Source organism: Cervus elaphus, chromosome 4 (genome assembly GCF_910594005.1).
Source record: "Cervus elaphus chromosome 4, mCerEla1.1, whole genome shotgun sequence".
Lineage (NCBI taxonomy): Eukaryota > Metazoa > Chordata > Mammalia > Artiodactyla > Cervidae > Cervus > Cervus elaphus.
Window position 1 is genome coordinate 62,162,738 of NC_057818.1, and position 72,089 is coordinate 62,234,826.

Sequence of the window (72,089 nt, forward strand, 5' to 3'; positions counted from 1 at the left end):
AGCTATGTAAGAAGTGGAATGCAAAGAAACTGTGTTATAATGTCAATAGAAAGCTATGAAATTCATCTGTGTGGATGAGTAAATGACTAAAATATGGGTAACTGGGCAAAAGCCCTCTTCATGATTTTGGAAAATGTCTGAGGAATTTCAGTGGAAGTTCTCTTCACTTGGTTAAGGGCAATTATTTTCTTAACTTTGTACAGTTTGTAAACAAAAACCATTGTAATGTTATTTTTTTGATTGATTTCTTTAAGTATTAATAAAATGCTCTGAAATAGAATGTATATTGTTGGTGTTTTGATTTTTGTCACCTCAAGTTAATTTTCTTTATTTTTCTTCATCAAATTCTCTTGAGTAAAGAGGATATTGGTACCTGCAGTGAAGTCCAGGGACTGTAGCTTGTAAGAAATACAAATCTTTAGCCGCAAGCCAGCACTCTCAAACTAATATCTTGAGTCTTATTAACAATTCTAGGTGTTTCATATGTAGCTTGATAAGCACAAAAATAAACTGGACCTGACTTTGCACATCAGAATCACATGGTGAGCTTTAAAAATTGTAATGACTGGTTCCTGCTCCCAGGGATATTTCCTTACTGGGTTTGGCATGGTGTGAGATGATTGGGATTTCCCAGGTGGTGCAGTAGTAAAGAATCTGCCTGCCAATGCAGGAGACACCTGAGATGCGGGTTCAACCCTTGGGTTGAAAAGATGCCCTGGAGTAGGAAATGGCAAGCCACTCCAGTATTCTTGCCTGGAAAATCCCACCGACAGAAGAGCCTGGCAGGCTGTAGTCCATGGGGTCTCAAAGAGTAGGACACGACTGAGCACACACACACACATACACACATGAAAATATTGAAAATATGAATATTGGTCTCTTCCCCCTCGCTTCCTGGCACTGAGCTTGTAGTTCACTTCAGTCGTTCAGCCATGTCCTACTCTTTCTGATCCCATGGACTGCAGCACGCCACGCCTCCTTGTCCATCACCAACTCCTGGAGTTTACTCAAACTCAGGTCCATCAAGCCCGCAATGCCATCCAACCATCTCATCCTCAGAGCTTGTAAGACCCATGTAAATTCCTAAGTGATAAGAATACTAGTGAAATGGAACAGGACTCTCTGGTTCTTCCCCCTATGTCCTCCGATTGCCTTTTTTCTGTGGAAAAAATGTTAGCCAAAGAATAAGTTTAATCAGAGAAATGAGAAAATGCAGAAACAAAGGAAAACAGTCCAACAAGACTAAAAAGTAACAGTTTGGTTATTAAGCAAAGTCAAGGACCTTTAGTTCCTTCTCAAGGGCTATAGACAATATTCTGAGCCATATCCCGTGAGCTGTCTTGTAGAGACTGAAACCCCCACCAGGTGGAAGAAGTTAAGGACGTGATGACCAGACTGCAGCCATGACAACAGCTGCCCCAGTTCTGAGACTGGACCTCAAAGAAATGGAAACAAACTGACCTTGTGACTGAAGATTCAGTCAGTTCAGTTCAGTTCAGTAGCTCAGTCGTGTCTGACTCTTTGTGACCCCATGAATCGCAGCACACCAGGCCTCCCTGTCCATCACAAACTCCCAGATTAGCTGTACCTAAAACAATCAAGACAATGCTGGTCAGACCACTGAAGACCAATTTCAAGATGACTGTCAGAGCTGACTGTTGTTTATGCATGTAGCCTCCTCCCTCCATCTATAAAAGCTCTTGCCTACTGGTTATGGGGGTGAGGAGTTAGCCTTTGGACAGGAGTCCACTCTTGGATGCCCCCTGGCTGCCGGCATTCAAAATAAAGCAAACTTTCCTTTCCACCAACCTGGCCTGTTCATTGGCTTTTGAGCAGGTGAGCAGCCGGACCCCATTCTCACTTACACTAGAAGCATATTTTGTCCTATTGAGGTGACTCGAGTTGGGCTCTTGGATGGAGGCTGATCACTGGAAAGATTAAGCTGTGACTTTGTTGTTGTTTTTCAGTCACTAAGTCCTGTCTGACTCTTTTCAACCCCACAGACTGCAGCATGTAGGCTTTCCTATCCTTCACTACTTCCTGTAGTTTGCTCAAATTCATGTCCATGGAGTCGGTGATGCTATCTAACCATCTCATCCTCTGCTGCCCCCTTCTCCTTTTGCCTTCAATCTTCCCCAGCATCAGGGTCTTTTCCAATGGTTTGCCTCTTTGCATTAGGTGGACAAAGTGTTGGAACTTCAGCTTCAGCATCAGTCCTTCCAATGAATATTCAGGGTTGATTTGTGTGATTAGAAACTTGGAATTTTCAGCCTGCCCTTCACCTTCCAGAGAGGGTGGAGGGTGCTAGGAATGAAGTTAATTATTGACCATGCCTCAGTGAGCAAGCCTTCATAAAATCTCAGTTCTGGGAGTATTCGGTGAATTTCCAGGTTGGCAGACACATTCACACTGGAAGGGTGAAACAGTCCAAATCCACAAGTGCCAAAGCTCCTGTGACTGGGACCCTCCCAGACCTTGTCCTCTGTGTCTATTCATCTGGCTACTCATCAATAACCTTTACCATATTGTTTCATAACAAGATAGTTTCAATGAATATTTTTCTGAATTCTGTGATCTGTTATAGCAAAAATGATTTTGGCTGTGCCACATGGCTTGTGGCATCTTAGTTCCCCAACCAAGGATCAAACCCACACCCGCTGCAGTGGAAGCATGGGGTCTTAACCACTAGACCACCAGGGAAGTCTTCATAAACACAATTTTAAGTTGGCACACCCAGGAAGTTAACAAGTGCACTTTCATTAGACCTATCATCACACTGTATTTTACTTAATTAGTGCTCACTTATTCCAGTTGTCTTAACCCTTTTAGGCTGCTATATCATAGACTGGTGGCTTAAAGACTAAACATTTACTTCTGACAGTTTTAAAAGATAATAAATTCTAGATCAAGGCACCAGCAGATTCGATGTTGAGTGAACTCCTCTATCCTGCTTCATCAGTTCAGTTCAGTTGCTCAGTTGTTTCCGACTCTTTGCGAACCCACAGACTGCAACACGCCAGGCTTCCCTGTCCATTGCCAACTCCTGGAGATTGCCCAGACTCATATCCATTGAGTCCGTGATGCCATCCAACCATCTCAGCCTGTCATCCCCTTCTCCTCCCACCTTCAATCTTTCCCAGTACGAGTCTTTTCCAATGAGTCAGTTCTTCACATCAAGTGGCCAAAGTATTGGAGTTTCAGCTTCAGCATCAGTCCTTCCAATGAATATTCAGGACTGATTTCCTTTAGGATGGATTGGTTGGATCTCCTTGCAGTCCAAGGGACTCTCAAGAGTCTTCTCCAACACCGCAATTCAAAAGAATCAATTCTTTGGTGCTCAGCTGTCTTTATAGTCCAACTCTCACATCCATACAAGACTTACTGGAAAAATCATAGCCTTAACGAGACAGACCTTTGATGGCAAAGTAATGTCTCTGCTTCTTAATATGCTATTGAGGTTGGTCATAGCTTTTCTTCCAAGGAGCAAGTGTCTTTTAATTTCATGGCTGCAGTTACCATCTGCAGTGATTTTGGAGCCCAAAAAGATAAAGTCAGCCACTGTTTCCCTATCTATTTGCCATGAAGTGATGGAACTGGATGCCATGATCTTAGTTTTCTGAATGTTGAGTTTAAAGCCAATTTTTCCCTCTCCTCTTTCACTTTCATCGAGAGACTGCTAAAGAGGTTTTTTGCTTTCTGCCATAAGGGTGGTGTCATCTGCATATCTGAAGTTATTGCTATTTCTCCCGGCATTCTTGATTCCAGCTTGTGCTTCATCCAGATGCTTATGAAGCATAACTTCGAAGAAAGCTAGTGGAGGTGATGGAATTCCAGTTGAGCTACTTCAAATCCAGCTTGTGGTGCTTCATCCAGCCTGGCATTTCACATGATGTACTAATTCCAAATTGGGAAAGAAGTACATCAAGGCTGTATATTGTCACCCTGCTTATTTAACTTATATGCAGAGTACATCATGAGAAACGCTGGGCTGGAAGAAGCACAAGCTGGAATCAAGATTGCTGGGAGAAATGTCAATAACCTCAGATATGCAGATGAAACCACCCTTATGGTAGAAAGCAAAGAAGAACTAAAGAGCCTCTTGATGAAAGTGAGAGAGGAGAGTGAAAAAGTTGACTTAAAACTCAGCATTCAGAAAACAAAGATCATGGCATCCGATCCCATCATTTCATGGCAAATAGATGGGGAAACAATGAAAACAGTGAGAGACTTTATTTTGGGGGGCTCCAAAATCACTGCAGATGGTGACTGCAGCCATGAAATTAAAAGACACTTGCTCCTTGGAAGAAAAAATATGACCAACCTAGATAGCATATTAAGAAGCAGAAAAAAAAAAAAAAAAAGAAGCAGAGACATTACTTTGCCAACAAAGGTCCATCTAGTCAAAGCTATGGTTTTTCTAGTAGTCATGTATGGATGTAAGAGTTGGACTATAAAGAAAGCTGAGTGTTGAAGAATTGATGCTTTTGAATTGCGGTGTTGGAGAAGACTCTTGAGAGTCCCTCGGACTGCAAGGAGATCCAACCAGTCCATCCTAAAGGAAATCAGTCCTGAATATTCATTGATGCTGAAGCTGAAACTCCAATACTTTGGCCACTTGATGAGAAGAGCTCACTCATTGGAAAAGACCCTGATGCTGGGAAAGATTGAAGGTGGGAGGAAAAGAGGATGACAGAGGATGAGATGGTTGGATGGCATCACTGACTCTATTGTCATGAGCTTGAGGAAGCTCCGGGAGTTGGTGATGGACAGGGAAGCCTGGCATGCTGCAGTCCATGGATCGCAAAGAGTCAGACACGACTGAATGACTGAACTGAACTGACTTTGAATAGAAATTAAATAAGAAGGGTGACAGTATATAGCCTTGAGGCACTCCTTTCCCAATTTGGAACCAGTCTGTTGTTCCATGTCAGTTCTAACTGTTGCTTTGTAGGAAATGTAGAAGAGATTAAAGGCTTCCCTGATAGCTCAGCAGAATCTGCCTGCAATGCAGGAGACCCTGGTTCGATTTCTGGGTCAGGAAGATCCTCTGGAGAAGGGAAAGCCTATCCACTCCGGTATTCTGGCCTGGAGAATTCAGTCCATGGGGTCTCAAAGAGTTGAGAGTGAGTGAGTGAAGTCGCTCAGTCATTGTGACCCTATGGACTGTAACCTACCAGGCTCCCCTGTTCATGGGATTTTCCAGGCAAGAGTACTGGAGTGGGTTGCGATTTCCTTCTCCAGGGGATCTTCCCAACCCAGGAATCGAACCCAGGTCTCCTGCACTGTAGGCAGACGCTTTACCATCTGAGCCACAAGGGAAGTCCAAAGAGTTGAACACAACTGAGATTGTATTACATTAAAAGAGATTAAAAAGAAATTACATTGTAGGAAATGTAGAAGAGTTTAAAAAGGTCAGTGGTTGACTTGGGTTACAAAGGAGGGGCTATGAATATCTTGAGTCTAGAGGACTTTCAGGATCATGAAATTGTGTTAAACTGTCATGATGGACAAAAGTTATACATTTGCCCAGACCCATAGAGTGCACATCCCTAAGAGAAGCATAAGGGTAAACTAGGAAAGAAAAGAAAGTGAAGTCGCTCAGTCGTGTCTGACTCTTTGCGACCCATGGACTGTAGCCTACCAGTGTCCTCAGTCCATGGGATTTTCCAGGCAAGGGTAATGGAGCGGGTTGCCATTTCCTTCTCCAGAGGATCTTCCCAACCCAGGGATTGAACCTGGTTCTCCCACATTGTAGGCAGACACTTTACCATCTGAGCCACCAGGGAAGTCCATAGGGACTTTATCTATTTAATGTCCATATAGATTCACCAGGGGTAACAAATGTATCTTCTGGTGGGGAGAGAGATGTAGGGAGATTATCCACATGTGGGAACAAGAGGTATATGGGAAATCCTTGTACCTTATTCTCAATTTTGCTGTGAAACTAAATCATGTAAAAAATTGGTATCAGTGCATATGCACTGAATATTTTTTAGACTATATAACATTAGAAAAAATGGACATGTTTCTATCTTTAATTTTTCCTTAGTCACTATACTTTAAAGAGGTGAGAAAATGGAGCTCTCTTAAATGGAGCAGACAACAAACTGTAGCAGATGATTTACAAATTCTAGAAAAACACACACAGGAAGTAGAGCAACAATGTTCTCAAGTCTTATTTCACAGATAAGGTCATTTATTACTGAACAAGGATCATTATTTCCTTGGTTGGTGATCAGAAAGCATTTAGAGAATCATTTTCAAAGGCATTTGTCTCTTCCCCACACATTGTTAACCCAATATCCTCCGCTGCTCTTTTATGTTCAAAGAAAGCTGTGATATAAACCCCTTCAGACTCCTGGTCTCTGAAGTCGGAGGCCCCCAGGTGGTCACAATGAAAATTATTTTGTGAAAACCTGTGTCCCCAGGCTGCAGAGGGAAATGAAAGAAACGAAGAACTCAAGATATCTTTGAGAAGAATTCTGATCTTCCTAGGTGGTGCAATGGTAAAGACTTTGCCTGGCGAGGAAGGAGACGTGAGAGAGATGGGTTCGATCCCTGGGTCAGGAAGATCCCCTGGCTTAGGAAATGACAACCCACTCCTGTTGCAGCCATGAAATTAAAAGATGTTTACTCCTTGGAAGGAAAGTTATGACCAACCTAGACAGCATATTAAAAAGCAGGCACATTACTTTGTCAACAAAGGTCCATCTAGTCAAGGCTATGGTTTTTCCAGTAGTCATGTATGGATGTGAGAGTTGGACTATGAAGAAAGCTGAGCTCCGAAGAATTGATACTTTTGAACTGTGGTGTTGGAGGAGACTCTTGGACTGCAAGGAGATCCAACCAGTCCATCCTAAAGGAGATCTGTCCTTGGTGTTCATTGGAAGTGAAGAAAGAATTCATAGGGCCTTGACCCCATCTGAGGCCTGTCCGTGCTGATCGTGCTCGGCCACCTCTCCAGTGGACCCTGAACTCTCTGCTTAGTGCCTGTGGGAAGGATAAGACCCCCTCCGGACAGGGGAACCTTGAAGATTGTATCCAGGTTATTCATCACCTAAGAGAAAACAGACACTAATCACCCCTGCCTCCTGACAGTATCTATTGGAATGTAACCACAGGCTTATAGGTTATTAACTGGTTGGAATGTAACCTCAGGCTTATTGATTATTAACTGCTTGAACACATAACATGTGAATGATGGGGTTATTGTGATTGTATTTACCCTTCCTTTGTAAGCCTCAAGGGATTTGGGGTGGTGGGTTTACACATGGGGTATAAAAGATTTTCTCAAATGCTGGTCGGGGTCCTTGGCTAAGAGGAGACTCTGCCTTGGGCCCGCCGGTGTAATAAACTGCATTGTCCTTCTGAGTGAATTTGTTTCCCAGGAAGCGTGGCTATAACAGAAGGACTAATGTTGAAGCTGAAACGCGAATACTTTGGCCACCTGATGCGAAGAGCTGACTCATTGAAAAGACCCTGATGCTGGGAAAGATTGAGGGCAGGAGGAGAAGGGGATGACAGAGGATGAGATGGTTGGATGGCATCACAAACTCAGTGGATATGGGTTTGGGTGGACTCTGGGAGTTGGTGATGGACAGGGAGGCCTGGCATGCTGCGGTTCATGGGGTCGCAAAGAGTCGGACATGACAGCGACTGAACGGAACTGAACCTGTATTCTTGTGTGAAAAGTTCCATGGACAGAGGAACCTGGGGGGCTACAGTCCATGGGGTTGCAAAGAGTTGGACACGACTGAGATCCTGAGTATGCACAGCTGAGAGCAAAGCCTTTCCAGAACCCAAGACCCCAGGTGATTCCCACCAAGCAGTCATCCCCCACCTCCCCTCCCCTAAGGGCCCAGTACAGGCCACACCCATCCCAGAAAGAGCCTCTCCCCAGGGAATCAGGCTGACATTCTTTGTTTCTAGAAGTTCCCGCCCTAAATCCTCCCTTCCTGAGGTTTCAGGTGTGCTGAGTGTGAGAACTCCAGCTCAGGGCTCCTGAATGCAGGTCTTCCTCCTGCGTTGTTTCAGAAACCCTCAGAGGTTGGGTCAGGTAGCCCGCTTGGCGGGTCCATTATTATCTGTCGAGAATTATTCTGCGGCATGCTCTCTGTAACGCCAGAAGAAAGGAGACGAACTCGCAGGGGTGGTCTGCAATGAGCATGCGGGAAAGGTGAGCACTAAACCCGGGATGTGATTAGCATATCAGGTTAGTCTTGATTACCCACTACAGGAACACAGAAAGCCAGAAAAGAGCTCAGAAAAGGGAGAGAGAAATGAGAGAACTTTTTCTTCTTGTTCACTGCAGCAGTTGCAGGTTAAAGAGCTGTGTTGTTGCATTTGAAGGTATTTTCTCAACATGTAGCTATGAGTTTGCAACATAATATCCCCAGAGAAGACGCAGAGCAGGAGAAAGAAGAGGAGGAAATGGCAGCTTCTCAGGTAAATGTCCTGTCCCGGGTCTGGGGCTGTGTTTGCTATTCCTCCTGAAATGCCTGGACTGAGAATCCACAAACCTTTAGTTCTCTGATTCTAATTGTTCTACCTGGGGTGTTTGTTATCAACACCTTGTTTTCTCTCTTTTTTTTTGATAGTGAAGCCAGTCTCCTTAGACTATTTCTCCCTTGTGTTCCAGAGCCTTTTCTCCATTGTTTGTATCCCAGCTTTCTGGAGAGCGTGATGCATTCTCTACGTGACTTTCAACTGGTGAATATATTCCCTTGGTGAGAGATCTATTCGGAGAGGCACTGGTATCAGAGATTCCCACTGGGATGTAGTTCAGTGTTGGGATCTTAGAGAAGTAGGGGAAATGCAGTGATGAGTTTACATCTGGATGCAATTCAGCTCTTTAGAACAGGAGTAAGAAAATGTGCTTATAAGTAGAATGAATTCAGCAGTCCAGGATTTTTCAAAAATGAAAAAAGTAGCAGACACTATCTTTATATCTATAAGAAACAATTACTGTTAAACGTACTATTAGGTTACAGATCATGGGAGGTTTATATGAAGTGAAATTTACTTAAAACTGACATCTTTTACAATAGGTTCAGATCATGGTTTCCGTAATATTGCCAAAATACCCGATGGTAATAGTGGGTATTTTTCCATGTACTTCTTACCCCATGACCTCAGATGTTCACTGGTTTAGGTGTTTGTGTAAGATTCCCATGCTATGAAGTTTGTTTTTTTTTTTTTTCCCCCCTGTCTTTCCCGAACAAGAGCCTTGGAAAGAAAAAGTGAGGGATGTGCCTAACTATCGCAGTTAATGGGGAAACTCAGTATCTTTTTAGTTTCTCTCTGGTTTGGAAAATGAACACTGTTGGCTGAAACCAATGCACAACTTGATAGTTGAGATTTAAGCTTTATCTGGGGCAAAATGAGGACTGCAGCCCTGGAGACAGCACCTCAAATAGCTCTGAGAGACTGCTTTATAGAGGCAGTGGGGGAAAGTCAGTATATAAGATTTTGGTGAAGGGGTGTTTTGCTGAAAATTTCCACTTTTGTCTCAGGTTAAAATGATTTGTTAACAAAATAAATTACTTGTTACATACAAATAAATAATACAGATACTTATTTTAAAATTGCCAAACTTACTATCAATATACTAACATTAAAAGAAAAGAGAAGTAAAAACAACAGAGGATACATCACCAGATTGACTTCTGACCAACATCCAGACTCAAACAGTGTTGGGAAGTCCCAGGACACAGCACATCTGGAGTCTCAATGGGGAAAAGGTCCCAAGCAGAGCTTCTGCTCATTGGGTGAGACTTCAAACTTTGCATTTCAGTTCTGGTGTATAATCCCAGGAAGGATACAAACTGATAACTTCACCAATCTGTGACCAAATTGCAAGCCTGGTTCTATGTTAAAGCTGTTTGTTTTGTATTGTAAAACTTGGAATGTTGCTAAGCCTGGGGTTCGGCTGGCCGGGCCCCCCAGGGTCTCAACAATCTCAAGATTTCTCCCCCTTCTTACCTCTGGTGCAGCAAGTCTTGCACTCACAGCAGGCTTTCAGTAGCTTTCAGTCTCCAGGCAGGTTAGAAGCAAGCTCAGAGGCCCACTCTGCTTTGTCTCTGAGGCCTAAACCAGACTATTCATTTAATTTCCCTAACAAGGGGGAGTTCAGTGCAGTCAAGCTCTTACTTTACAAAAGGTTTTCTGCCAGTTGTGAGGAGCTGGCGTCACCATTTAGTGATTTTCTAGATATAAAGAGATGCAAGGGTTTGGATCATGAAATCAGTTCCTGAAAATATCTAACTCTCTAAAGACCTGTTCCACCAGATTCCCTGGAGCAGAGTGCCTCAGTCCACCCTGAACTCCCTTAGGGGAGATGACAGCTGCAGGACCCTAGGGCTCAATCTTGCGAGTGGCAGATGGCAAACGCCCTTCTTGTTGTTCAGTCGCTGGCAACACTCTTGGCAAGTGCCAGTTAGTAGTTGACAACACTCACAAGTATATAGTAGAGATGCTGAGTTTTGGGAGTGAGGGTTTTCATTACTGAAGTCCAGGCCTGATCATTTCCAGTACACTCCATGCTCACATCACACACATAGTCTCATTACATTTTTGAATTTTCCAGAATGTTTACAAGAATCATGTTAGTGCTAATCTATGTTCAGCTGTGTTATATTTTAAAATAAAGCTCTGTGCAAATGATACAGATTTTCAGGAAATTAAAAAATTCAGAACCAGAGCTCTACTTTATTTTATATCGTTGTGTATGTCTGCACCCTAGTCTATTTTTAAAAATTAATAATATCATCCTCAAATACTTATGCACATTTTTAATCAGTTAAATATTATACTGATTTTATTGACATGACAGCTTTCCCCTATTACTAAGTATATAGCCCCATTTTAGTGTATGTTTATGTGCAAGAACATGTTGATATGATTTGATCTTTTTTTTTTTTCGAAGATTCCCTCAGAAGGGAATCACGATCCACTCCAGTATTCTTGTCTGGAGAATTCCATGGATAGAGGAGCCTGGCAGGCTACAGTCCATGGGGTTACAAAGAATAGGACAAGACTAAGTGACTAGCACTTTCTTATTTACAAATATTATCAAATATTATTTACAAATGCAGAAATTTCTATAAATTTTCATTAAGTTGTCTCTGTGTATTTTCCTGTTTTATTAAACTCTAGAGTCCATAAATTGACATAAAATTTAAGCTCTGCCATTTACAGAATGTTTGTTAAAATATTTGCCAAAAGGTGTGTCAGCAACATTATTGATTTTACATTATTTCTGTTGCACATTCAAGACTCTTCTAAAATTGTCAGAAAGATATATAATATATACTAAAATTAAAATGATTCTTACTGCCAAGGTTGCTATCCTATTAGACTGTAAAATCATTAAAACACTTGAAGTTGAAATTTAAGTATGACTTCTTCCCTTTCTACTTTGTTGCTTTTCAAAAATGGTCATTAATGGAACACAATTTTCAACATTGCTAGTTAAATAAACTTGTTAAAAATGGGCCACATTTGTCCCACTCCAGTACTCTTGGATCAGAGTATGCTTTTTAAAATATTTCCTGTTTCTTTGATAAATAATTTATCAAAGAATTTATCTGCATCACATGAGTACAATACTCAAAAATAAACATGCCAATGTTGATCTGATTATTTTACAATTTCTCTTCCAGATCAGAGTAGTTTCTGTAGTGATTTGTGGATCATATCTTATCCTCTTCTCTGGGGTTAGAAATATGGTAGAAAATATTATATTATATTAAATTATATTATTGTGTAATACCGGCCACTCTCCTAGATCAAAACCAAGTCTCTGAACTTGCTGTTTTCATCTTGGGTCACATTAGGAAGTCTTCCTGGAGAAGGTAATGGCAACCCACTCCAGTACTCTTGCCTGGAAAATCCCATGGACGGAGGAGCCTGGTAGGCTGCAGTCCAGGGGTCGCTGTGAGTCGGACACTACTGAGTGGCTTCGCTTTCACTTTTCACTTTCATGCATTGGAGAAGGAAATGGCAACCCACTTCAGTGTTCTTGCCTGAAAAATCCCAGGGATGGGGGAGCCTGGTGGGCTGCCGTCTATGGGGTTGCACAGAGTTGGACACGACTGAAGCGACTTAGCAGCAGCAGCAGCAGGAAGTCTTCCCACAGCCATATGACACATGTACTTTGTATTTCAGGGACAGCTAAGATTCCAGGATGTGGCTATAGATTTCACTCTAGAGGAGTGGGAATGCCTGGACCTCAGTCAGCGGGACTTGTACAGGGACGTGATGTTAGAGAACTACGGGAACGTGGCCTCCTTGGGTGAGGATAACTGCCTTACAGAATCCCTTATCTACCCACATGGTTTTGGTCCTTTCACTTGTAGAATGTCTCCTGGAATCTTCTGCTTCTTATAATAGAGTTTCAGATCCTTGCTTTTTAGGGGAAAATGGGAATCTGTGAGTTTAGAAAGAAGACTTCATGATGATTCATTATGATTGTAACCTTTTTCTTCCTTGATGTAATCTGCCGCCTTCTAGGTTAGTGGCAATTCTGTAAGTTTTGTAGTATAAAAGGGTGTCACTTTCCTTTTCAAATCAGATTTCTGCTACTTACTTTTACCTTAGTAGTACTTCACTAGAATCTCAGATCTGTTCTTTAATGTATTTGTTAGTGTTGTAAATGTCCTTTCAATATAAGTATTTGGGAAAATCATTCTCTAGGCTGTATTAACAGTCAACCATGCATTCTCTTCGCACATGAATACATATTGGGTTGGAAACTGATGAAACTCTAGCAAAACAAATATTCTTTACTCTGATGAACAGGTCTCGTAGTCTCTAAGCCAGACCTGGTCACCTTTCTGGAGAAAATGAAGGATCCTCAGGATGTAAGGAGAATGGAGACAACAGCAATACACCCAGGTATGTCTGAACGGAGGGAGCAGATGATTCAGGTGAGAGGCCCAAGCATCAGAGAGGAAGCTATCTTTTGTGTATGGTTTCAGAAGATCTGCTTCGGTGGAAATGATTTTGGAGAAGTCTAGTTATATTTCTGTTGCTGTCCTAGACGGATATCTCCTGCCGCATTCTGTCTCTTAAATTATTCATGAATTCACCTCCAGTGATTGCTTTTCTCATTCACAGTGAGAATTAAAATTCTCCTCTTGGCCTGTGACAACCTACATGAGTTGGCTGCTCTTCCATTTCTTGGGGATCCTGGGAAAACTGTGCCCATTTCTGAGTAACTCTATGATGTTCCTTTTAAAGTTTATCTCTACCTCTAGACAGAAGTGTGTGAGTGGAGTTGTAGGCAAACTGCCAGAGTTCTAGGAATACTGGGGATGGATATTTTTTGTCTTCTGATTTATAATTTCTAAAACACTGGAAACTACAAATATGAACTTATAAGTTTTAAACTCGTTATTTCTTCACTGCATAAATCAAAACCTCCCTAAAATGAGAGAATGCAAATCTCAGGGTTACTTCAAAGTTTCTTTTTTCTTTATATGAAGTAAGTATGTAAGTAAAGTCGCTCAGTCGTATCTGACTCTTTGCGACCCCGTGGATTGTACCCCACCAGGTTCCTCTGTCCATGGGATTCTCCAGGCAAGAATACTGGAGTGAGTGCCATTTCCTTCTCCAGGGGATCTTCCCGACCCAGGGATTGAACCCAGGTCTCCCGCGTTACAGGCAGATGGTTTAACCTCTGAGCCACATTAAATATGTTAAGTGTATCTATCCCAATTCCTCAACGCTAAAATACTTGAATATATTCAATTACCTCAAGAATGTTAAAATAAATTGACATAAGAGATTAGAACATTTTCCACCATATTTTTTGGAGAAGGCAGTGGCACCCCACTCCAGTACTCTTGCCTGGAAAATCCCATGGACGGAGGAGCCTGGTAGGCTGCAGTCCATGGGGTTGCTAGGAGTTGGACACAACTGAACGACTTAACTTTCAGTTTTCACTTTCATGTACTGGAGAAGGAAATGGCAACCCACTTCAGTGTTCTTGCAGGGAGAATCCCAGGGACGGGGGAGCCTGGTGGGCTACCGTCTATGGGGTCACACAGAGTCAGACACGACTGAAGCGACTTAGCAGCAGCAGCAGCACCATATTTTTAATGGTTGTTAAACTATTAATATAAAGAAATCTTGTTAAAATGATCTTTTTGGAGTATAGCTGTTTTACAATGCTGTGCTGCCGTACAGCAAAGAGAATCAGTTATACATATATATGAATATCCACTACATATCCACTCTTCTTTGATTCCCTCTCATTTAGGTCTCCACAGATCACTGAGTAGAATTCCCTGTGTTCTCATCGTATCTTTAAAGTCTACTCCTTATTTAATTTCTTAAGAACTACTACTTTATTAATTTATCTTGTTTGTTATCAGTTTCCCTGGACTTTATCCCACATGTCCTCACTTTCTGCTTAGTTCTCTTGTCAATATCAGTTATGACTTTTAGATTCAAACATCTAATAGAACACTCTCAAATAAAAACCTGTGTGATAAGAAGTGGAGCCTAGTGAGAGCCCTTCCCAGAGCCTGGCAGGGAGGGGCTGGCACAGAAGGAGAGCGGCTGCAATGGTGGGTCTTCCCTTTGGGCATCACTCAGCAGCGGCGCTCTGCTTCTCGGGTGATTCAGGCTTCCTCCACAAGCATTCATGCTTGCGGAGCTCTTCACTCCTGTCTCCACAGGAGATCTCACAGCCAAGAGCAGGCATCTCCCTGGGTCTGCTCTCCAAGCCCCGCAATTCGGCACCCAGCGCTCGTCTGCAGTGGTGATTACCCCTCGCACTTTGCGGCGGGCAGGGCTGGGGTCAGTACTCTGTGTACACGGGTCACTCTGGCCTGCGGCCACACACTGGTTGCCGTGTTCTCCTCCCACAGAGAATGAGGCTCCCCTTCTATCCCGACTGAGCGCCCACCCCGTCCCAGTGATGGGCTTTCCCGGATGTCAGCCTCTCCTCTCTTCCGTCTCCCCACTAGGATCGCAGGTCCCACACTACCTCTTCCGCTTCCTTCTTTCTTTTGTCCTACCTGGCTAAGCGGGAACCTTTCTTGTCCTTTTAGGTGTCCAAGGTCCTCTGTTAGTGTTCAGCTGGGCTCTGTGAGGGTTGTCCCGTTTGCACATGTATTCTCGATGCATCTGTAGAGGGAGATGAACTCCACGTCTACCTAATCCTCTGCCATTTTGATCTTTCCGTCTCTGTTTTATTCTTAATCTAGTGAAGGGTTCATCAATGTCATGTAAATATTTAAGGATGTCCACTGAAAATACTAAGTAAAATGACTTGCTATTTGGTATCTTTCAGCTGTGTCTTCTTAGGACACCCAGGGTTTGATGCCAAAGAATCCAGGGTTAGATGTATTCTCAAAAGCAAACCTAGGAATAAATGAAAGATTTCACCTTGGAAACTTATATTTAATGAAAGACTGGGAATATACAAGGACATGTGAATACAGAGAGGATGTGAAATACAGCAAGGACACAAAGAAATTGAGACAGTTTCACATAATACAGATATGATTGCCAAAAAAAAAATACTGTGAATCAGTTTGGGAAAAACAATTTCAGGCATTGATATCTGCAGAGAAGTGTATGTTTTTAAGCAAACACCCACATCGTTTTTGAAATATGCATATTCTCTGAAAGGAAATGTCTAAAATCTGGAAAGGTATCCAGTCTATACTGCAAATACTCATTCAAACTATTCTGAACCTATTAATAGGCTTCGATTAAACATAAATTTAAACATGTCTGAAAACCAGATATTTAAAAATTGGGGAAAACTCCCAAAATAAGCAGTTTGAGAGATCGGTAAGCAAGGGGTCATTAGTCTTCCAACAACAGATATATTCTCTCTGTTCCAATATTTGTAATGTTGATAATAATATAAGACACTTAATCCAACCACCATAGTTCAATACATATCATGATATGGTTAATATGGAACAACTTTTCATGTGTACTAAAATAGGTTAGGCCTTAAGTAAGAGCTCCACCCCCAATAATTACAAGAGTATTTGTGATGGAGCGAGAGGCTACACATGCAATGACACTGAGCATAAGGCTGAACAAGTCTCAAATCTGAACAAATACCAGGGACCTCAATGTTCACACAAGGTTTTTAAAAGTAATAAATGTAGGAGTATCTTTTATCAACGAACAGGTCTTTATATAAGAGTATTCATACGGGACAGCAGACTTATAATTGTAGTGAATATGATAACATTTCTTTTTTCTCCTTTTTCTTTGAGATTTTAAAATTTTAATCCAGTTCAAATCAGTGTGCTTGGTACATTTCTGCTCCTTCTCTGCTGAACCTGGGGGCCGAGTCTGCTTTGGCTTTTCTGCCTTCTTGTTGTCCATGATGACCAAGGTGTAAAGGTATCCGCTGCTTCAAACTGGAAACTTCACATTATCCTTGTTTTTCTTGATCTTGACAGATTTGGCGTCCTTTCACCCAGCTGTGAGCCGATTGTCCTTGATTTCCTCAGTTTTGCAAGGCATGGCAGCCATGCGTGGTGGTTGCACGGGGAACAGCCGGAGAGAATCACTTGGAGCATCCCGGAAAGTTTCTGATCTGTCTTCAGATCTTACTCGACAGCAGAGGATTCAGAATCCACGGAAAGATAACAAGTGTAATGTATGTGGGAAAGTCTTTACTAACTCATCCAATCTAACTAGACACAGGAAAATCCATTCAGGAAGGAAACCTTTTAAATGTACAGTATGTGGCAAAGGCTTTTTTCGTGGCACTGATCTTACACAACATCAGCGAATCCATACTGGCCAGAAACCTTATAAATGTAAGGTATGTGGCAAAGCCTTTAACTGTAGCTCAAGTCTCACTCGACATCAGCGAGTTCATACTGAAGAGAAGCCTTATAAATGTACAAAGTGTGGCAAAGCCTTTAAACAGAGCTCAAGTCTTAATCATCACCAGCGACTTCGTACTGGGAAGTCCGACCAATTTAATAACTGCAGTGAAGTCATTACTGGCTGCTCAAGTCTTATTGAACATCAGGTAATTCATACTAGAGAAAAGCCTTATAAATGTAAAGATTGTGGCAAAGGATTTATCAAAATTACGAGCCTTACTCCACATCGCCGAATCCATACTGGAGAGAAACCTTATAAATGTAAGGAATGTGGCAAAGCTTTTACCCAAAATTCAAGCCTTACTCAACATCAGCGAATTCATACCGGAGAGAAACCTTATACATGTAAAGAATGTGGCAAAGCCTTTCGTCAGAGCTCAAGTTTTCATAAACATCAGAGAATTCATACTGAAAAGAAGCCTTACAAATGAAAGGAATGTGGCAAAGGCATTGATCAGAGCGGTCATCTCACTAGACATTTGAGAGCACACACACGAGAGAAACCCTAGTAATGAAACAAGTGATGGAAGAGATTTGTCCTAAACATACACCAGAAAACATGAGCGTTTATACAAGAAACACATGGGAATGATGAAATAAATATGTAGAAAAGTATTTAATCAAAACTTAAATCTAAGTAAATATCAGAGATGGCTTACTAGAAAGCACTTCGTCAATCCTGTTTTCTGAAGTTACTCTGAAGGAGAATTACTGCAGAGAGGAATCCATAGAAACACATAGAAAATTGATAGGTTAGTATGGATCATGAGATGAACGGTTGGTGTTTAGGAAGTTACAGTTATTAGCATTGTATCCTTGTTTAGACTGACATGATTTGAGATTATTTGAAAACCAAAATGAATGTAATTCAACTCTGAAATACTCCATGCTATGCTTTGTTTATAGTGTGTATTCAAACTTTTCCTGATGGTTGCTACCTCAAAGATGAGAGAAGACCTTCTATATTGTGTTGGAACCATTTATATCTAATCTCCATTAGAAGATTAAAGACACAGTAATGTAAAATGTACAATGAACATATAAATGGAGGTGTTTGTTATTGATTTCAAATATCCCTGTAGGTCACATCATGTAAGCGATGATGGACTCTTTCCATGTATTAAAGTAAGACAGAGGTTTGTTCTAAATTTTCAATAGTTGTATCACTTGATTTGTAAGAAATCAGTGACAGTTAACTAAAATATTGACATATCTATAATACCATCAGAAGTCAAGGATATTAGTTGACAATGTTGAAATAAAAACATCTTCTGTGATAACCTAGAAATGTATGAGAAACCCTTCCTGAAAAAGTCATATAATTAGGGTTTATCAATTTATTAAGTGACTCCTAGCCTCTGTTTTGTAAACCATAGAAATCATAATTCTTAGATCATTGTATCAGAAAAATAAATATCTTTCTCTATGCTTGTAATTTGTATTTTAATCAAGGATCACACAGTGGGTTGTAAAAGGTTTTATTTCAACTATATGTGAAATTGATATATGCTAATTAATAAAAGTGAATAGTTTTTAGTGTTTTGGTTGATTGTAATGAATTTAGTGTTAACCCACCACCACCACCATTAACCTCTCCCACCTTCTCTAAGATTGTAGAGAAGAGACCGTAACAAACTATTTGGTAGCAGAGAGAGATGCCATCTGTAGAAATTAGTTCCTTACTGGCTTTAAACCTCGAATAACTTCAGATATTTTCCACCATTTCTATGTTGTATCTCCTCTCTCATTTTGTAACTACTCGGACATTGTGATGGTTCTAATAAGAAGGATCATACAGAGTATTGTTGAAAACTTACCTGAACTGCTCCATGCTGTTGCTGCCTCAGCATCTGTCTGGGGAGCAGGCAGCCTGCAGGTCCTTGAACTCACACCAGCCAGTCCTGTGAGTGCCTCCACTAGATGACCACATTGATATCAGCAGTCTTGCTGAACCCCAGGTTCTACTTCACAGGCCCCCCTTCAATGACACCCTCAGAGCTCACCAGAATCCTGCTCCTCTGGTTTGAATGGACCCATCCACCCTCAGCCTGGGGGGCCCACAGGATTTCACTCAGGGTCACCTACAGAGGTCTGAAGCCCAAGCACTGATGCTTTCTCTGCTTGGTGCTCGGCTTGACCTCCTTCAGAAATTCTCACCTGAAACCTTCCCCTCCTGAGAGGTCTCAGCTGTGCTGAGTGTGAGCGCTTCAGCTTGGCTCCTGAGTGTGGGTCTTGGGGAAGAAGCATCAGAATAAATGGAATTTGCTAAAGACTCATTTCATGGCCCCACCTCAGACCTGTAAATTCATAACTTCTTAGAGTGGGGACCTGACCTTGAGGGGTTCGTATTCACTGAAATGGTTCAGAAAGAATCTTTGGCCAAGTGGCTTCCATCTGTTTCCCATCAGGGTCACATGACCAGTTTTAAGCCGTGCCCTCCCCACAGAGTTCTCTTGGTCCTGTGGGAGCATCAGTGTGGTGTGTAGGAAGTGCTCCAGGGGATTCTAAGGGGAGGCCTGGGTTAAGGGTGTGGTTCCTGGTCCATTTGTGAGAGCTGAGGCCCGGCTTCCTCTGTGGAGAGGCCGCAGGGTTGGTCTAACTGGATTTGGACTGGGGAAGTCAGTCAGCTCACATCATCTGTATGTGCAGAAGGTTAGGAGCTCTCCCTGAGGAGAGAACAATCAAGAAGTAAGTTCACAGGCTAGTCTCCAGGTAGGAAGTGATTGTTCCTGAATCTCTCCTGAGACAGAGGTCAGGAGAAGTGGGTCTTTACAGCTTTTCCAGGTCCTTTTGTCTGTAGGTGAGGTGGTTGCAGGTTAAAGAGCTGTGCGGATTCCTTTGAAGGTATTTTCTCAAGACACAGGTGTGAATTTGCAACATAACATCCCCAGAGAAGACAGAGGAAGAAGAAGAGGAAATGGCAGCTTCTCAGGTACATGTCCTGTTCTGGGTCTGGGCTGTGTCTGCTTTTCCTCCTGAAATGGCTGGACTGAGAACCTGCAAACCTTTAATTGTCTACTCATTTTTTATTTTTTAGCTCAGGCTGTTTGTTTTCAACTATTTGCTTTTTCCTACAATAGTGAAGACCAGCTCTTTAGACCACTTCTCCCTTATGTCCCAGAGCCTTTTCTCCATTGTCTGTATCCCAGCTTTCTATAGAACAAGATGAATTCTCCATGTGACTTAGTGACTTTCAACTGGTGAATATATTCCCTTTGTGAGAGATCAACACGAGGAGTCACTGGTATCCAAGATTCCCACTGGGATGTGGTTTGGTGTTGGGATCTTAGGGAAGTAGAGGAATTGCAGTGATGAGCTTCCACCTGGATGCAATTTCAGATCTTTAGAACAGGAGTAAGAAAATGCAGTTATAAATAGAATGAACTCAGTGATCCGGAATTTTTCAGAAAATTTTGAAACAAAAAGAAATAATAGTGTAAGATCTCTATCATTAAAATAACTTGCTCTTGAAATATAGGACACAGACAGGGGAGGTATATATGAAGTGAAATTTGCATGACTGACATTTTTCAGGGTAGATTCAGATCACCTGTTACCATTTATCCCATTACACTGCATGTTCCCTGGTTCAGGGTCTTCCGTGAGATTCCAGCGCTGTGATGTTCACATTTTTCCTCTTCAGCTTTAAGAAAAGTTTTGGATGATTTAGTCAGGGGCATACAGGAGCCACCGGATACAGTAGAAATCCATACCTTCTTAGTTTCTCTTTGCTTTGGGTAATGAACGCACCTGTGTTTAGTGGGCATGTTGGGTTTTGGAAGTGGAGGTTTTCATCACTCAAGTCCGGGTCTGAGTTTACATTGCACTCCATTGTCATAGCTCAAATAATCATCTTATCACATTTTTTGCTTTTCCCAAATACTTATGATAATCATATTCCTAATGTTTGTGTAACTATGTTAAATTTCTAAAATATAGCTCAACACAAATGATACAGGTTTTGAAAGAAAGGACTCAGAACCAAGAACTCTATTTCATATTGTTATGTGTGTTTGTACGTTAGTGTATTTAAAGCATACAGATTTTCATCCACAAATAAATAAGATTTAATCAGACTTTATTGACTTGAATACTTTTTCTCATTTAAAAAAATGTATATAGTTCCCATTTTAGCGTGTGTGCACAAAAATGATAACATTATTTGATCCATTTTTGAGGTATATTTTTGATGTTTTTCCCAGTTACCCACACTGATATACACATTTATTAGAGCTGTCTCTGTGTATTTGTCTGTGTTCCTTTTTTATTTTTCTCTTTCTTTTTTGTATTATGAAAGTATAACACATTTACAGGAGTCATGTGAAATTCAGAACAAAGTTAAATATAGATTTTATTATATAATACATTTTAAAAATAGATTAATTATGATTTTTAGTTGGTGTTTCAATGTCAAACTCTTCATAGTTAATGGAATGAAGATTCAGAAAAGTACAAGGATATAGTAGACCTCAAATAACCACGAACTAACCAGTTAAAAATGAGCTTGTTAAAGAAGAACAGCTCTGGCCTGACTCCAGAACTCTTGAATTGGAATCCATTTTTAAAAAATATTCCTGGTTTGGAGAAAAATATTCAGGTTTGGTTGAAGGACGATTTATTCTGCATAACACAAGAACAACACTCTAAATAAATATGCCTCTGTAGATGACATCATAATACAGTTTTTCTCCCAGATAAAAAGAATCTCTACAGTGGTTTTGTGAATCATATACTGTCTTTTTTCTGGGGCTAAAAATATGATAGAGAATATTAGCATGTGAAAATTATATTCTTGTGTAATACCAGACATTCTCCTAAATCAAAACCATTTCTCTTGCTGGTTTCATCTTGGGTCACATTAGGAAGACTTGCTATGGCCACATGGCATATGCAATTTGTATTTCAGAGACTGCTGACATTCCGGGATGTGACCATAGATTTCACTCTAGAAGAGTGGGGATGTCTGGACCTCAGTCAGCGGGAATTGTACAGGGACGTGATGTTAGAGAACTACAGGAACCTGGCCTCCTTGGGTGAGGACAACTGCTTTCCAGAATCCCTTAAGTACCCTCACGGTTTTGGTTTCTGCATTTCGGAATGTCTCCTGGAATTATCTGCTCCTTATAATAGAATTTCAGATCCCTGCTTTCTAGGGAAAAAATGGAAGTTTGGGAGATTAGAAAGACTTCATGATAATTTATTATGATTCTAACCTTCCTCTTTCTTGATGTAATCTGCCTCCGTCTCTAGGAAGGAGATTACTAGGAATGTTGTAAGTTCAGTGGTATAAAATAGTTCTGCCCTCATTTCAAAATCAGATTTCCACTACTTATGTTTGCCTTGTAGTACTTGACCAGAATCTCAGGTTCTGATTTTCATGTATTTGTTAGTGTCGTAAAGATACTTTCAATAAAGTATTTGGGGAAATCATTTTCTAGGCCGTGTTAATATTCTACCACACCTTCTCTTCTCACCTGAATACACGCTGGATTGGAAACTGATGAATCTCCAGCACAACTAAGTTTTCTTTTCCTGATGAACAGGTCTTGTGGTCTTTAAGCCAGATCTGGTCACCTTTCTGGAGCAAAGGAAGCATCTCTGGGATGTAAGGAGAGTGGAGACAACAGCCACATACCCAGGTAGGCGTGAATAGATGGAGCCGATGACTCAGGTAAGAGGTCCAAGGAGCAGTGAGGAAGTCAGCCTTTGTCCTGTGGTTTGGGAAGATCTGCTTCAGTCGATATGATTTTGGAAAAGTCTGGGTTTATTTCTGTTGCTGTCATAGACAGACATCTGCCCCATTCTGTCTCTTAAATCATTCAGGAATTCATCTCCAGGGATTACTTTTCTCACTCACAGTGAGAACTAAAACTCTGCTCTTGGCCTGTGACAACCTGCATGAGTTGGCTGCTCTTTCATTTCTTGGTGATCCTAGGAAAACTGTGCCCATTTCTGAGTAACTCTATGATACTCTTTTTACACTTTGTTTCCACCTCTAGACATAAGTGTGTGAGTGGAGCTGTAGACACACTGCCAAAGTTCTAGGAAAACTGGGGACAGGTATTTTTTTTCCCCCCTAATTTATATTATATAACACTGCAAGCTACAAATATGACCTTGCAAATTTTAAACTCAAATAATGTCTTCGCTGCATAAATCAAAACCTCCCTAAAATGAGAGAATGCAAATCTCAGGCTTACTTCAAAGTTTCTCTTTTCATCATATGAACTCATGTTAAATATCTTAAGTGTATTTGTTCTGATTTCTCAATGCTAAAATACTTTAATGTATTCATTTAACTCAATGAATTTTCAAATAAATTGGCATGGGAGCTTAGGCCATTTTCTACCATCTTTTTATGGTTGTTCATCACTGTTAAGATTTTTAGATTATATGAAGACATCTTTTTAAAAAGCTCTTATTGGAATGGAGCCATTTTACAATGTTGTGCTACTGTACAGCAGAGAGAATCAATTATACATGTATATATCCAGTCTGTTTTAGATTTCCTTCCATTTAGGTCTCCAAGGAGCATTGAGCAGAGTTCCCTGTGTTCCCATCATATTTTTAAAGTCTCATTTCTTCTTTAATTTCTTAAGAACTACTACTTTATTAAGTTTATCTTGTTTGTTATCAGCTTCCCCAGACTTTGTTCTATATGTTCTCACTTTCTGATTAGTTGTATGTCAATATCATTTATGATTTTTAGATTCAAACAATGAATAGAATATGCACAAATAAAAACAGACATGGTAAGAAGTGGCTTAAAGAATTATTAGGCACCTAGTATTTGTGAAAATGTCTGGTGTCTCAATTCAAGATGACTTAAAGCAAAAAGTCATCATTAGATTGCCTATCTCGTTTTCATTGGGTGGTTCTTGTAGGTTTTTATTTTGCTCCTTCCTCTACAACATATTTCTTTGTCCTGTCATTTTGTCCAATTTTTTTGTGCTTGTGGTCTCTCTTATGAAGGCTGCAGGATCCTAGTTTCTCTTGCTGTGGTGTCCTCATCCTTATGGGTGAGGTTGGTCCAGAGGTTTGTGCCCTTATCCCCTTAATCTGGGCTTTGATTGTTGTTACTGTGACCCGAGCCTGCCCTGGATATTGAGGGGCGCTTCCCCATCGCTCTGTGGCTGTCACCGCCCTGTCTGTGGTGGGTCTGCGCCCTGGTTGGTGGAACAGAGCCCCCAGATCTGTTTCTTTGCCGTGATTCTGATCTGTGTGGAGGCAGGTGGGATTGGAGCACACCCCCGGGAAAGAAGCCCCTGAGGGTTGCTGCTCTGGGGACGTTCCCCTTGGGATGTGCTCTGTGCGTCACTTTCACCCATTGGGTGAGTCTCGTGTGACCCTGGTTGGCACTGATCTTGACCCCCCCTTAACCATGGGTATGCCGGCACACGGCCCTGGGGTCTCTCAGGTGTTGTTCTCCCTGGGTCACGAGCATAGATCCCCTGAACTCAGGTCCCAGGATTGCATTCATCATGGAGCTGGACCTGCTGTGGTGCTGTGGGGGCAGCTCAGACTCCGGCCTGGCCCTGCCCCCTAGTGTGGGAGCCCAGGAAGTCTACAGCTGCTAAAGCCCCACCTGCTGTGACTGGGGGAGCCCTGGTTGTCCATTCGGATGCTCTATAGGGGCTGAGGTTACAAAGACAGTTGTGATGTATAGAAATGAGTTTGTGCAGCTTCCAGTAGAAGATTTCAGCTTTACTTCCTTAATTTCCAGACCCTGGGGCTCAGCAGTGTTTAGCCCCCTCTGTACATGTGGATGACCCATAGGTACCTGCTCCCGAGGTTTCCCAGAGCCCACCAGTCTACCCTGGTAGGGAGGGGGCACAGAGGAGAAGGCAGCAGCCAGCATCGTGAGAGTACCCACCCTGACGGGAGCCCTTCCTCATGCCTGATGAGGAGGGGCCGGCACAGGGGGAGAGAGGCTACAAACAATGGTGGGTCTTCGCTTTGGTCATCACTCAACAATGGCGCTCTGTGCTTTGGTGGTTCAGGCTTCCTCCCCAAGCATTCCTGTTTGCAGAGCTCCTCTCTCCCTCCCGTCCCCCCAGGATGTCTCCTCATAACCCACAGCAGTCCTCTGCCTGGGTCTGCTCTCCAAACCCCGCATTTCAGCACCCAGCCCCTGTCTGCAGTGGTGGACACCCTCTCAGGCTGGGTGGGCAGGCCTGGGGCAGTACCCCTGTGCAGGTCTCCTCTGTCCTGCTGCCACAGGCTGGCTGCCATGGTCTCTTCCCCGGATGTGGAGACCACCCCTCTCTTTCTGCTCCCCCCAGGGTTGCAGGCTCCATTTCGCTTCTTTCCCTCTTCCTTTCCTTCTTTCTTTTGATCTACCTGGCTCAGCAGGAATCCTTCTTGTCCTTTTGGTGTCCCAGGTCCTCTGCTAGTGTTCTGCAGAGGCTCTGTGAGAATTGTTCCATTTGCAGATGTATTCTTGATGCGTTTGTGGAGAGAGATCAACTCCATGTCTGCCTAATCCTCTGCCATCTTGGTCCTTCCGTCTCTGTTTTATTTTCAATCTAGCTAAGGGTTCATCAATTTTATGTAAATTTTTAAGGATATTCACTGAGACTTGTAAGTAAAATGCCACATTCTTTGGTATCTTTCAGCTGTGTCATCTCACAACATGCAAGATTTGATGCCAAAAAATCCAGGGTTAGAAGATTTAATCTCCAAAGCAAAGCTAGAAATATATGAAAGAGTTCACCTTGGCAACTTACATTTAATGAAAGACTGCGAATATACAATGGCATGTGAAGGACAGAGAGGATGTTTACCTGGACATAAAGAAATTGAGACAGTTTCCCATAATGCAAACATTATTGCCAACAGATATCAAGGATATGAACCAAATTGGGAAAAACACCAGTTTGAGAGATCAACATCTGCAGAGAAGTGTGTGTTGGTAAGGAAAAATCCACATTATTTTTTGAAACATACATGTTCTCTTGAGGAAAATATGGAAAATCTGGAAAGTCATCCAGTCTCTACTGCAAATAATCATTCACACCTTTCTGAACATAGGCTTCGATTAAACATACATTCAAAAATGCCTGAAAACCAGAAATTTAGAAATGAGGGGGAAAATTCCAAGCATAATCAATTTAATGAGTCCTTTAGTAAGGGTTTATTATTCCTCAACCAACAGATATTTTCTGCCAACTCTGAGATCTGTAATATTGATATTAATGGGAGATACCTTACTGAACCATCACTGTCCAGTACATATGGAGGTATAATTAATGTGGAACAACTTTACAAGTGTAGTAAAATGAGTAATGCCTTACACAAGAGCTCTACTCCCAATAATTACAAGAGTATGTGTGATGGAGTGAGAAGCTATTCATGCAATGAAACTGGTTATAACCTTGACCAAGACCCAAATGTTATGAAATATCAGGGACTTCAATTATCAGACAATGATTCTAAAAGTAATCAATATAGAAATGTCTTTTATCAAAGTTCAAATCTTACTAGTTATAAGAGCATTCATATTGGAGAGAAAAATCATAATTGCTGTGAATATGGTAAAGGTTGTAATCAGTCTTCAAAACTTATTCAGACTAAGCAGAAGTGCTGCAAATGTAATATATGTGGAAAAGTTCTTAGTAAGTCATCAAGTCTAAACAGACATAGATTAATTCATATAGGAAGGAAGCCTTTCAAATGTACAGAATGTGGCAAAGCCTTTGACTGGCAATCAAGCCTTACTCAACATCAGCAAATTCATACTGGGGAGAAACCATACAAATGTAAAGAGTGTGGCAAAACCTTTAGCTGTTCAAATCTTACTCAACATCAGGTAATTCATACTGGGGGGAAGACTTATAGATGTACAGAGTGTGCAAAGGTCTTTAATCAGTGCTCAAATCTTACTAAACATCAAAGAATTCATACTGGGGAGAAACCTTTTAAATGTAAGGAGTGTGACAAAGCCTTTAAGTGGCGTGCAAGCCTTACTCAACATCAGCGAATTCATACCGGGGAGAAACCATACACATGTAAAGAATGTGGCAAAACCTTTATCCGTTGTTCAAATCTTATTCAACATCAGGTTATTCATACTGGGGAGAAGCCTTATAAATGTAAGGATTGTGGGAAAGCCTTTGCCCGTTGCTCAGCTCTTACTAGACACCAGCGAATCCATACTGGAGAGAAACCTTACAAATGTAAAGAATGCGGCAAAGCCTTTAATCAGAGCTCAAGTCTTACTATACATCTGCGGATTCATACTGGAGAGGAACTTTGTACAAGCACATGTGTGCGTGCTAAGTGACTTCAGTTATGTCCTACTCTTTGAGACCCCATGGGCTGTAGCCCTCCAGGCTCCTCAGAGGTCCATGGGATTCTCCAGTCAAGAACACTGGAGTGGTTGCCATGCCCTCCTCCAGGGGGTCTTCCCAATCCAGGGATTGAACCAAGTTTCTTATGTCTCCTGCACCGGCAGGCAGGTTCTTTTCCACTAGTGCCACCTGGGAAGCCCCAGAAACCCTGTAAGTGTAAGGAATGTGGCCAAACCTTTAACTGGTTTGGAAGCATTACTCAGCATCAAGGAACTCACACTGGGGAGAAATTATGCAAATATAAAGAGTGTGAGCTTTTACCCAGATCTCAAATGGCAACCCATGCCAGTGCTCTTGTCTGGAAAATCCCATGGACAGAGGAGCCTGTTAGGCTACAGTCCTTGGGATCTAAAAGAGTTGGACATGACTGAGTGACTTCACTTTCACTTTCCACATTCAAGTCTCACTAGACATCAGAGATTTCATGCTCTGAAGAAACCTTACATTTGCAAGGAATGTGGCAAAGGCTTTAATCAGAGCCATCACCTAACTTGACACCAGACAGCACATACTGGAGAAAAATGCTAGAAGTCAATAAGTGATCAAAGAGGTTTGTCCTAAATATTTATGTACTTTAGAAAAAAAATGAGAGCATTTACACTGGAAAAATGTGTGAATAATGTGAAAAAATGTAGAAGAGTGCTTAATTAAAAATCAAATGTAAATAAATATTAGAGCATGCATACTAGAAAGGCTTGCATCTATACCTCTTTTCTGGAATGACTGAATTGAGAATACTGTAGAAGGTAATCCATTGTTAAAATGCATAGAAAATTAATATGTTGGTATGGAACACAAGATGAAGGGGTGGATGTTTGGAGGTACAGTTATTATTAATGTATCTTGGTTTATACTAACATTATTTGAGATTATTAAGAAAGCAAAATGAATGTAATTTGACTCTCAGATTGCTACATGGTAAGGTTCATTTAGAGTGTGTAAATTGATTTTTGTTTTTGATGGTTGCTGCCTCAAAGATAAGAGAAGCCCTTCTAATCTAGAGAGAAATCATTTGTATTTATTTTCCATTAGAAGATTAAGAACACAGTAATGTAATGTGTACACTGAACATCTAAGTGGTGTTGTATGTCATTGACGACAAACATCCCTATGGGTTACCATGATGGAAGTGTTCAGGAATCATTCCCTGTATTAACGTAAGACAGAGATTTGTTCTAAAATTGTAATACTATGTCACTTGATTTTTAAGAATAAAACTATATAGTCCATTAAAAAAATCTGATGTATTTTTATTACGTCAACACGAGGAATCATGCATATTACTAGACAGACTTGTGGTAAGGACATCTTCCTTCTCCCCAAGAAAAGTGTAGAAAACCCTTCCTGCAAAAGTCATATAGTTAATGTACATCCATGTTTACTAAATAACTAGCCTCCATTTTGTAAAGCATAAAAACCACAATTCTCAGATCATTTCATCATAGGAACAGGAATGTTTCTAAAAGCTTGTAATATCTATTTAATCAAGAATCACACAGTGATCACTAAGTAAGAGATGCATCTCTTATGTGTTCTGCATTGGCAGATGGGTTCTTTACCACTAGTACCACCTTGGGAGCCCAAGGATTCATAGAGTGGATTGTAAAATGTTCTATGTTGTCTATGTGTGAATTAATATATGTTGATTAATAGAAGAGAATGGTTTGTAGTGTTACAGTTGATGTGTAATGAATGAAGTGTTAACCCACCACCACCATTAACCTCTCCCACCTTTTTAAGTTTGCAGGGAAGGTATTGTAATAAACTATTTGTAGCCCAGAGGGATGGCATCTGTAGAAATTAGCTTCCTTAGTGCCTTTAAACCTCAAATAATTTCCTGTATTTCCCATCATTTCTACATTGTACCTTTCCCCCACTATGTAACTGTTGAGACATTGTGACGGTTCTGATAAGAAGGATCACACAGAGTACTGTTGAGAGCTGCCCTGAACTGCTCCATGCTGTTGCTGCCTCAGCATCTGTCTGGGGAGCAGGCAGCCTGCAGGTCCTTGAACTCACACCAGCCAGTCCTGTGAGCACCTGCCCTAGATGACCCCCTTCCTTGAGACCAGCAGTCTTGCTGAACCCCAGGGTCTACTTCACAGGCCCCGCTTCAGTGACACCCTCAGAGCTCACCAGAATCCTGCTCCTCTGGTTTGAATGGACCCATCCACACTCAGCCTGGAGAGCCCACAGCACTTCACCCAGGGTCACTTAGAAAGGCCTGAACCCCAAGTACTGGAGCTTTCTCAGCCTGGTTCTAGCCTGACCTCTCTCAGGGGCCCTCAAGGCTGCCTGTGAATTCTCTCAGGACCTGGAGTCATAAACTCACCTCCCTCATTGCCCTTGTGGTCCTTGGTGAAACTGAGACATTCCACAGACTGCCACAGTCTCATTTTAACAAGTGCAAACCTTAAAAACGCACAAGAACTGTAATTAAAAGCCATGTTGTTAATATTCTGAACTAATATTCATAAAATTCTACACTATGTATTTTTTAGCACGTGTTTCTTGTCTATGCTTAAAGAAGCTTCTTTCCATGGCTTTGACATACACTGAATACAATATATAAACATATGAAGGTATACATTACCAAAGAGAAAGCTAAGAATGAAGAGTGTGTCTGTATTTGTACCCTGGTCTTTTGAAGAATTTAAAAGCATTAGATAAAAATTGATACTTTCAAACTTTTTGATTTACTAAGAACTGAAAAATGACAGATTTTTAAATTAGATCTATTTTACCTATTTTCCACTGAGTTCATTTTCCCCAAACTTCAGGAATCTGTGTTTTTAAGCAAACACCATACTGTTTTAAGTTTTCATTTTTTTTTTTTTTAAGTTTTCGTTTTTTAAGGAACCTCCATCCTGCTGTCTTTAGTGGTTTTGGCAGTTTACATTCCCATGAACACTGTAGGATGGGTCCCTATTTTCCACACCTTCTCTAGGCTTTTTTCATAGCTCAGTTGATAAAGAATCTGTCTGCAATTCAGGTGACCCAGGTTTGATCCCTGGGTCAGGAAGATCCCCTGGAGGAGGAAATGGCAACCCACTCCAGTTTTCTTGCCTGAAGAATCCCATGGACAGAGGAGCCTGGTGGGCCACAGTCCATGGGGTCACAAGGGTAGGACACAACTTAGTGACTAAACCACCACCACCACTCAGCATTTCTGATACTATTTGCAGGCACTTTGATAATGGTCATTCTGATTGGTGTGGGATGTAATATTATTGAAGTTTTGATTTGCATTTATTTAATAGTTAGCAATGTTGAGCATTTTTTATATACCTGGTGGCCATCTAAACATCAGGAGAAATGAGGTCTTCCGCCCAGTTTTTGACTGTGCTATTTGTTTGATATTAAGTTTTTTGATATTATAGTCAGTGTTTCCCAAGTGTTGCAAAGGTGAGGCTATGAATATCCTGAGTCTAGAGTACTTCCAGAACCATGAAATAATCTGTGTAACACTGTCATGATGGACACATGTTATTATACATTAGCCCAGTCTCATAGTGTGCAAACATTTCCTAGGTAGCACTAGTGGTAAAAAAAAAAAATCCACCCGCCAGTGCACGAGATGCAAGACAGGCAGGTTCCATCCATAGATTAGAAGATCCCCTGTACAAAGAAATGACACCCACTCCAGTGTTCTTGCCTGGAAAATTCCATGGGCAGAGGAGCCTGACAGGCCACAGTCCATGGGGTCGCAAAGAGTTGGACAAGACTGAGCGACTTCACCTTCCCTTTCAGATACACATTTATAGCATCATTTCCAAAAGCTTTGGTCCCTTCCCAACATACATTTTAATCCATCTTCCATGCCTGCCTGGGGTTTATTTTCAAAGAACGCTGTGATGTAAACACCTTCGTGCCTCCTGGTCTCTGAAGATGGAGGCCCCCTCACCTATGGATAGGTGGTCACAACGCAAATCATTTTGGGAATGTCTGTGGCCCCAGGGGTCTTCCCAGGTGGCTGAGTGGTAAAGAATCCGCCTGCCATGTAGGAGACCCAGGAGACGCGGGATCGATCCCTGGGTCAGGAAGATCTCCTGAAGAAGGGAATGACAACCCACGCCAGTATTCCTGCTGGGAAACCCCAAGGGCAGAGGAGCCTGGAGGGCTATAGCCCACGGGGTCACGGAAGAGCGGACACGGCTGAGATCCTGAGCACGGAAGCGCGTGGCCCCAGGGAGGGGAGGGGGAGACAGGGCCCGGGACTCGGGGTAACTTTGGAAGATCTGGGAGAGCAAGCCTCACCCCGCCAAGGGCATCATGTGACTTTGTCCTCCACTCGCCTCCGCCTCCCCTTCCCCAAGCGCAGCTCGAGGCCACGGAGGGCCGCCCCCAGGAGGAGCCCCTCCCGGGCATCAGGCGGGCCGAGCCGGCGTTTTCAGAGGTTCCAGCCCCGCGCCCTCGCCGGCTCAGGGCTCCCAGGGGTGCTGTGTGCGATGGCTCCGGCTCAGAGCCACGGAAGACGGGTGTTACAGGAGCCGCGTCAGCACCCACAGGGGTTCGTTCAACGTGCCGGCTCACGGCTTCCCCTCAAACCGGCCAGCTCACTACTTCTTAGACTGGGGAGGCTTTGTATCCACTTTAAGGCTGCAGAGAACATCTTCAGGGAAGCGGTTCTCATCTGGGGGCCCAGGAGGCCCCTCCTCGCAAACTCCGGCCCCTGGTCCCGGGGGAGCAGCCGCGCCGCTCGTCTTCCGGCTCCAGGCGAGGCCCGGGCTGAACGCGGGGCTTCGGCGCGTCTGCGAGGGCTCAGCGCCAGCTTCAGGCCCAGAGGGGCGGCGGGGTCTGCTGGGCCGGGGTCGGGAGGCGGACGCCGGTGCCGCTCACCGGTCCCGTGCTGGCGGAATCCGGGGAGCGAACACGTGTGGACACAAAGGAGGGCTTGACGGTGCGTCTCCGGGAGGAGCTGATGGTCCTGAATCTCTCCTGAGACAAGGCCAGGAGAGGTGGGCCTTCTCGGCTTTTCAAGCTCCTCCTGCCTGTGGGCGTGTGGGGAGCAGGCGAAGGCGCCCTGCTGACGCCTTGGAAGGTGTAATCTCAGGACGCTGAGATGATTCTTCCCCAGGACCTGAGGAGAAAACGACCCAGGGCAGGAGGAAAAGAGGAGGAAATGGCCGCTTCTCGGGTAAAAGTCTGTCCTGGGTCAGAGGCTACGTCTGCTTTTCCTCCTGCAGTGCCCTGCATTAACAGTTTATAAACCTTTCATTCTCTACTTCTGATGTTGCCTACTGAGGTGGTTTTCAACTGCTAATTTTCTCCCCCTTTTATTCTGATGATGGTGAAGATCAGAGCTTTAGAATAATTCTCCCTCATGTCCCAGAGCCTTTTCTCAGGTGTCTGTCTGCGTCAAGGCTCCCTGCAGAACATGAAGCATTCTCACCGAGAACGAATGACTTTCCTTGTGGCTAAGAATGCAGGGGACGTGGGTTCCATCCCCGCTCCGGGAAGATCCCACGGGCCGTGGAGCAGCTAAGCCCGTGTGCCACAACTAGAGAAAAGCCGGCACATCAACAAAGACCCAGCACAGCCAGAAATAAATGAGTACGTAAAAATAGAAGGGCCTGGGATTTAGGAAGGGTGCTGGTTTCCTGGGCTGCTGGGGAAGACCTATGAGGAATTTACATTTGCTCATGAATTTTCAGGCACGTGTAATCTAGTACCTGTACTTTTGAGAATAATTGGTGTCAAAGCAAGGCACCCGTGGGCTTCTGGTCTATACAAATGATGCCAAGGCAGCAATATCTTGGAGCAGTGTAGGTAACTCTCATCAATACTCCTATGAATCTATATTGTAACCATCATAATGTCCCAGTAGTTAAAATGAGAAAATGACACACTGTACCATTTATGAAAAATATGATCTCAAATTATTTGAGGGTTATGGCCAGTAGAAAAAAAGGAATTACTATGAGATGTCATTCTGTGTGCATGCTAAGTTGCTTCAGTTGTGTGTGACTCTTTGCAACCCCATAGGCTGCAGCCTTCCAGGCTCCTCTGTCCATAGGATTCTCCAGGCATGAATACTTGAGTGGGGTGCCCTGCCATCCTCCAGGGGATCTCCTGGACTCAGGGATCAAACCAGCATCTCTTATGTCTTCTGCATTGGTAGGCAGATTTTTTTTTTTTTTTTTTTTTAACCACTAACACTATCTGGGAAGCCCCATGAGATGTCATCCTACTGTGTTATTACAGATATTGTATACTCATCATCAGTCAGTCAGTTCAGTTCAGTCGCTCAGTCATGTCTGTCTCTTTGTGTCCCCATGAACTGCAACACGCTAGGCTTCCCGGTCCATCACCAACTCCTGGAGCTTACTCAGACTCATGTCCAACGACTTGGTGATGCCATCCAACCATCTCATCCTCTATCATCTGCTTCTCCTCCTGCCTTCAATCTTTCCTAGTATCAGGGTCTTTTCAAATGAGTCAGTTCTTCGCATCAGGTGGCCAAATTATTGGAGTTTCAGCTTCAGCATCAGTCCTTCCAATGAATATTCTGGGCTGATTTCTTTTAGGATGGACTGGTTGGATCTTCTTGCAGTCCAAGGGACTCTCAAGAATCTTCTCCAACACCACAGTTTAAAAGCATCAATTCTTTGGCACTTAGCTTTCTTTATAGTCCAACTCTCACATTCATACATGACTACTGAAAAAACAATAACTTTGACTAGACAGACCTTCTTTGGCAAAGTAATGTCTCTGCTTTTTAATATGCTGTCTAGGGTGGTCATAGCTTTTCTTCCAAGGAGCAAGTGTCTTTTAATTTCATGGCTGCAGTCACCACCTGCAGTGATTTTCAGGCCCCCCAAAATAAAGTCTTTCACTGTTTCCACTGTTTCCCCATCTATTTGCCATGAAGTGATGGGACCAGATCTTAGTTTTCTGAATGTTGAGTTTTAAGCCAACTTTTTCACTTTCCTCTTCCACTTTTATCAAGAGGCTTTTTAGTTCTTCTTCACTTTCTGTCATAAGGGTGGTTTCTGCATATCTGAGGTTATTGATATTTCTCCCAGCAATCTTGATTCCAGCTTGTGTTTCATCCAGATGCTTAGGAAGCATCACTATGAACAAAGCTAGTGAAGGTAATGGAATTCCAGCTGAGCTATTTAAAATCCTAAAAGATGAGCTGTTAAAGTGATGCACTCACTATGCCAGCAAATTTGGAAAACTAAGCAGTGGCCACAGGACAGAAAAAGTCAGTTTTCATTCCAATCCCAAAGAAAGGCAATGCCAAAGAATGTTCAAACTACTGCACAATTGCACTCATCTCACACGCTAGCAAAGTAATGCTTAGAATTTTCCAAGCTTCTTCAATAGTACGTGAACCGTGAACTTTCAGATTTTCAAGCTGAATTTAGAAAAGGCAGAAGAACCAGAGATCAAATTGCCAACTTCTGCTGGATCATCAAAAAAGCAAGAGAGTTCCAGAAAAACATCTACTTCTGCTTTATTGACTATGCCAAAGCCTTTGACTGTTTGGATTACAACAAACTGCGGAAACTTTTTAAAGAGATGAGAATACCACATCATCTTAGAAATCTACCTCCTGAGAGGTACCTCCTGAGAAATCTGTATACAGGTCAAGAAGCAACAGTTAGAACTGGACATGGGCCAACAGACTGGTTCCAATTTGGGAAAGGAGTACATCAAGGCTATATATTGTCACCCTGCTTATTTAACTTATATGCAAAATACATCTGTGAAATGTCGGGCTGGATATTCACCATCAGTTATTGACAACTTAAAAAAACCTGGGAGATGATAATGTTGGTATTAATCTTTATGTTGGTGGTGGAATACTTGTGTGTATGCTTAGTCGTGTCTGACTCTGCAACCATGGACTGTAGCCCATCAAGCTCCTCTGTCCATGGGATTCTCCAGGCAAAAATACTGGAGCTGGTTGTCATTTCCTTGTCCAGGGGATCTTTCTAACCCAGGGATGGAACCCACACCTTCTGTGTCTCCTGCATTGGCAGGCAGATTCTTTACCATTGAACCACCTGAGAAGCCTGTTATTGATGAGAACACTTCATCAATTATACATGAAGCTTAATAAATTAAAAGCCATTCCATTTTATTAACTAACATATAGTAAGTTCACACATAAGCTAAATAAAACTTTCCAAAGTTTACTCTATAATCTTTGATCAAAATATAGATTACAAGCATCTGGAAACATTCTTGTTCTTCTGATATACTGATCAGAGAAATAAGATATTTATGGTTTACAGAGAGCAATTACTCAGTAAACAAAGATGTACATTCATTAAATAAACTTTCAGGGAAATGTTACATATATTTTTCTTAGGTATAAGATTTCCTGATTGCTACCATGTCAAGTAAAATTTATGACTTCTAGTTATTGCTGTTATAAAAATATATCGTGATTTTAGTGAACTGCCATCTTTATATCCATAAAGAACCACTGGCCCCACTATTTAAAATTTATAATGACCCTCTGTCTTACTTTAACACAAAGAATTATCCTCTCAACACTTACCTAATGGTGACATAGAGGGATATTTTAAACAATGGCAGTCATCACCTTCATTTAGACTTTCATTGTATATTTCACATTTCAAGGTCCTTAATATTCCATAGAAAAGTAGATAAAAATTATTTCCACCTAATATAGAAGGGCTTCACTTAACTTTGAGGCAGCAAAGATCAAGAATATTAACTAATTTTTTTAACTAAAAAAAGAAAATTAGTTCACATATACACTAGAAACAAAGGTATAGCATGTAGTACTTTGAGACTCCAATTATATTAAATTTCACTTTCACATAATGTCAACATAAATAAGGATACAATGATAATTGTTCTGTCAAACATCTCTCACCTTGATCCTATGATTCACAGTAAGAAATAATTTTTCCAAGTGTTTTAACTTTGGATTATTTTCTATAACATCCTGATTTAAAATAATACCAGAAAAAGCTTAATGACTGAATGCTATCTTTGATGAATTCTCTGATATTTATTTAGACCTGAGTTTTTAAATTCATTTCGTACATTTCTTATAGCATTAAGCGTTCTTCCCAATATGAACTCTCTGGCGTTTCCCGTTGTATATGTTTAGGACAAACCTCTTTCATCACTTATTACATTTGTACGGTCTCTCTCCAGCACACGCTCTCTGATGCTGCATGAGGTGACGGCTCATTTCAAGGCTCTGTCACATTATTTACATTTGTAAGACTACTTGGCAGTATGAATTAGGTTATGGCAAGTAAGGTTTGAGTGGCAATTAAAAGCATTCCCTCATTCTTTACATTGGTATGGTTTCTCCCCAGTATGAATTCGCCTGTGTTGATTAAGGTTTGAAGTCTGATTAAAGGCTTTGCCACATTCTGTACATTTATAAGGCTTCTCCCCTGTATGAATTCGCTGATGTTGAGTAACATGTGAACGCCTGATAAAGGCTTTGCCACATTCTGTACATTTGTATAGCTTCTCCCCAGTATGAATTTTATGATGTTGATTAAGATTTGAGCAACTGATAAAAGCTTTGCCACACTCTTTACACTTGTATGGTTTTTCCCCAGTATGGATTCGCTGATGTTGTATAAGTGTCGTACTTTTGTTAAAGACTTTCCCACAATTCTGACATTTATATGGTTTTGCCCCAGTGTGCATTCGCCTATGTTGATTAAGGTTTGAATTCCGAGTAAAGGCTTTGCCACATTCTGTACATTTGTAAGTCTTCTCTGCAGTATGAGTTCTGAGATGTCGAGTAAGGTTTGAGGGCTTGCTAAAGGTTTTGCCACATTCTGTGCATTGGTTAGGTTTCCCTCCAGTATGGGTTTTCCTGTGTCCATTTAGATTTGATAATTGAGGAAAGACTTTCCCACATTTATTCCACTTGCAGTGTTCCCCCTTAGCATGAATACTCAGATGTTGAGTAAGTTGTGATGACTGGTTAGAAACTTGACCACATTCACTAAATTTGTAATTGTTTTCTTCAGTATGGATATTCCTATCTGTAATAAGATTTGAGCTTTGATAAAAGACATTTCTACATTCATTCCTTTCATCATGGTTCTCTGAACATTGAGTTCTCTGATGATTCATGAGACCTGAGTCTTGGTCAAAGTGATTCCCAGGTTCAAGGCATGGGTAGATTCTGGCTCCATCATAAATACTGTTGTAATAACTGAAGATGGAGCTCTCGCTTAAGGCCTCACTCGTTGGATTACACACGGAAGGTTGTTCCGCGTTATCTGTACTATGATACCCATTGAATGACGGCGGCCAGATAAAGACTCTCTCATTATTATCGATGTAACAGATACTGGAATAGGAAGAAAATGTTTGTTGGTGGAAAAGTAATGAGCCCTCGCTAAAGGATGTCTCAAATTGATCATAGTGAGATTTTCTTCCTTTATTTTCAAATCCCTGACTTTCAGACATGTATGACTGACTGTTTAACTCAAACCTATGTTCATACTGGCTTGAGTGATTATTTGTAGCATACACTAGATGACTTTCCATGTTTTTCAAATTTCACATCAAAGAATATGAGTTTTTTTTTTTAATCATGTGGGCTCTTGCTTAAAAAAACCATGTTTTTCTGCCAGACTTACTGACTTCAAATAGAATTATTCCCAATTTGACACACATCCTCAATTTCTTTTGGCAATTATATTTTCATCATGAATAACTGTCCCGATGTGGTTACATCTAAAATAATATCCTTTTTGCACGTCACAGGCCCCCTTAACTTTCCCAGTCTTTCATTAAGTACAAATTTCCAAGCTGAGAGCTCTCAGAACTTCCCAGCACATCACACATGAATCTCCTATTCACGACTTCTTTGGGAAAAAACCCTGGATGTCCTGAGAAGATATCGCTGAAAGATAACAAATAACCAGGATCCTACTTAGTACTTTGAGTGAATATGCCTTACAGTTGTATGCAATATTGACAAACCCTTAGCTAGATTAAGAAGAGGTGAGATGCAAGGAAGATCAGAAGTAAAACTAATGGCATTATACATGTTACATAGAACAAGAAATATTTCCATCAGGCTTCTATGAACTATATTACACCAAAAAGTTGAATACCTCAAAGAAAGATTCAATTTCTAGAAACATAGAACCCCTTAGATGTTTGCATGAGTGAATTAAAAAATTACAACATACCTACAGCTATTAATAAGGCTAAAAAAGTAATTTTAAACATCCCTGGAGTAGATGAACTCATTGGAAAATTCCAGCAATATTTCAAGAGAAACTAATATCAGTTCTCCATAAGAGATCGACATGTACACACTGCTCTATTTACAATGGATAGCCAAGAAAGTCCTATTGTACTTGTTCAATGTCATGTGGCAGCCTGGATGGGGGGGAATCTGGGGGAGAACGGATACGTGTATATGGAGGCTGAGTCACTCTGCTGCCCACCTGAAACTATCACAACATTGTTAATCAGATATACTCCAATACAAAATAAAAGAACAGTAAAAAAATTTTTTTTTCTGTGAGTTAGTACATGTATTAAATGGTTTTAGTCTTGATGAGTTGGGGTAAATGCACCTAAAATGTCTAAAATTTGTTCACAGAAGAAAAAATTGGGAGGTAGAAATAGGGGGTTACATTTTATGATTTCAGGGAGTGAGTCTGAACTTTGGAGAGCCATGTTTGAAGTTTCCATTGGAAATTAGAAAGCAGGAAGCATATATCTGTTCCCAGTATTTCTGGAATTTTGCCAACTGATCCCAGGATCTCCACAACTCTCCTCACACTTTTCTGACTTGAGGCAGAGTCAGGAATTTGGAAAGGCCTTAAGGCAGACTTTGTCAGAACTGTGAGCAGCTTTTCCTTGGTCCCCCAAAGCAGCGAGAGTGTGCAGGTCCCCAGAGACCAGGAGGAAGGTTTTGGCTCTCAGTGAAAGTGAGGGAAAAACCACTGGAGCTGAAGAAGAACACACAGAGGTTTAAGAGCAGAAGAACAGGGAAGGTCGTGTCCCTCTTTGACAGAAATAAACCCAGGCTTCTCACTCTAGTGAAGCAGGCCTCCCCAAACCACCTGAATAAGTCTGGCTTCCTCTATGATCTTTGGATCCCTCACCTGTGTCATCTGCTTCATTCATTCACACCTAGCGCTGGGATTCTTCCTTTACTCCAAAGGGGACCTGTTCATTAGAAAAATGAATATAATTAGGACTTTGGGTTTAACATATACACTCTAGTATGTACAAAAACAACCAAGAAGGATCTGCTGCGTAGTCCAGGGAACTATTCTCAAAATTTGTAATAACCCATAAGGGAAAAGTGTCTGACTTGACTAATGAAAGCCTCTCCTTACAAAACTCAGTCTCTCTCCTGAACACAGTTGAGTGTTCAAATTTCGAAGCCAAAGAGCATCAAAGAGACACGAGGAGGAAATGGAGTTTCCACCTTAACTGTGTTGGATTGTGCACCCCCCTCACTACGTCTTGCCAAGATTTTAGTAAAGATAAACAGAAAAAAATGGAACTTGATGGTGTGGGAATCTGGCAGAAAACACCCAAATCGGTGACCATCAGGTGTAATGGGATAAACTGGTGTCAGGTGAGAGAAACACTCAAGAAGACAGATGGTCACTGCTTGGGTACTTTCGGCAAAAATAAGGAAATCTCAATGTATCTTGAAAAAATTTCAGTTTTATGCATTCTTACCCCATACGTAACTTCCCTGTTCTGTATCCCTCATAGTGCATTTCAATAGCAAACCTTTCTTACCATGTAGAGAATATTCTGATTTTTTTGAGAAGTCTCCAAGGAATTCTAGACCACTAAGGTTTCCTGTTCAGTTTAATTGCTCAGTTGTATCCAACTCTTTGTGACTCCATGGATTGCAGCATGCCAGGCTTCCCTGTCCATCACCAATTTCCAGAACTTGCTCGAACTCATGTCCATTGAATCAGTGATGCCGTCCGATCAACTTATCCTCTGTCATCCCCTTCTCTTCCTATGTTCAATCTTTCCAAGCATCAGTGTCTTTTTCAGTGAGTTAGCTTCAGGTGGCTAAAGTATTGGAGCTTCAGCCTCAGTCCTTCCAATGAATGTTCAGGGTTGATTTCCTTTAGGATGGACTGGTTTGATCTCCTTGCAGTACAAGAGACTCTCAAGAGTTTTCTCCAACACCACAGCTCAAAAACACCAATTCTTTGGCTTTCAGTTTTCTTTACATCCAGCTCTTACATCCATAACATGACTACTGGAAAAACTATAGCTTTGACTAGCAGGACCTAGTCAAGGTCATCCTGTTTATATGTGCATTTTCTTAATCTTCTTCTAAAGAGCTGAAGTTGTATCCAGATATAAGGAAATGACTCCACTTTCCTCTTATTCACTAAGATCCCAACACCCCACCTCATCCCAAGGGGAATTTTGGATATTGATGCCTTCCCTTGCTGATCTTTCCAAAAGGGAATATTTTGAGTAACGTAAGTTATTAATTCCCACTGGGAATGCTTCATGACCTATAGGGAGCCTGGAGGCAGAAAAGGAGAAGAGGCTCATGGAGAGAGAAGAGCCTGATTCTGACTCATAAAATAAAAGAAAAAACAGTATTTAATAGTTGAAAGCCACCTTACCAGGCAAGAATATCAGAAAAAGAGAAATAAAAATGTGTATGTTTTCAATCCAGGGCATTTAAGGGAGAAAAAGCAGACACAGCCTCTCACCTGGATCAGGACATTTACCTGAGAAGTTGCCATTTCCTCCTCTTTTTCCTCCTGCCCTGGGTCGTTTTCTCCTCAAGGTTATGGGTAAGAATCAGCTCAGCATCGCGAGATTACACCTTCAAAGGCATCAGCACAGCTCCTTCACCTGCTCCCAACACCCCCACAGGCAGAAGGACCTTGAAAAGTGAGAGAGGCCAACCCCTCCTGTTCTTCGTCTCAGGAGAGATTCAGGACAATCAGTTCCTCCGTGGAGACCAATCTAGGAATTGTTGTTGTTGTTTTTGTCTATACTTCTCTCTTCATATAAATTCCCCCAAATTCTGCTAACATGGGTGTGTGGGCTGCACTGACTTGCCCCTTTAAAGCCCTTGCAGAGCAGAACTTGCTGCCTCTCCGCTGATGAAGCCAGGCCTCAGCTCTCACAAATGGACCAGGAGCCACGTCCTTATCCCGGGTCCCCCCTTAGAATCCCCTGGAGCACTTCCTACACACCACGCTGATGCTCCCACAGGACCAAGAGAACTCTGTGGGGAGGGCACCAGGGAGGTCATTTCCTAACACTGGTCACATGATCCTGATGGGAAACAGATGGAAACCACTTGGCTAAAGATTGTTTTGGCTTCCCTGATGGCTCAGCTGGTAAAGAATCTGCCTGCAATGTGGGAGACCTGGGTTCGATCCCTCGTGGGAAGATTCCCTGGAGAAGGGAACGGCTGCCCACTCCAGTATTCTGGCCTGGAGAATTCCATGGACTGTATAGTCCCTGGGGTCGCAAAGAGTTGAACACAACTGACTGACTTGCACTTCACTTCACTTCAAAGATAGTTTCTGAACCGTTTCAGTATATCCAATCCCATGAGGTCAGAGCCTCTCTCGAAGAGGTTATGAATCTGTAGGTCGGAGGTGGGGCCATGAAATGAGTCTTCAGCAAGTTCCCCGTTTGTTCTGATGCTTCTCCCCCAAGACCCACACTCAGGAGCCCTGAGCTTCAGCCCTCACTCTCAGCACAGCTGAGACCTCTCAGGAGGGGAGGGTTTAGGGCAGGAATTTCTTGGAGAGGTCAAGGTTAGAACCAAGCAGAGAAAGCTGCAGTACTTGGGGTTCAGGCCTTCCTAAGTGACCCTGGGTGAAGTGCTGTGGGCTCCCCAGGCTGCGTGTGGATGGGTCCATTCAAACCAGAGGAGCAGGATTCTGGTGAGCACTGTGAGGGAGTCATTGAAGGGGGGCCAGTGAAGTAGGCCCTGGGGTTCAGCAAGACTGCTGATCTCAAGGAAGGGGTCATCTAGGGCAGGTGCTCATAGGACTGGCTGGTGTGAGTTCAAGGACCTGCAGGCTGCCTGCTCCCCAGACAGACGCTGAGGCAGCAACAGCATGGAGCAGTTCAGGGGAGCTCTCAACAGGACTCTGTATGATCCTTCTTATTAGAGCCGTCACCATGGCCCAGCAGTCATCAAAAGCAGAGAAAGATACACTGTAGAAATGATAGAAAATATATTCTCACATTATTTGAGGCTTCAGGGCAGTAAGGAAACTAATTGTTACAGATGCCATCTCTCTATGCTACCTAATGGTTTATTGTCACAATCTCTCCCCTGAACCTAAAAGGTGACAGAGGTTAATGTTGGTGGTGGGTAAATCATTCATTCATTACACATCAACTTTATCACCAGAAACCATTCAGTTTTATTAATTAACATATATGAATATCACACACAGTCAGAATAAAACCTTCTACAATCCACTGTGTGATCTTGATGAAAATACAGACCAACAAGCATAGACAACGATATTCATTTGTCTGATACAATGATCTGAGAATTGTGACTTCTATGGTTACAAAATGGAGGCTAATCATTTAATAAACAAGATGTACACTAACTACATGACTTTTCTGGGAAGGGTTTCCCATACATTTGTAGGGTATCAGAGATGTTATTTCAAACATGTGAACTAATAGTCATGACTTCTGTTGATATTATAAAATTCATCAAGATTCCAGTGAACTGTCATTGTATTATCCTTAAAAAGCAAATAACATAACTATTGAAAATTTAGAACAACCCTTTGCCTTACTTTGATACATGGAATTATTCCCTGAACACTTACATGATGGTGACCTACAGGGCTGTTTGAAGGAATGACAAACGCTGCCATTTAGACATTCAGTGTACAGTTACATTACAGCATCCTTCTAATGGAGAGTAAGTATAAATGATTTCTCCCTAGGAGAGAAGGACTCCTCTCATCTTTGAAGCAGCAACCTTTCAAAATGTTAAGTTGGCATACACTAGAAATGAAGCATAGCATGGAATCCTTTGAGAGTTTCATTACATTCATCTTGATTTTCAAACAATCTTAAATCATGTCTCTATCAACAGAATACATTGCTATTGATTGTACCTTTCTAAACACCAACCCTTCATCTGGTGACCCAGAGTAACATAACAATTTTCTATCTCTTTTACCTATGAATTACTATCTACAGTAATTCTCCTCCAGGAACTTCAGAAAAGAGGAATTGATGACATGCTTTCTTATACATTCTCTAATATTTATTCAATTTGGTTACTTTGCTATTTTTTTTAACCATCATTCACTTATCTTTCTTGTATAAACCCTCTCTGGTTTGTTTTCTCAACTGTATACTTGGGGTGAACCTCTTTCATCACTTATTACATGATTAGTGTTTCTCTCCAGTTTGTGCTCTGCATACACACTAAAGAAGCAGGGTGACGATACACAGCCTTGACTTACTCCTTTCCCAATTTGGAACCAGTCCATTTTCCATGTCCGGTTCTAACTGTTGCTTCTTGACCTGCATACAGGTTTCTCAGGGAGCGGGTAGGGTGGCCTGGTATTCTCATCTATTTAAGAATTTTCCACAGATTGCTGTGATCCACACAGTCAGACTTTAGCATAGTCAATAAAGCAGAGGTGGGTGCTTTTCTGCAATTCCCTTGCTTTTTCTGTCATCCAACGAATGTTGGCAATTTGATCTCTGATTTCTCTGCATTTTCTAAATCCAGCTTGCACATCTAGAAGTTCTCAGTTCACGTACAGTTGAAGGCTGGCTTGAAGGATTCCGAGCACTACCTTGCTAGCATGTGAAATGAGCAGAACTGTGCAGTGGTTTGAACATTCTTTGGCCTTGCCCTTCTTTGGGATTGGACTGAAAACTGACCTTTTCCAGTTTGGTGGCCATTGCTGAGTTTTCCAAAGTTGCTGGCATATTGACTGCAGCACTTTAGCAGCAGCATCTGAGATGGTTGGATGGCATCACCGACTCATCGGACATGAGTTTGAGCAAGCTCTGGGAGATGGTGAAGGACAGGGAAGCCTGGTGTGCTGCGGGTTGCAAAGAGTCAGATGCGACTGAACAAGTGACAAGTAGAGTCAAGGAATTAGAATTGATAGACATAGTGTCTGAAGAACTATGGACGAAAGTTTGCAACATTGTGCAGGAGGTGGTGACCATAATCATTCCCAAGAAAAGAAATGCAACAAGGCAAAATGGTTGTCTGAGAGGCCTTACAAATACCTGAGAAAAGAAGAGAAGCAAAAGGCAAAGGAGGAAAGGAAAGATACACCCATTTGAATGCAGAATTCCAAAGAATAGCAAGGAGAGATAAGAAAGTCTTCTTAAGTGATCAGTGCAAAGATACAGAGGAAAACAATAGAATGGGAAAGACTAGAGATCACTTCAAACAATTAGAGATACCAAGGAAACATTTCATTCAAAGATGGGCACAATAAAGAACAGAAACAATATGGACCTAATAGAAGTAGAAGATATTAAGAAGAGGTGGCAAGAATATACAGAAGAACTGTACAAAAAAGTTTTTTATGACATTGATAACCACAATGGTATAGTCACTCACCTAGAGCCAGATATCCTGGAGTGTGAAGTCAAGTGGACCTTAGAAAGAATTACTACCTATAAAGCTAGTGGAAGTGATAGAATTCCAGCTGAGCTATTTAAAATCCTAAAATATGCTGCTGCTAAAGTGCTGCAGTAAAGCTGATATCTCCACTGGAAGTTGCACAAACTCGTCTCTATACCATCACAGCTGTCTTTGTAAACTCAGCACCTTTAGAACGTCTGAGTGGACAAGGACGGCTTCCCCAGTCACAGCAGGTGTAGCTGTAGCAGCTGTAGACTTCGTAGGCTCCCACACTAGGGGGCAGGGCCAGGCCGGAGTCTGAGCTGCCCCCACAGCACCACAGCAGGTCCAGCTCCATGATGAATGCAATCCTGGGCCCTGACTTCAAGGATCTATGCTGGTGACCTGGTGAAAACAACATCTGAGAGGCACCAGGGCCATGTGCCAGGATACCCATGGTTGAGGTGGGGCCAAGGGCAGTGCCAACCAGGGTCACACGAGACTCACCCAATGGGTGAAAGTGACGCACAGAGCACATCCCAAGGGGAACATCCCCAGAGCAGCAATCCTCAGGGGCTTCTCTCCCGGGGGTGTGCTCCAATCCCACCTGCCTCCACACAGATCAGGATCACAGCGAAGAAACAGATCTGGGGGCTCTGTTCCACAAACCAGGGCGCAGACCCACCACAGACAGGGCGGTGACAGCCACAGAGCAAAGGGGAAGCTCCCCTCAATATCCAGGGCAGGCTCGGGTCACAGAAACAGCAGTCAAAAGTCCATCAAGGGGCTAGGGCACAAACCTCTGGACCAACCTCACCCACCAGGGGACAGACACCAGGAGCAACAGGAACTAGGATCCTGCAGCCTGCAGAATGGAGACCACACACGCAGAAGATGTGACAAAATGAGAGGACAAAGAAGTGTGTTGTAGAGGAAGGAGCAAGATCAAAACCTGCTTAGATAAAAACTAAGTGAAGATGAGAGAGGCAAGCAAATGATTACTTTTTGCTTAAACTCCTCTTAAACTGAGACACCAAACATTTTCACAAGGACTAAGTGCCTACTAATCCTTTCATTTACTTCTTATCACCTGCGTTTTTATCTGAGAATGTTCTATTAGATGTTTGAATCTAAAAATCATAAATGATATGACATAGAAGTACTGTCCTAGCAACATCCTTATATGAGGACATATAAGACAGAGTCCAGGGAAGCTCATGACGAACAAGATAAATTAACAAAGTAGTAGTTCTTAAGACATTAAATAAGAAGTGAGGCTTTAAAAATATGATGGATCTGAAAATAAAAAAATAATATGATGGAAACACATGGGACTCAACTCAGTACTCTTTGGAGACCTAACTGGGGAGGAAATCTAAAACAGAGTGGCTATATGTATGTATAATTGATAATGTTTTCTGTACAGCAGCAGAACTTTGTAAAACAGCTACTCCACTAAGAATTTAATAAAAAGATTTCTATATTTTATCAAAAAATCTTAACAGTTTGAAACAACCATTACAAATATGGAAAATGTTCTAAGTTCTTATGCCAATTTATTTTACAATTCTTTGAGGTAATTGAATATATTAAAGTGTTTTACCATTCAGGAATTGGGACAAATACACTTAGGTATTTAACATGAGTTCGTATAAAGAGAAGAGAAACTTTAAAGTAACCATGAGACTTTCATTTTCCCATTTTAGGGAGGTGTTGCTTTATGCAGTGAAGACATTACTTAAGTTTGAAATGAATAAGGGCATATCTGCAGTTTCCAGTGGATTGGAAACTATAAATCAGAAAAACAAACAAACAGAAAAACAAACCTGTCCCAACTATTCCTAGGACTTTGGCAGTATGTCTATGACTCCACTTACACAGTTCTGTTTAAAGGTAGAAACAAACATTAAAAGGAGTGTCATATAGTCACTCAGAAGTGTGCACAGTTTTCCTAGGATCCCCAAGAAATGAAAGAGCAGCCAACTCATGCAGGTTGTCACAGGCCAAGAGGAGAATTTTAGTTCTCACTGTGAGTGAGAAAAGCAATCACTGGAGATGAATTTATGAATGATTCAAGAGACAGAATGGGGCAGGTGATAGCCATCTATGACAGCAACAGAAATAAACCCAGACTTCTCCAAAAGCATTTCCACTGAAGCAGATCTTCCCAAACCACATGATACAGGATGACTTCCTCACTGACCCTCACAGAATCAACCATACGTATATAGAGCCACTCTGTTTTAGATTTCCTTCCCAGGCAAGTCTCTCACTGTACCTCTCACCTGAGTCATCGGTTCCATCCATTCACACCTACCTGGGCATATGCCTGTTGTCTGCATTCTCCTTATATTCCTGAGATCCTTCATTTGCTCCAGAAAGGTGACCAAGTCTGGCTTAGGGACCACAAGACCTGTTCATCAGAGAAAGGAATATTTGTTGTGCTAGAGATTCATCAGTTTCCAATCCAATATGTATTCAGGCGAGAAGAGAATGCATGGGTGAATGTTAAAAGAACCCAGGGAATGATTCCCCAAATACTTCCCCCCTACCCCAAATACTTTATTGAAAGTACCTATATAATGCTAACTAATACAAAATGTTAGGTCCTGAGATTCTGGTCAAGTGCCACTAAGGCAAAAGTAAGTAGTGGAAATGTGAAATTAAGAGAAGGTACAACTATTTAATACCACAGAACTTACACAATTACCAATGACCTAGAAGGAGGCAGATTACATAAAGGGAGATAAAGGTTACAAGCATCATGAATCATCATAACGAAGCCTTTCTTTCTAAACTCACAGATACTCATTTCCACCTACAAAGCAGAGATCTGAAACAAATGTGTGGAGCAGAAACTTTCAGAAGACATTCTAGAAATGAAGGAACCAAAACCCTGAGGTTTAGATAAGCGATTCTGGAAGGCAGTTGTCCTCACCCAAGGAAGCCAGGTTCCTATAGTTCTCTACCATCACGTCCGTGTACAAGTCCTGCTGACTGAAGTCCAGGCATTCCCACTCCTCTTGAGTGAAGTCTATGGCCACATCCCGGAAGGTCAGCCGCCCCTGAAATACAAAGTACATATACCATGTGGCCATGGGAAGACTTCCTAATGTGACCCATGATGGAAACAGCAAGTTCAGAGACCTGGTTTTCCTTTAGGCGAGTGGCTGTTATTACACAAAAATATAATTTTACACAGTAGTATTTTCTTTTTTGGGTGTTAATTCTAGCAAGTCTTGTAGGTCTTCATAGAACTATTTAACTTCAGCTTCTTCAGCATTACTGGTCGGGGCATAGACTTGGATTACTGTGATATAGAATGGTTTGCCTTGGAAATGAACAGTGATCATTCTGTCTTTTTGAGATTGCATCCAAGTACTGCATTTCAGACTCTCTTGTTGACTATGATGGCTACTTCATTTCTTCTAAGGGATTCCTGCCCACAGTAGTAGATATAATGGTCATCTGAGTTAAATTCACCCATTCCAGTCCATTTTACTTTGCTGATTTCTGAAATGTCGATGTTCACTCTTGCCATCTCCTGTTTGATTGCTTCCAATTTACCTTGATTCATGGACCTAACGTTCCAGGTTCCTATGCAATATTGCTCTTGACAGCATTGGACCTTGCTTCCATCACCAGTCACATCCACAACTGGATGTTGTTTTTGCTTTGTCTCTGGCTCTTCATTCTTTCTGGAGTTATTTCTCCACTGACCTCCAGTAGCATATAGGGCACCTACCAACCTGGGGAGTTCATCTTTTTGCCATTTCATACTGTTCATGGGGTTCTCAAGGCAGGAATACTGAAGTGTTTGGCCATTCCCTTCTCCAGTGGACTACATTTTGTCAGAACTCTCCACCGGATTTGGGTGGCCCTGCACAGCATGGCTCATAGTTTCATTAAGTTAGACAAGGCTATGATCCATGTGATTAGATTGGTTAGTTTTCCATGATTGTGGTTTTCAACCTGTCTACCTTCTGATGGAGAAGGATAAGAGGCCTATGGGAGCTTCCTGATGGGATAGACAGACTGAGGGGGAAACTGGGTCTTGTTCTGGTGGGCAGGGCCATGCTCAGTTATTCTTGAATCCAATTTTCTCTTGATGGGTGGAGCTGTGTTCCCTCCCTGCTATTTACCTGGGGTCAAACTATGGTTGGTTTCCCTGGTGGCTCAGATGGTGAAGCATCTGCCTGCAATGTGGGAGACCTGGGTTTGATCCCTGGGTTGGGCAGATCCCCTGGAGAAGAAAATGGCAACCTACTCCAGTACTCTTGCCTGGAAAACTCCATGGACAGAGGAGCCTGGTAGACTATAGTCCATGGGGTCACAAAGAGTAGGACACGACTGAGTGACTTCACTCACTAAACTATGGTTGAGGTAATGAAGATAATGGTGACCTTCCTCAAAAGATCCCATGCATGCACTGCTAGTCTGTGCCCCCAACCCTGCAGCAGGCCACCACCAACCTTCTAGAATTAACACCCCCAAAAATGTACTTTTCATTATAGAGGACTGGAATGCAAAAGTAAGAAGTCAAGAAACACCTGGAGTAACAGGCAAATTTGGCCTTGAATGCAGAATGAAGCAGGGCAAAGGCTAATAGAGTTCTGCCAAGGGAATGCACTGGTCATAGCAAATGCCCTATTCCAACTACACAAGAGAAGACTCTACACATGGACATCACCAGATGGCCAAAACTAAAATCAGATTGATTATATTCTTTGCAGCCAAAGATGGAGAAGCTCTATACAATCAGCAAAAATAAGACTGGGAGCTGACTGTGGTTCTGATCATGAACTCCTTTTTGCCAAATTCAGACTTAAATAGAAGGAAGCAGGGAAAACCACTGGACCATTCAAGTATGACCTAACGATTATACAGTGGAATGGGAAATAGATTTAAGGGACTAGATCTGATAGACAGAGTGCCTGATGAACTATGGATGGAGGTTCGTGGTGACATTGTACAGGATGATCAAGACCATCCCCAAGAAAAAGAAATGCAAAAAGGCAAAATGGCTGTCTGAGGAGGCCTTACAAATAGCTGTAAAAAGAAGAGAAACCAAAAGCAAAGGAGAAAAGGAAAGATATACCCATTTGAATGCAGAGTTCCAAAGAATAGCAAGGAGAGATAAGAAAGCCTTCCTCAGCAATCAATGCAAAGAAATAGAGGAAAACGACAGAATGGGAAAGACTAGAGATCTCTTCAAGAAAATGAGAGATACCAAGGGAACATTTCATGCAAAGATGGGCTCGATAAAGGACAGAAATGGTATGGACCTAACAGAAGCAGAAGATATGAAGAAGAGGTGGCAAGAATACACAGGAGAACTGTACAAAAAAAGAACTTCATGAGCCAGATAATCATGATGGTGTGATCACTCACCTAGAGCCAGATATCCTGGAATGTGAAGTCAAGTGGGCCTTAGAAAGCATCACTTCAAACAAAGCTAGTGGGGTGATGGAATTCCACTTGAGCTATTTCAAATCCTGAAAGATGATGCTGTGAAAGTGCTGCACTCAATATGCCAGCACATTTGGAAAACTCAGCAGTGGCCACAGGACTGGAAAAGGTCAGTTTTCATCCCAATCCCTAAGAAAAGCAATGCCAAATAATGATCAAAGTACTGCACAACGGCACTCATCTCACATGCTAGCAAAGCAATGCCCCAAATTCTACAAGTCAAGTTTCAACAACGTGAACCATGAACTTCCAGATGTTCAAACTGGTTTTAGAAAAGGCAGAGTAACCAGAGATCAAATTGCCAGCATCCGCTGGATGATCGAAAAAGCGAGAGTTGTGCTTGTGCTTCCTCAAGCGAAATAGAAAAAGCATCTATTTCTGCTTTATTGACTATACCAAAGCCTTTGACTGTGTGGATCACAATAAACTGTGGAAAATTATGAAAGAGATGGGAATACCAGACCATCTGACTTGTCTCTTGAGAAACCTGTATGCAGGTTAGGAAGCAACAGCTAGAACTGGACATGGAAGAAGAGACTGGCTCCAAATGGGAAAAGGAGTGCGTCAAGGCTGTATATTGTCACCCTGCTTATTTAACATATATGCAGAGTATATCATGAGAAAACTGGGCTGGAAGAAGCATAAGCCAGAATCAAGATTGCCGGGAGAAATATCAATAACCTCAGATATGCAGATGACACCACCCTTGTGGCAAAAAGTGAAGAGGAACTAAAAAGCCTCTTGATGAATGTGAAGGAAGAGAGTGAAAAAGTTGACTTAAAGCTCAACATTCAGAAAACTAAGATCATGGCGTCTGGTCACATCACTTCATGGGAAATAGATGGGGAAACAGTGGAAACAGTGTCAGACTTTATTTTTGGCACTCCCAAATCACTGCAGATGGTGATTGCAGCCATGAAATTAAAAGACACTTACTCCTTGGAAGGAAAGTTATGGTCAACCTGGATAGCACATTTAAAAGCAGAGACATTACTTTGCTAACAAAAGTCCCGCTAGTCAAGGCTGTGGTTTTTCCAATAGTCATGTATGGATGTGAGAGTTGGATGGTGAAGAAAACTGAGCGCCGAAGAACTGTTGCTTTTGAACTATGGTGTTGGAGAAGACTCTTGAGAGTCCCTTGGACTGCAAGGAGATCCAACCACTCCATCCCAAAGGAGATCAGTCCTGGGTTTTCATTGGAAGGATTGATTTTGAAGCTGAAACTCCAGTAGTTTGGCTGCCTCATGCAAAGAGTTGACTCATTGGAAAAGACCCTAATGCTGGGAAGGATTGGGGGCAGGAGGAGAAGGGAAAAACAGAGGATGAGATGGCTGGATTGCATCAGCGACTCGATGGACATGGGTTTCGTTATACTCCGGGAGTTGGTGATGGACAGGGAGGCCTGGCGTGCTGTGATTCATGGGTTCGCAATGAGTCGGACATGACTGAGTGACTGAACTGAACTGAACTGAATATATCTTTCTGACAGGTTTTCAGAGTCTTCAATGTGCAACAGAAATAATTGAAAATGAATAATGTTGCTGTTGTGTCGTTTGACAAATATTTTAACAGACATTCTTTAAAGGGCAGAGCCGAAATTTTATTTCACTTGATGGACTCTAGACTTTAGTAAAACACAGACAAATATACAGAGACAACTCTAATGAAAGTTAATAGAAACTTCTGTATTTGTAAATCATACTAAAAACGAGAAAAATGTTAGTTACTCCGTTGTGTCCTACTCTTTGGGACCCCAGGGACTATAGCCTGGCAGGCTTCTCTGTCCATGGGAGTCTCCAGGCTAGAATACTGGAATGGGTAGCCATTCCCTTCTCCAGGGGATCTTAGGGAAAAAAAAAAAAAAAGAAAAATTTGATGTAATCATGCTAACATGTTTATACACAGAGACGTATACTACAATGAGATTACATACTCAGTAATAGTAATAGAGAAAAACTGTCATGTCAACAATATCAGGATAATTTCTAACTGATTAAAAATATACATAAATATTTGAGGATGATATTATTTTAATTTTTAAAAATAGACTAGGGTACAGACATATACAACGATATAAAATAAAGTGGAGCTCTGGTTCCGAATTTCTAAATTTCCTGGAAGCCTGTATCATTTGCACTGAACTATATTTTAGAACTTGACACAGGGGAAGAAAAAGAAAACAAAAAACAACCAACCACTTAACACTGTTGAACTTAGATTAGCACTAATATGATTCTTGTAAACATTTTGGAAAATACAGAAATAGGATGAAACTATGTCTGTGATGTGAGCATGGAGTGGACTGGAAATAGTAAGACCGAGGCTTGAGTGATGAAAACCCCCACTCCCCAAACCCAGCATCTCTACTAAGCACATGCGAGTGTTGTCAACTACAAGCTGGCACTTGCCAAGAGTATTGCCAGCAACCGAACGACAACAAGGGCGTTTGTCATCTGCCTCTGTGGAAAATGAACCCTATGGTGCTTCAAGTGCTGACTGCAACCGCCCCCGAGGGAGTTCAGGCTGCACTGAGGCACTCTGCTCCAGGGAATCTGGGGGAACAGGGCTTTAGAGAGTTAGGTATTTTCGGGAGCTGATTTCATGATCCCAATCCTTGCATCTCTTCATATCTGTGTGGGCTGGGCTTAGTCACTTAGTTGTACTCTGTCTGTGGGCATTCTCCAGGCAAGGACACCAGAGTGGGTTGCCACGCCCTCCTCAAGGGGATCTTCCCAACCCATGGATCAAACCAAGGTCTCCCGCATTGCAGGCAGATTCTTTAGCATCTGAGCCATCAGGGAAGCCCCTTCACATCTAGAAAAGCACCAAATCACTGAACGGCGACATCAGCTCCTCACGACTGGCAGAAAAGCTTTTCTAAAGTAAATGCTTGACTGCACTGAACTCCCCCTTCACTAAAATCTTATCTACTGACCTTCCCCGCTGCCCCCTTAGTGCAGTCTCTCAGAGTTATCTGAGGTGCTGTCTCCTGGTTTGCTCTCCTTATTTTGCTCTAAATAAAACTTAACTCACAATTCTCAAGTTGTGTGTCTGTTTTAGCCAACAGTGTTCATTGTTCAAAGCGAAGAGAAACCAAGATGATAAAGAGTTTCCCACTAACTGTGATAGTTGCGCATATCCCTCAGTTTTTCTTTCCAAGACACTTTTTGAAGACAGAAAAAGAAAGAAAAAGAAATGCACTGGAATCTCACAGAAGCACCTGAACCAGTGAACATCTGAGGTCATGGGATAAGAAGTACATGGAAAAATGCGTTATCACTGCCAGGTATTTTAGTAATATTATGAAAACCGTGATCTCAACCTACTATGAAAAATATCCATTTTATGCAAATTCCACTGCATATATACCTCACATGATCTGGAAACTAATAGTACATTTAATAGTAAGTTTTTCTTATCGATATAGAGGCTAGTCATTGTACTTTTTTCATTTCTGAAAATTTTCTGAAAAGTTCTAAACTGCTGAGTTCACTCTACTTTAAGGGCATTTTAAACTCCTGTTCTAAAGAACTGAATTGCATCCACATGTAAACTCATCATGGCATTTCCCCTACTTCCCTAGGATCCCAACGCCGAACCACATTCCAACGGGAGTCTCAGACACCTGTGTTCACCTCTCACAAAGGGAATATATTCACCAGTTGAAAGTCACTAATTCATGTCGAGGATTCATCAGGACAGAAAGAAGAAAAGGCTGTGGGACACAAGCGAGAAGCAGGCTAAAGAGCCGGTCTTCACGATTATGAGAAAAAAAGAAAAAAGAGGAAGTTGACAACAAATCCCCAGGGAGAAACCCTGGAATCAGAGAAGTAAAGGTTTGCGGATTCTCAGTCCAGGCATTTCAGGAGGAAAAGCAGACACAGCCCCAGACCCGGGACAGGACGTTTACCTGAGAAGCTGCCATTCCCTCCTCTTCTTCCTCCTGCTGTGTCTCTTCTGGGGATATCATGCAGCAAAAACACGTCTACGTATTGAGAAAACAGCATCCACACAGCTCTTTCACCTGCAACTGCTGCAACTGCTTGCAGAAACAAGAAAGAGTTTTCTTGTTTCTCTCTCCCTTTCCCGAGGTCTTTGGTCACTTTCTCTGTTCCTGAGCTGTAGTGGGTAATCAAGATGAGGCTGATATGCTAATCACATCCTGGGTTTGGTGCTTATTTTCCCTACTCTCTTTGCAGACTACCCCTGCTGTTTGTTCTCTTATTTTTCACATTAGAGAGAGCAGGCCACAGAACAATTCACAAGAGAACATGGACCCAACTTCCGAGCAACCTGACTCTGACTCTGAGGACTTTTAAAACTATGCAGGAGGCAGACCTTTCAAGAGCCCTGAGCTTGAGCCCTCAGCTCTGCCTGCCCCAGAGCTCTGGAGGGAGGATTTAGGGCGGGAACTTCTAGAAACAAAGAACCTCAGCCTGATTCCCTGGGGAGGGGCTCTTTCTCGGATGGGTGTGGCCCTGCCAGGCCTGTGCCCTTGGGGGAGGGGAGGGGAGGGGTGAGTGTTTGGTGGGAATCACCTGGGGGCCCTGGGTTCCTGCAAGGCTTTGCTCTCAGGATTCTAGGAAAGATGGCCTGAGTCCTTAGGTTTGTTGTTGTTGTTTTTACTCCCTTCTGTAACCTGGGGACACTGGTTTTCACAAAATGATTTGCACTGTGAACACCTCTGTGCAGGTGGGGGGCCTCCTACTTCAGAGACAAGGGGCCTGGAGGTGTTTCCATCACAGCTTTCTTTAAAAATAAACCAGAGGCAGCAGTGGACCTTGGGTTAACAGTCTATGGGCAGGGACAGATGCCTTTCAAAATGATGCCCTAAAAGCTATCTGATGACCAACCAAAGAAATAATGATCAGTGTTATGTCATTAGTGAACTTACCCATAAATTAATACATGAAAGGGATTCTCTGGTGGTTCAGATGATCAAGAGTCTGCCTGCAAAGTGGGAGACCCAAGTTTGATCCCTGGGTCAGGAAGATCCCCTGGAGAAGAAAATGGCAACCTTCTCTAGTATTCTTGCCTGGAGAATCGATGGATGGAGGAGCCTGGAGGGCTACAGTCCATAGGGTTACAAAGAGTCAGACACGACAGAACGACTTCCCTTTCACTTTCAACACAGAAAAATGTTGCTGCTCTACCTCATGTTTGTATTTCTAGGTTTTATGAATCATCTGCTACAGGTTGTTCTCTGCTCTTTTTAAATAGCTCTATTCTCTCACATCTTTCAGGGGTAACTGAGTAAGGAAAAATTAAATAGAGGAGCATATCCATTTTTCCAATAGTGTCTATTCTAAAATGTATTCAGTGTGCATGTACCAGTACCAATATCTTAGATGATTCAGTTTCACAGCAGAAATGAGAGTAAGGTACAGAGATTTCCCATATACATCCTGTTCCCACACATAGACAATCTCCCGACTTTTCTTTCCCCACCTGAAGATACCTTTGTGGCACTGATGAATCTACGCAGACATTACATAAAGTTTCTAGTTTCACCTCATGTTTGTCTTTTAGGGATGTGTACAGACATCCTGGAATGTGAAGTCAAGTGGGCCTGAGGAAGCATCACTACAAACAAAGCTAGTGGACGTGATGGAATTCAAGCGGAACTATTTCAAATTTTAAAAGATGATGCTGTGAAAGTGCTGCACTCGATATGCCAGCAAATTTGGAAAACTCAGCAGTGGCCACAGGACTGGAAGAGGTCAGTTTTCATTCCAATTCCAGAGAGGTAATGCCAAGCATGCTCAAACTACCACACAATTGAACTCATCTCACAGGCTAGCAAAGTAGTGTTCAGAATTCTCCAAGCCAGGCTTCAACAATACGTGAACCACGAGCTTTCAGATGTTCAAGCTCGTTTTAGAAAAGGCAGGAGTCAGCTATCAAATTGACAACATCTGGTGGATCATCAAAAAAGCAAGAGATTTCTGAAGAAACATCTATTTCTGCTTTTTTGACTATGCCAAAGCCTTTGACTATGTCGATCACAATCAACTGGAAAATTCTGAAAGAGATGGGAATAACAGACCACCTGACCTGCCTCTTGAGAAATCTGTGTGCAGGTCAGGAAGCAACAATTAGAACTGGACATGGAACAACAGACTGGTTCCAAATAGGAAAAGGAGTACGTCAAGGCTGTCTATTGTCACTGTTATTATTTAACTTCTATGCAGAGTACATCACGAGAAACGCTGGGCTGGAAGAAGTACAAGCTGGAATCAAGAGTGCCACGAGAAATATCAATAACCTCAGATATGCAGATGACACCACCCTTATGGCAGAAAGTGAAGAACTAAAGATCCTCTTGATGAAAGTGAAAGAGGAGAGTGAAAAAGATGGCTTAAAGCTCAACATTTAGCAAACTAAGATCACGGAAATTGGTCCCATCACTTCATGGCAAATAGATGGGGAAACAGTGGAAACAGTGACAGACTTTATTTTTGGGGACTTCAAAATCACTGCAGATGGTGACTGCAGTCATGAAATTAAAAGATGCTTACCCTTTGGAAAGAAAGTTATGACCAACCTAGACATCATACTAAAAAGGAGAGACCTTACATTGCCAACAAAGGTCTGACTAGTTAAGGCTATGGTTTTTCCAGTGGTCCTATATGGATGTGACAGTTGGACTATAAAGAAAGCTGAGCATCCAAGAATTGATGCTTTTGAGCTGTGGTGTTCGAGAAGACTCTTGATAGTCACTTGGACAGCAAGGAGATCCAACCAGTCCATCCTTAAGGAGATCAGTCCTGGGTTTTCATTGGAAGGACTGATGTTGAAGCTGAAACTCCAATACTTTGTCCACCTGATGTGAAGAACTGACTCATTGGAAAAGATGCTGACACTGGGAAAGATTGAAGGTGGGAGGAGAAGGGGACAACAGAGGATGAGATGGTTGGATGGCATCAGCAACTCATTGGATATGAGTTTGAGTTAACTCTGGGAGTTGGTGATGGACAAGGAGGCCTGGCGTGCTGTGGTCCACGGGGTCTCAAAGAGTCAGACATGACTCAACAACTGAACTGACTGACTCTATGGGTCTGGGCAAATTTATAACTTGTGTCCATTACAACAGTTTAACACAATGATTTCATGGTCCTGAACTCAGGGTATTCATAGCCCCTCCTTTAAAACCCATGGCAACCCCTGACCATTTTAATCTCTTCTACATTCCTGACTAGATTCTCAAGTGGCTCTGTGGTAAAAAATCCACCTGACATTGCAGGTGACCCAAGTGATGTAAGTTCAATTCTTGGGTAAGGAATTTCCTGGAAAAAGAAATTACCACCGACTCCAGTGTTCTTTCCTGGGAAATCTCATAGACAGAGGTACCTGGCAGGCTACAGCCCATTGGGCCCCAAAGACTCAGACATAGTGGAGCACATAAGAACATTTACCTACACCAAAATACCATATTGTAAAAATCATACTTTTTGTAGCATTTTCCGATGGGCTTCCTTCACATAGTAAAATGCATGGAATGATCATCCATGTATTTTACACCTTGAAAGTTTAATACAAAAAAGCTTAATATCTGCACTTCTAGCCTGCTTATTAAATAGGTTCACCAATAACATTTTCTAGATTCATATACATATATAGGATTAATACCATATAGGTTAATACCATATTTTCACGAATGTAGAGATTAGACCTGTGGACACAGTGGTAGAATGAGAGGGGGCCCAATTGAGAGAATAGCCTTGACATTTGTTCACCACAATGTGTAAAACAGGTAGCAGGTGGGAAGCTGCTCCATAGCACAGAGAGCTCAGCGCGGGGCTCTGTGATGGCTAGAGGGGTGAGACGGAGATCGCGGGAGGGAGGTTCAAGAGAGAGTGGGTGTACATATACCTATGGTGATTGATGAAGTTGTCCAGCAGAATCTAACACAACATTGTAAAGCAATTATATTCCAAAAAATATCTATTCATCTCAAAAGAAAAAAGAAAAACCAGACATAACGCAGTGCTTAGGAACCCCCCTGACAGTGCGGGGACCTCGGGCCTCATCCCTAGTCCAGGAATACCCCACGCGCTCTGGGAAGAGGAAGCCTGTGCGCCTCAGCTGGTGAGGCTGGGTGGGAGGGCGACTTGGTCCTTTAGATGGGCACGAGGCAAAAGAGAGATGCTCAGCATCACTAAACAATAAGAAATGCAGAGCAAACCGACAGTGATACACCACCTCCTGACAGTCAGAATAACAACTAGCAGAAAGCCCACTAATAATGTCATAAACGCGGAAGAGGCTTGGAGATCAGGGAACCTCCTGAATGGCTGGAGGGAGTGTAAGCGGGTGCAGTCACTTGGGAGGACAGTGTGGAAGTTCCTTAAAAACATAACCTCCTGACATTTAAGGAAATGAATTCCCAGAATAGTAGACAAAATAGATTAATTGAGAAATTTATAAGATTTGCAGTTTTAGTAAACCATCTGCACTTCTGAAATGAGCGGTTGTGGCCTAGCATTTTTAAATCCTTTGAGTAAATGTGTATGAATACACACACACTCACATGTTCCTTGTGTTTCTCACGACTAGCATTTATACCTTCAGATATTTATTTATTCTGTTCAATGTATGTTATTTCCTTCTCCAGGGGATCTTCCCGACCCAGGGATCGAACCCAGGTCTTCTGCATTGCAGGCAGATGCTTTACCCTCTGAGCCACTAGGGAAGCCCCCAATGTATGTTATATAAATTATATAACATATATACTTTCAAATATTTATATATTGCCTTCAATGTATGTCACAGCCATGAGAAAACTGTCCCTTTAAGCCAAGGCAAGAAACATGTGGTAAGAATTAAACAGGGTCAAATATTATAAATCTTCGTTCAGAATTTTACCATCATGGCTTTTTTTTTTTTCATTTTTTTTTTCATCATGGCTTTTAAGTATTCTTGTGACAAATGTTAAATTTACATTTGCTTAAATGAGCCCATGAAAAGTCTTACTTAGCTCAACAGAAGAACAAAGGACAACTGAAGCAGGTGAGTTCAGGACTCTAGGTCCTGAGAGAATTCACAGCAAGCTCTGAGTGAGATCAAGGATAGAAGTGAGCAGAGAAAGAGGCAGTAATTGGGGTTCAGGTTTTTATAAGAGGCCCTGGGTGAAGTGCTGTGGGCTCCCCAGGCTGAGTGTGGATGGGTCCATTCAGACCAAAAGGACTAGGATTTGGTGGCTCTGTGAGGGTGGCATTGAAGGGGAGCTTGTGAAGTAGCCCTGGGGTTCAACAAGCCTGCTGGTCTCAAGGAAGGGGGTCTTCTGGTGCAAGTGCTCACAGGACTGGCTGGTGTGAGTTCAAGGACCTGCAGGCTGCCTGCTTCCCAGACAGATGCTGAGGCAGCAACAGCATGGAGTAGTTCAGGGGAGCTCTCAACAATACTCTGTATGATCCTTCTTATTAGAACCATCACAATGTCCCTGCGGTTACAGAGAGGGGGAAAAGTACAATGGAGAAATGATGGGAAATACATGATCTAATGATTTGAAACTTAAGGGCAGGAAGGAAACTAATTGTTACAGACTTCACCCATCTATGCTACCGAAGAGTTTCTCGTTAGGTATTCTTTCCTGCAACCTTCAATTGCTAGGCTAACACTTCATTCATTACATACCAACATTTACACAAGAAACCATTCAGGTTTATTGATTAACATGTATGCTTATCACACACAGAATAAAACCTTTTACACTCCGCTATGAAACTTTGGTTAAAATATAGATTATAAGCATAAACAATGATAATCTTTCCCCTGATACAATGATCTGAGAACTGTGATTTCTATGTTTACGAAAGGGAGGCTAATCATTTAAGAAGACGTACACTAATTACATGACTTCTCTGGGAAGGGTTTTCCGTACATTTCTAGGGTAGCAGAGATGTCTTTAATTGAAATACGTCAGCTGATATTCATGACTTCTGTTCATATAATAAAATACATCAAGATTTTAGTGAACTGTCATTATATTTTACTTTAAAAGCAAGTGATTGTGAAGTAATTAGCCTCCAACTAATAAAAAAAAAAAAAAAAGAAAATCTATATCTTACTAAAAAAAAAAAAAAAAAAGCAAGTGATGTAGCTATTGAAAATGGACATCTTACTTTAATCTGTGGAATTCTTCCCTGAACACTTACATCATGGTGACTTACAGGGATGTGTGACATGAATGCCAAACACCACCATTTAGATGTTCACTGCACATGTTACATTCCTGTGTCCTTAATCTTATAATGGAGAAAAATGTAAATGTTTTCTTCCTAGATAGAAGGTCTTCTCTCATCTTTGAGGTAGCAACCATCAAAAACATAACTTTGCATGCACACTAGAAATGAAGTGTAGCATAGAGTAATTTGAGAATTCAGTTACATTCATTTTGGTTTTCAAATAATCACAAATCATGTCAATATAAACAAACATACATAGCTAGTAACTGTACATGACTAAACATCACCTCTTCATCTTGTGATCCATACTAACATATCAATTTTCTATCTATTTTAACTATGAATCACTATCTACAATATTTCTCCCTAAGAGAAATGTCAGAAAACAGAATTTATGAGATACTTTCTGGTATGCATTTCCTGATATTTATTTAGATTTGATTTTTTTATAAATACTTTCCTACATTTTCTTTACATCATTCCATATCTTTCTTATATAAATAAGTCTTTTGTCTCCTGAATTGTATGTTCAGGACAAACCTCTTCCATGTCTTACTTCATTACTAGGGTTTCCCTCCAGGACATGCTCTCTGATGTCCAGTGAGGTGAGAGAGCTGATTAAAGCCTTTGCAGGTTTCCTTACATTTATGATTTCCTTCAGTATGAATTATCTGATGGTAAGTAAGACCAATGTGCTGGGTTAATGTCTTTGTCACAATCCTTACATTTATAAGAATTCTCTTCAGTATGAATTCACTCGTGTTTAGTAAGAGTTGCATAGTGACTGAAAACTTTTCCACATTCTTTATATTATTAAGGTTTCTCTCCAGTATGAATTCTCTGATGGCGAGTAAGAACTTTGTGGTGCCTAAAGCCTTTGCCACAATCCTTACATTTATAAGGCTTCTCTCCAGTATGAATTCGCTGGTGTTGAGTAAGAGCAGGGTGTTGACTAAAGTCTTTTCCACATTTTTGACATTTATAAGGTTTCTCTCCAGTGTGAATTCTCTGATGGCAAGTAAGGCCTGAGTGCCAGCTAAAGCCTTTGCCACAATCCTTACATTTATAAGGCTTCTCTCCAGTATGAGCTCTCTGATGGGATATAAGGCCTGAGTGCCGGCTAAAGTCTTTGCCACAATCCTTACATTTATAAGGCTTCTCTCCAGTATGAACTCTCTGATGGTACATAAGGCCTGAGTGCCGGCTAAAGTCTTTGCCACAATCCTTACATTTATAAGGCTTCTCTCCAGTATGAATTCGCTGGTGTTGAGTAAGAGTTGCGTATTGACTGAAAGCTTTTGCACATTCTTGACATTTATAAGGTTTCTCTCCAGTGTGAATTCTCTCATGGCAAGTAAGACCTCCTCGTTGAAGAAAGCCTTTGCCACAATCTTTACATTTATAAGGCTTCTCGTCACTATGAATTTGCTGGTGTTTAATAAGAGTTGCGTATTGACTGAAAGCTCTTCCACATTCGTGCCATTTATAAGGTTTCTCTCCAGTGTGAATTTTCTGATGGCAAGTAAGACCTGAGTGCCAGCTAAAGCCTTTGCCACAATCCTTACATTTATAAGGCTTCTCTCCAGTATGAACCCTCTGATGGCAAATAAGACCTGAGTTCCGGCTAAAGCCCTTGCCACAATCCTTACATTTATAAGGCTTCTCTCCAGTATGAACTCTCTGATGGCAAATGAGACCTGAGAGCTGGCTAAAGCCTTTGCCACAATCCTTACATTTATAAGGCTTCTCTCCAGTATGAACCCTCTGATGGCAAATAAGACCTGAGAGCTGGCTAAAGCCTTTGCCACAATCCTTACATTTATAAGGCTTCTCTCCAGTATGAACTCTCTGATGGCAAGTAAGACCTGAGTTCCGGCTAAAGCCTTTGCCACAATCCTTACATTTATAAGGCTTCTCTCCAGTATGAACTCTCTGATGGCAAGTAAGACCTGAGTGCCGGCTAAAGCCTTTGCCACACTCCTTACATTTATAAGGCTTCTCTCCAGTATGAGCTCTCTGATGGTACATAAGGCCTGAGCCCTGCCTAAAGTCTTTGCCACAATCCTTACATTTATAACCCTTTTCTCCAGTATGAATTCGCTGGTGTTTATTACAATTTGCCTGTTGACTGAAAGCTTTTCCACATTCTTGACATGTATATGGTTTCTCTCCAGTGTGAATTCTCTGATGGCAAGTAAGACCTGAGAGCTGGCTAAAGCCTTTGCCACAATCCTTACATTTATAAGGCTTCTCTCCAGTATGAGCTCTCTGATGGTAGATAAGGCCTGAGGCCTGGCTAAAGTCTTTGCCACAATCCTTACATTTATAAGGCTTCTCTCCAGTATGAATTCGCTGGTGTTTACTAAGAGTTGCATATTGACTGAAAGCTTTTCCACATTCTAGACAATTATAAGGTTTCTCTCCAGTGTGAATTCTCTGATGGCAAGTAAGATCTCTGTGTTGAATAAAGCCTTTGCCACAATCCTTACATTTATAAGGCTTCTGGCCAATATGGATTCGCTGATGTTGACTAAGTTTTGAACTCTGATTAAACGCTTTGTCACATTCTGTACCTTTGAAAGTATTCCATCCTGTAGGAATTTCCCTATGCTTACGTAGGTTGAGTATGTTAGCAAAGACTTTCTCACATTTCTTACACTTGTAGTTTTTCTGTGGATTCTGAATACTCTGCTGTTGAATAAGTTCTGAAGACTGATTAGACACATCATATTCACTACAATTGTAAGTCTTCTCTCCAGTATGTGTACTCTTATTTAGTGAAAGACCTGATGCCTGATAAAAGATATTCCTACCTGTATTACTTTTAGAATCCTTATCTGAAGATTGAGGTGCCTGATGTTTCCTAAGATCAGAGTCTTGTTCAATGTTATATCCACTGTCATTGCATGAACAGTTTCTTGCTCCATCATAAATACTCTGTAAACTATTGGGGTTGGAGCTCCTACTTAAGGCCTGACTCGTGTTATTACACATGAAAAGTTGTTTTATATTAACCCTATCATGATATGTATCAAACAGTGATGGCTGAATTAAGTCTCTTCCATTATTATCAACATTACACATTTTGGATTGGAGAGAACCTGTCTGTTGGTGGAAGAATAATGACCCGCTGCTCACAGACCCCTCAAGTTGATTATGTTGTGAGTTTTCCCCATCATTTGTAAACTTCTCCTTTTCAGACGTGGTTGAATGTATGTGTAATCGAAGTCTATGTTCAGAGTGGTCTGAACGAACATTTGGAATAGACACTGGATGACCTTCCAGATTTTCCACATTTCCCCTCAGGGAACGTGTGTGTTTCAAAAACTGATGTGAGTCATTGCTTACAAAGATACACTGCGCGGCAGACGGTGATGACTGAAACGGGTGCTTCCCCCAATTTGACTCACAGTGCTCATTTCTTCTGAGAGTCATGTCCACAGTATGTGAAGTGGTCTCAATTTCTTTCTGTCCATGTAAACATCCTCTCAGTCTGTCACATACCCTTGTATGTCCCCAGTCTTTGGTTAAATGTTCATTTCCGAGGTGAGCTCTTTCATATAGGTTTGCTTTTTGGATTAAATTTTCAAACCTTGGATTCTTTGACATCAAACCATGGGTGTTGTGAGAAGACACAGCTGAAAGATACCAAGTAAAAGCTTTCTTATCTACTATTCTCAGTGAATATCCTTGAAGATTTAGAGAAAATGGGGACCCAAGGATCAAGATGCCAGAGGATTAGGCAGATTGGAGTTCATCTCTCTCCACAAATGCATCAAGAATACATCAGAATTGGAAGAATTCTCACAGAGCCCCCTCTGAACACTAGCAAAGAACCTACACCACCTAAAAGGACAATAAGGATTCCTGCTGAGCCAGGTAGGACCAAAAAAGAAGGAGGAGGAGGAAGAGGGGAGCAACTGGGATGGGACCTGTAATCTTGGGGGGATCTGAAGAGAGAAGAGGTGTCCACATCCGGGGGAACCCCTCACTGGGGGAGCCCAGTTTGGACAGAAGGAGAGCCTCATTCTCTGTGGAGGAGAACATGGCAACCCGCGTGTGGCAGAGGGGAGTGAGAGCTGCAGATGGGGTGCTGACCCTGCCCTGCCCACCCAGCCTGAGAGGGTGTCCACCTCAAGGGTGTCCACCACTGCAGACGAGGGCTGGGTGCTGGAACGTGGGCTTTGGGGAGCAGACCCAGGCAGAGGACTGCGGTTGGCCATGAGGAGACATCCTGAGGGGACGGGAGGGAGGGAGGGAGGAGCTCTGCAAATGGGACGCTTGTGGAGGAAGCCTGCACCACCAAAGCGCAGAGCGCCATTGTTGAGTGAGGCCCAAAGGGAAGAACCCCACCGCAGCCTCTCTCCCCCGTGCTGGCCCCTCATCCCTGGCAGTAGGGAGGACCACCACCCGGGTGGGCTCTACTGAGGCCCAGCCACGGCCTCCCCCACGCCCCTCCTCCCCCGTCAGCAGACCCCTGTGCCCTGGGGCAGCCTCTGGAGCAGACACCTGTGGGTGGGCCACATGCTCAGATGGAGCTGAAAGCACAGCTGAGCCCCAGGGTTAAGGAAGCAAACCTGAGGTCTCTGCTCGCAGCTGCCCTAACCGCGCTTTTACAGAGGAAACCGGCTTTGTCAGCTCAGCCCCTGCAGAGCATCTGAAGGACAAGGGGGACGCCCCCGGTCACAGCAGGTGTGGCTTTAGCAACTGTAGACTTTGTGGGCTCAGACACGAGGCGACGCTGCCAGGCTGGAGTCTGAGCTGCCCCCACAGCACCACAGCACCTGGGACCTAGGCCCTGAGTTCAGGGGATCTATGCTGGTGACCCGGGGAGAACAACATCCGAGAGACCCCAGGGCCATGTGCCGGCATACCCATGGGTGAGGTGGGGCCAAGATCAGGGCCAACCAGGGTCACACGAGACTCACCCAATGGGTGAAAGTGACGCACAGAGCACGTCCCAAGGGGAACATCCCCAGAGCAGCAATCCTCAGGGGCTTCTCTCCCGGGGTGTGCTCCAATCCCACCTGCCTCCACACAGATCAGGATCACAGTGAAGAAACAGATCTGGGGGCACTGTTCCACCAACCAGGGCACAGACCCACCACAGACAGGGCGGTGACAACCACAGAGCGATGGGGAAGCTCCCCTCAATATCCAGGGCAGGCTCGGTTACAGCAATCAAGTGCCCATCAAGGGGATCAGGGCACAAACCTCAGGACCAAACTGAGCCCCTAAAGGGCAGGCACAAGAAATAGAGGAACTAGGATCCTGCAGCCTTCAGGGCAGAGACCACACACACAGAAAACGTAATAAAACCAGGGGACAAAGAGTGTGGAGCAGAGGAAGGGGCAAAATAATAAGCTACAAGAACCACTAAATGAAGCGGAGACACGCAGTCTAATGATTACCTTTTGCCCTAAGTCGTCTTAAATGGTGACACCAAACATTTTCAGAAATTCTAGGTGCCTTCAGTTTCTTTAATCCACTTCTTACCACTTGTGTTCTATTGGAACACATTCTATTAGATGTTTGTATCTAAAAATCATAAATGATATTGACATACAACTAATTAGAAACTGAGGGCCATCGGAAACTGATAACAAATGAGATAATAGAGTCTTAAGCAATTAAATAAGAAGTGAGATTTTAAAAAATGTGTTGGGATCACAGAGAACTCTACTCAGTTCCCTGTGGAGACCCAAAGGGAAGGAAATCTAATAAAGAGTGGCTATTTATATGTATACTTCATTCTCTTTGCTGTACAAGAGCACAACATTGTAAAACAATAAGGATTTAAATCCAATAAGGATTTAAAGGACTTAAAAGGACTTTATATGATCTAAAATGATAATAGTTTGAAACAACCATTAGAAATATGGTGGAAAATGTTCTAAACTATTTTGCCAATTTATTTAAGAAATCTTTGAGTTAATTGAATATATTAAAGTATTTTACCATTGAGGAATTGTGGCAAATACACTCCAGATATTTAAAATGAGTTCACATAAAGAAATGTGAAACATTGGTGCAATTCATAGATTTGCATTCTCTCATTTTAAGGAAGTTTTGCTTTATACACTGAAATGAGTTTAAAATGTATAAGGTCATATTTGTAGCTTCTAGTGTTTTAGAAAATATAATTCAGAAAATGAATTCTGTCTCCAATATTCCTAGAGTATTGGTAGTTTGTTTACAATTCCACTCAAACACTTCTTTCTAGAGGTAGAAACAAACTTTAAAAAGAGCATCTTATATTTACTGGTCAATGGACAGTTTTCCTAGGACCCCCAAGAAATGAAAGAGCAGCCAACTCATGCAAGTTGTCACAAGCCAAGAAGAGAATTTGAATTCTCACTGTGGATGAGAAAAGTAATCATAGATCTGAATTCATGAACGATTGAGAAGCAGAAGGAGCCAGGCAATGTCCGTCTATGACAGCAACAGAAAGGAACCCAGAGTTCTCCAAAATCATTTCCATTGGAGCACATCTTCCCAAGCCACAGGACAAAGGCTGACTTCCTCACTGCTCCTTGGACCTCTCACCTGAGTCATCAGCTCCATCCATTCACACCTACCTGGGTATGAGGCTGTTGTGTCCGTTCTCCTTACATCCCAGGGATTCTTCATTTGCTCCAGAAAGGTGACCAGGTCCGGCTTAGAGACCACAAGACCTGTTCATCAGAGAAAGGAATATTTGCTTTGCTAGAGATTCATAAGTTTCCAACCCAATATGTATTTGGGTGAGAAGAGAACACATGGGTGAATGTTAATACAGCCTAGAGGATGATTCCCCCAAATACTTTATTGAAAGCACCCTTACAACACTAACTAATACATAAAAATCAGATCCTGAGATTCTGGTCAAGTACTACAAGGCAAAAGTAAGTAGTGTAAATGTGATTTTAAGAGGAAGGTGTCACTATTTAATACCATGGAACTGATTCAATCAGCACCACGCTAGAGTGAAGGAGGCAGATTACATCAAGGAAGAAAAAGGTTAGAATCATACTGAATCACCATGAAGGCTTTCTTTCTAAACTCACAAATACCCATTTCCTGCTAGAAAGCAGGGATCTGAAGGTGTTGGTGGAAGCAGAAAATTCCAGGAGACGTTCTAGAAATGCAGGAACCAAACCCAGTGGTGGAAAAGGGATTCTGGAAGGCAGTTCTCCTCACCCAAGGAGGCCAGGTTTCCGTAGGTCTCTAACATCACATCCCTGTACAAGTCCCGCTGACCGAGGTCCAGGCATTCCCACTCCTCTTGAGTGAAGTCTATGGTCACATCCTGGAATGTCAGCCGTCTCTGAAATACAAAGTACAGATGCCATGTACTTTGGGGTCACAAAGAGTCAGACACAACTGAGATCGCAAAGAGTCAGACAGGACTGATGACTGAATGACTGAACTGAGTGACTGACTGACTGTCATATGGCCAAGAGAAGACTTCCTAACCTGACCCTAAATGAAAGCAGTAATTTCAGAGAACTGATTTTGATTTACTGTAGTTTCTGGTATCATACAGTAACATTTTCTACCACATTTTTAACCCCAAGAAAAGAGGATATGATTCACAAGAAACTATTCTGATGTGGAAGAGAAACTATAATGTAATCAGATCAACACTGGCATATTTATTTTTGAGTGTTGTACTCGTGCGACCCAGGATAAATTGTCTACCAAAAACCAGGAAACATTTTTAAAAAGCAGATTCCAAGAGTTCTGGAGTGGAGAAATTGTGCCACATTTTTACCAAGCTTATTTGAACTAGTAATATTGCAAATTCTGCTCCACAAATGACCATTCTGAACAGCAATGAAGGAGAATAGTAGGGAAGAATTCATACTTAAGTCTGAACTTTAAGTCTTTTACAGATTCTACAGGTCTTATAGGATAGTAACCTTGCAGCAAGAATCATTTTAACTATTTAGTATATACTGTATATCTTTCTGACAGTTTTTACAGAATCTTGAATGTGCAACAGAAATAATAGCTCCTCTGTCCAGAGGATTCTCCAGGAAAGAATACTAGAGTAGGTACCTATTCCCTTCTTCCGAAAATCTTAAAAAAATAGAAAAAAGCGATCAAATCATGTTAACAGGTTTGTGGACAGACACATCAACTAAAATGGGGTTATATGCTTATTAATAATTAATAGTGAAAAGTCCTCATGTCAATCAAATAAAAAATTTTAACTTATTAATAATGTACATAAATATATGAGAATGACATTATTTTATTTCTTTAAATAAACTAGAATACAGACATACAGAATATTGTAACATAAAGTAAAGCTCTGGTTCTGAACTTTTTAATTTCCTGAAAATCTATATCATTTCCAAAGAGCTATAGCTCAAATTTTAATAAAGTTGAACATAGATTAACACTAATAAGATTCTTATAAACATTTTGGAAAATAAAAAAATGTGATGAGACTCTGTGATGTGAGTGTGGAGTGTACCTGGAAATGATCAGACCTGGGCTTCAGTGACAAAAATCTCCCAAACCCAGCACCTCTACTAAACACAGTCATCTTCCAAAGCAAAGAGAAACTTAAGAGCATATGGGATTCCCCCATTAACTGTGATAGTTTAGGTACATCCCTCACTTTTTTTTCCCAAGACACTTGTTAAAGACAAAAGGAAAATACATGAGCTGCGTCGCATGGGAATCTCACAGAAGTACCTAAACCAGTGACCATCAGAGTCATGGGGTTAGAAGTACATGGAAGAATGCATTACAACTGCATGGGTATTTTGGCAATATTATGGAAACTGTGATCTGAATCCATCATTAAAAAATGTTAGTTTGAAGCAAATTTCACTTCATATATACCTCTTGTGTCATGTAGCCTAATACCACATTTAATTAGTAAGTCTTTCTTATCGACACAGAGGAAGAGGATAGTCTCAACTACATTTTTTATTTTTGAATAAAATCTGGACCACTGAGTCCATTCTATTTCCAAGGGCATTGCCTTTTGCTCCTGTTCTAAAGACCTGAAGTTGCATCCAGATATAAACTCATCATGGCATTTCCCCTACTTCCCTAGGATCCCCACACAGAACAGCATTCCACTGGGAATCCCTTATACCAGTGCCTCCCCGTGTTGGTCTTTCACAAAGGGAATATGTTCAACATTAAAACTGACAGAACAATGTTGAGAATTCATCATGCTCTATAGAAAGCCAGGATACATACATTGGATAACAGGCTCTGGGACATAAGGAAGAAACAGTCTAAAGAGCCAGTCTTCTCTAATACAAGAAAAACTGGAAAAAGTAAGCAGTTGGCAACAAACACCCTAGGTAGAAAACTTAGAAGCAGAGAATTGAAGGTTTGCAGATGTTCAGACCAGGCATTTCAGGAGGAAAAGCAGACACAGCCCCAGACCCGGGACAGGACATTTACCTGAGAAGCTGCCATTTCCTCCTCTTCTTCCTCCAGCTCTGCGTCTCTTCTGGGGATTTTTATCAAAAACTCACATCTGGGCGTTAAGTAGATAACTTTAAAGGCATCCACACAACTCTTGAATCTGCAACTGCTGCAATGATCGAGAAGAAATAGTTTTCTTGTTTCCCTTTGCCTTTTCAGAGCTCCTTTGTTACTTTCTCCTTCCTGGTCTGCAGCGGATAATCCAGACTAACCTGATATGCTAATCACATCCTGTGTTTGGTGTTCACCTTTCCTGCCTTCTCTATGCAGACCACCCCTGCGAGTTCTTCTCCTTTCTTTCTGCCTTACAGAGTGCAGGCCACAGAACAATTCCCAAGACATAACAGACAGAACTACCAGGTTACCTGACCCAGCCTGTGAGGGTTTTTGAGACAATGTAAGAGGGAGACCCAGGTCCAAGAGCCAAGAGCTGCAGCTCAGCACCTCTGTGACCTCAGGAAGGGAGCATTTAGGGTGGGAACTTCTACAAACAAAGAATGTCAGCTTGATTGATTGGGGAGGGGTTCCTTCTAGGATGGGTGTGGCTCTCCAAGACCTGGTATCTGTGCCCATGAACTATTTATTGCCAAATTCACACTGAAATGCAAGAAAGAAGAGGAAACCACTAATCCATTCAGTTCAGTTCAGTTCAGTCACTCAGTCATGTCCAACTCTTTGCCACCCCATAAAACGCAACACGCCAGGCCTCCCAGTCCATCAACAACTCCCGGAGTCCACCCAAATCCATGTCCATTGAGTCGGTGATGCCATCCAACCATCTCATCCTCTGTCCTCCCCTTTTCCTCCTGCCCTCAATCTTTCCCAGCATAAGGGTCTTTTCCAATGAATCACCTCTTCACATCAGGTGGCCAGAGTATTTGAGTTTCAGCTTCAACATCAGTCCTTCCAATGAACACCCAGGACTGATATCCTTTACAATAGACTGGCTGGATATTCTTGAAGTCCAAGGGACTCTCAAGAGTCTTCTCCAACACCACAGTTCAAAAGCATCAATTTGAAGTAGGAATTCATAGGGCCTGGACTCCATCTCGGGCCTGTCTGGGCTGATCGTGCTCGGCCACCTCTCCAGTGGACTCGGAACTCTCTGCTTAGTGCCTGTGGGAACGACAATGGAAGGATAAGACTCCCTCCAGACAGGGGAACCTTGAAGATCATATCCAGGTTACTCATCACCTAAGAGAAAACAGACACTAATCACCCCTGCCTCCGGACAGTATCTATCCGAATGTAAGCACAGGCTTATTGGTTATTAACTGGTTGGAATGTAACCGCAGACTTATTGATTATTAACTGTTTGAACACAAAACACATGAATGATGGGGTTATTGTGACTGTATTTACCCTTGCTTTGTAAGCGTCAAGGGATTGGGGTGGTGGGTTTGGACACATACACATGGGGTATAAAGATTTTCACAAATGCTGGTCAGGGCCCTTGGCTAAGAGGAGTCTCTGCCTTGGGCCCGCCAGTGTAATAAACTGCAATCCACTATCTGTATTGTCCTTCTGAGTGAGTTTGTTTCCCGGAAAACGAGGCTATAACATTTGGTGCATGGGCCAGGAAACTCCTCACTTTGAGGAGACTGATCTCATTTGAGGCCACCCCGAGGCTTTGTAGCTTGAATCTCCTAGAAGGGGGAAGGCGCCTCGCCCCTCTGGAAGGATTCTGCTTCTCAACGCCCGGACCTTTCATGTTAGCAGGTAGTGGATGGCAGCAGGGGAACTGAGCGCTCAGGTGGGGAGGAACCCACCCGGCAGGGTGGAAGAGGGGGCCTGATCACCCTCCTGGGAGGGACTAGAAGGAGCGGGGACCCACAGGAGCCTGGAATAGGCAGGCGGCGACTGCTTGGTACACAGGTCGGCGAGCGTGCTAGGGTTTAGAAAGGTAATTTGTGAAGGTCATTTAGGAGGTGTGTCCACACTGTCTCGGGGAAAGTTATTACCAAGTGATCGCCAGGGGATTTTTAGGATAGGAAACTGGTCCTTGTATGCTCATATTCTGCCCTCCCCCAGGAGGTGTCCTGTTTGCTGTGAAATTCTTGACCCCCTCTGAATTGTTAGGCTAGAAGGAGGGGGATACAGAAGTGAGTATGAATTGGCTTTTCCGGAGATGGCCTGGGACATGGGATATTTAACCCATCTGTGTTTTCATCCGCACCTGATCAAGCCCAAAAGGCAGACGGACTTTAAGGGAGAAACT

The 72,089-nt window shown here is 42.2% G+C and overlaps 2 protein-coding genes across 2 annotated transcripts in view; one reads left to right on the forward strand and one right to left on the reverse strand.

Moving 5' to 3' along the window:
- The first annotated feature begins 8,381 nt into the window (after positions 1 to 8,381).
- LOC122690280 (putative protein ZNF720) lies at positions 8,382 to 22,521 on the forward strand. Its single transcript, XM_043897366.1, has 3 exons — positions 8,382 to 8,445; positions 21,775 to 21,901; positions 22,412 to 22,521. The coding sequence occupies exons 1-3, from the start codon at positions 8,431 to 8,433 to the stop codon at positions 22,519 to 22,521; spliced, it is 252 nt and encodes an 83-aa protein (XP_043753301.1). The 5' UTR covers positions 8,382 to 8,430.
- A 38,687-nt stretch (positions 22,522 to 61,208) lies between these two features.
- The window catches only part of LOC122689736 (zinc finger protein 420-like), an 11,884-nt gene continuing 1,003 nt past the window's right edge, over positions 61,209 to 72,089 (reverse strand). The window contains exons 2-5 of the mRNA XM_043896438.1: positions 69,848 to 69,980; positions 67,616 to 67,742; positions 67,015 to 67,110; positions 61,209 to 63,027 (exon numbers count right to left, since the gene is read on the reverse strand). Of these exons, the coding sequence (XP_043752373.1) occupies positions 61,250 to 63,027; positions 67,015 to 67,110; positions 67,616 to 67,742; positions 69,848 to 69,862 (2,016 nt within the window). The 5' untranslated portion in view covers positions 69,863 to 69,980 and the 3' untranslated portion in view covers positions 61,209 to 61,249. The remainder of the gene's footprint in view (positions 63,028 to 67,014; positions 67,111 to 67,615; positions 67,743 to 69,847; positions 69,981 to 72,089) is intronic.

Bases quoted from the DNA above. Each gene is read 5' to 3' on its own strand.
- LOC122690280 (XM_043897366.1), top strand. The intron at 21,902-22,411 runs GTGAGGACAACT...CCTGATGAACAG, and splicing joins CAGGAACCTGGCCTCCTTGG to GTCTTGTGGTCTTTAAGCCA.